Source organism: Vicugna pacos, chromosome 9 (assembly GCF_048564905.1).
Source record: "Vicugna pacos chromosome 9, VicPac4, whole genome shotgun sequence".
NCBI classification, from domain to species: Eukaryota; Metazoa; Chordata; class Mammalia; order Artiodactyla; family Camelidae; genus Vicugna; species Vicugna pacos.
The window spans coordinates 60,417,193-60,468,506 of NC_132995.1; the positions used below are offsets into that span (position 1 = coordinate 60,417,193).

General features: G+C 45.2%; 2 protein-coding genes across 3 annotated transcripts; one reads left to right on the forward strand and one right to left on the reverse strand.

Moving 5' to 3' along the window:
- Window positions 1–12,269: 12,269 nt before the first annotated feature.
- On the reverse strand, window positions 12,270–15,738 carry LOC107034481 (myomegalin-like). Its single transcript, XM_015247471.3, has 4 exons — window positions 15,704–15,738; window positions 14,001–14,138; window positions 13,002–13,114; window positions 12,270–12,506 (listed from the first exon to the last, which is right to left on the reverse strand). Exons 2-4 carry the CDS (start codon window positions 14,127–14,129, stop codon window positions 12,485–12,487), a joined length of 264 nt encoding a protein of 87 aa, XP_015102957.3. The 5' UTR covers window positions 14,130–14,138; window positions 15,704–15,738; the 3' UTR covers window positions 12,270–12,484.
- A 744-nt stretch (window positions 15,739–16,482) lies between these two features.
- On the forward strand, window positions 16,483–48,569 carry LOC107035250 (NBPF family member NBPF4-like). 2 transcript variants are annotated; one of them, XM_072967974.1, is made up of 21 exons: window positions 16,483–16,600; window positions 17,650–17,871; window positions 21,988–22,066; window positions 23,753–23,963; window positions 25,943–26,072; window positions 26,720–26,934; window positions 27,997–28,048; window positions 28,917–29,128; window positions 30,129–30,180; window positions 30,978–31,192; window positions 32,193–32,244; window positions 33,045–33,259; window positions 34,262–34,313; window positions 35,106–35,320; window positions 37,757–37,808; window positions 38,577–38,752; window positions 39,765–39,816; window positions 40,696–40,886; window positions 43,147–43,374; window positions 45,348–45,553; window positions 47,150–48,569. In XM_072967974.1, the coding sequence occupies exons 3-20, from the start codon at window positions 21,998–22,000 to the stop codon at window positions 45,542–45,544; spliced, it is 2,586 nt and encodes an 861-aa protein (XP_072824075.1). In that variant the 5' UTR covers window positions 16,483–16,600; window positions 17,650–17,871; window positions 21,988–21,997; the 3' UTR covers window positions 45,545–45,553; window positions 47,150–48,569. The 2 variants fall into 2 exon arrangements, with proteins under 2 accessions (XP_072824075.1, XP_072824076.1); XM_072967975.1 differs by lacking the exons at window positions 16,483–16,600; window positions 17,650–17,871; window positions 21,988–22,066 and adding an exon at window positions 23,542–23,651.
- The last annotated feature ends 2,745 nt before the right edge of the window (window positions 48,570–51,314 follow it).

Consider the following 51,314-nt stretch of genomic DNA (forward strand, 5'->3'; position numbering starts at 1 on the left):
AACAAGTGGTACCTAATTAAACTTAAAAGGTTTTGTACAGATAAGGATACTATCAACAAAATGAAAAGATAACCTACAAAATGGGAGAAAATACTTGCAAATGACGTGACCAACAATGGACTAATTTCCAAAATACACAAACAGCTCATACAGCTTGATGTCAAAAAAACAAACAACCCAATCAAAAAATGCGCAGAAGACCTAAATAGACATCTCTTCAAAGAAGACAGCCAGATGACCAATAGGCAAGTGAAAAGATGTTCAACATCACTAATTGTTAGAGAAATGCAAATCAAAACTATAATGAGGTATTACCTCATACCAGTCAGAATGGCCATCATTAAAAAGTCTACAAAAAATAATAATAGAATTAAAAAATTAAAAGTCTACAAATGATAAATGCTGGAGAGGATGTAGAGAAAAAGGAACCCTCCTATACTATTGGTGGGAATGTAAAACGATGCAGCCACTATGGAAGACAGTATGAAGGTTCCTTAAAAAGCTAAAAATAGACTTACCATATGGTCCAGCAATCCCACTCCTGGGCATATATCTGGAGAAAACTCTAATTCAAAAAGATACATACACCCCAATATTCATAGCACTATTTACAGTAGCCAAGACATGGAAACAACCTAAATGCCCACTGACAGATGACTGGATAAAGAAGATGTGGTATATACATGCAATGGAATATTATTCAGCCATAGAATAAAATAATGCCATTTGCAGCAACATGGATGGACCTAGAGATTATTATATTGAGTGAAGTAAGTCAGAGCAAGACAAATATCATATGATGTCACTTATATGTGGACTCTAAAAATAAAGATACAATGTTTATTTACAAACCAAAAACAGACTCATGGACATGGATAACAAACTATGGTTACCAAAGGGGAAAGGGCGGGGAGGAATAAATTAGGGACTTGGGATTAGCAGACACACATTACTATATATAAAATAGATAAACAATGACTTACTGTATAGCCCAAGGAACTATATTCAGTTTCTTGTAATAACATAATGGAAACGACTCTGAAAAGAAAAAATATATATGTATATGAATAACTGAATCACTTTGCTGTACACCTGAAACTAATGTTGTAAATCAACTACACTTCAATAAAAAATTAAAAAAAAAAAAGGAATGAGCCTCAAAGGGCACATATGAAAGAAAGAGTGAGTGAATAAATGAATGGAGACTCTTTCAGAGGAGGCTCTGTCTCCTGAGAGCGGCTGGCCCACTGGCTTCCCTGCTCGGTGCCCTCAGATGTAGTCAGACACAGACTGGTGTTCTTTCAGTACTTGAAGCATCAGTCAACTCCTCTGGGTTTACTTTTCTCCTCCCTGGACAATCCTTCGCCTCCCCTATAGTTTTAGCTGCCTAACAGGAGGGAGTATGCGCAGGATGCTTTCAGGAACAGTCCATCTAAGTGCAGGCCATACTCTCCCTGTGAATTCTCTAACACACACACACACACACACACACACACACACACACACACACACTAGCCTCAGATGTCTGGCCGGCTCTCAGGCTCCATTCAACCCTGGGCCACTGATAAGAACAAAGCACCACAAGTTCACCAAGGTGGTGCCACCACGTCAGCCTCCTGACCCTGGTGACACCGCCACCTCCCCATCCCCTTCTCGTGATTTTGCACTCATCACTGAAGTGTTTCTCCAAACACTGCTGATAGGCTCCAACGCTGGCAGGTGGCACCAAGATAGCCTGGGCTCTCTCAGCAGCCTCCCTGCCCCACACCTCCCCTACGGGCCAGCCCCGGCCTCGGGGTCAGTCCCCAGGAAGCTGAGCTGCTTGTGCTTCTCAGGAAGGAACAGACACCTTGGGAGTCTGCTCAGGACCTGCCACGGGAGTCAGCCCAGCCCACTGCCTGAAAGCCTCCGCCCACACCTGGCAACACCAACACATACTCACCCAGGCAAGATGCGCAGTGGGCTCTGGGCTCAGGAAGACCTGGCCCCACCATTCACTGGCTGTGTGGCTCTGGGAAGATCACTTTGCTTCTCTGTGCCTCAGTTTCCTCATCTGTAAAGTAAAATAAGAATGGTCGTATCAGCCAGAGTTCAGTGCTGGAAATAGGAACCAGTTGAGGTATTTTGAGCAGAAAGTGATTTGATACAGGGGATTATGGCTGGATGGCTGGATCGGGGAGGGGAGGAGGAAGGGCTGAGTCTCCAGAGGATCTGCTCCCTTGGCCTGGGCAGGAGAGGAAGGTGGGCAACTGGAGGTTGCCACTGGCACTTCTGGGTTCAGGACACACTGACATGGCTGTGATCCAGGGAGCAGGCAGGGCCTCTGCTGCTGCTGTGGGGGGTGGGGACCACACACCGGACACCACTGCAGGAAAAGATGCACATCTGTCTGACCCTGCTGGCCAGAAGGGAGCAGCCAAAGCAGCAGGAAGGCAGCCTCTGGCTCCCTTCCACCTTCCAAACCCCATGTGAGGGTCTTCATGTTGGATCACAATATGAACCCTCTACTCCCAAAGGAGTTGGTCTGGGAGGTGAGGCTTTAGCTTCCTGCCTCCCAAGGGCAGCAGACAGGTGGGAACAGATCCTGGGTGCTACTCAGCCACCGGAGGATTAACTGCATGTATGACTAGAGGGACCCTCCCCAGTCTGGCACACAGCACATGCCAAACAAAGGTGGGCTCCGGCCAACACTGGTTATGGCTGCACGCCTGCCACGTGCCAGCACTGGGCCAGGTCCCGGGAGACCTGAAGAAGTGAGCTGGCTCCAGGGGGAGCAAAAACTGGGATCGCAAAGGCAAGCGTCAATGTTGTAAAAGCCTGGGGAGCACAGGGAGCTGGGGGGGGGCACCCAGGCCAGTCTTGGGGGTGAAGAGGGGAGGGAGGAAAGCGCCAGTTTCCCAGTACTACTGGTGTCTAACGTGAGGCCTAAAGAAGAACTAGAAATTAACCAGACTAAGCAGGAGGAAACAAGGTGTGTGTGCACGTGTGTCTATGAGACAATGCTAATTTCCACCCTGAAAGCATATACACATAGAAAACCCTCGAAGATAAAGGGTGCTTGGCATTTTCCACGAGAGGACAGTTCAGTCTGACCAGTGCACAGAGTGGTGGGTGGGGGTAGTGAGTAAGAAATGAAAGAGAGGAGAGCAGGAGCATGGAGATCTCATGGGGCTTTACATGTCATTTTTAAAATAATTTGAATTTTATCCTGTGGGCAATGGGGATGCATGGTAGAGTTCAAGCAGGGAGAACGCTCACCATTTTGGTCTCAGTAATATCACTTTAATGTGGTTTGTGCAGTCGGTTGGAAGTGAGAAGGATTTCAAATACAATACTGCAGTGCTGGACTGGAAATATGGTTGCTGGGAGGAAGACAAGGGAAAAGGTAGAGCCGGTTCAAGGGAGTCTAGGAGGAGGCAGAGTGAACAGAGAGGAGTAGGAGCAGGGAGGAACCTGGGGTGGCTGCCAGGTTTCAAAGCAGGCACACCCGGAAAGGTGGGGCCCCATCAGCTCCTAGCACTTGGCCCTGGGTGGTGCCCACCCACAGGCTCCCCACCTCGAATTCTGGACTGAATTCACATGAAGTTCCTTCCCTCCCATCAACCTTATGGCCTGCACACAATTCAGTTCCAGCAATATTTATTGATATTTATTTATTCATTATTATTAAGCTACTATGTGCCAGGAACCAGGGAGGCTTCCCTCTGCCTCACCTAAGGGAGTTTCAACTGGATGCCTGAGAGGTTCTGGAGCAGGGAGGGATATGCAGGGAGAAGGGAAAGGCTGTGCACACATAGCCCGAGTTTAGGCCTCTCTCTTCCCCCAGCACTGGAGTAGCTTGACCCCTGATCTCTCATCCCCATGACAGAAAAGGTACAAGGGACATCAGCACAGCCTCAGTCAGAGCCCCTGGGCCCCCGCTTCTATTGGGGCAGACAATAGAGACAGGCAGCCACCCCTGGCCTCCTTCTGTGTGCCTTCTGCTGTGAGATCCCAGATGCAATGAGAGGCTCACCTGGGCCTTGCTGCCTGCCATCCCATGGACTCAGCCCTTACAATCAAGGAAGTTTTCCAGAGGCTCTCCTCAACTGAGACATTAACCCCGTTACTGTCTGGGTAACACAATAACTTCTTACCGATTCACTATCACAGGGCAGAAGCTCAGGCCAATTATAGGACTGCTTTTGTCACAGCCCGCGAGAGAGGCCTGGAGCCATCCCACATGGGTCTAGGCATTGGAGAATAATGATAGCGTTACTGAACCAAATTTGGGTCTTGTCGACTGAAATAAATGCAGTCTAAAAGTTGAGAATTATGTTTTATTTGCTGGACGATTCTGAGGACTCGAGCCCTGGATGACAGCCTCTCAGATCACTCTGAGGGACTGCTCGGAAGAGGTAGGGGAGGAGCTAGGATATATAGGAGTTTTACAATAAAGACCAAGCAGTTGGAACATTAAAAGGTTACTTGTTAAGTAAAGAAAACCACACAACTCAAGTTAAAGAATTTAGTGCTTTTCTGTGTATGGGAGGGAGCAAACATTTGGGCTCAATGAATTCGTTCCTCTGACAAGCACCTAGCCATCTAGGGCCAGTATCCTGGCCTTTGTTATTCTGAGTGCCCTCAGAGTGCACCATTGTGAATGGCTGCAGAGGCTGGGCTGCAGGCTTGTCTTCACTGGGGGGTGGCGGGCAGCCGCTGATGACTTGATGGCTTCAGCATTCTTTGCTTATTGTTATGGCTTGCAGTATTTTTCGTTGTCTGCTCACCCAACACTCAGCAAAGCCAAATTACTGACAGTGGGTTGTGGTAAAGGAAAGCACAGCGCTTACTGCAGCTGTGACCCAGCGAGGACAGGCGGCTCATGCTCAAAGGACCCTCACTGCCAGGTGGCTTTCAGGGAAGGGTCTTTAAAGGTAACATCTGAGATGAGGGTTGCGGGGTGCATGACCTTCCTGTTTGGTTGGCAGTGAGGTAACAGGGTGATATGTCAGGAATCTTAATCACAACCTTCTGGTTCTAACCGGTCTGGGATCCAGCAGTTGTGCCTGACATCCACCTGGGTGTGAGTCTTAGTTCTCGTAGGACAACTCAAAGATACATGTCAGATTGTTATGTATTTCCCTAGGACTTTTTATAGCGTTTCATAGTTTTTATAGCTTAACTATTGTTTCTTGCCTGTTTTTCCTTTGTTTCTGCATTCCCTTACTTCCCTAACTAGTAACTGCTTGAATCTGTTCTTTGGAACTCAAACCTAGGAGACTAAAGCCTTGAAGGCAGGGGCGAGGCAGGGGACACAGAAAGGCTTTTTGTACCTGGGAGGTCCCTGCAGGGTCCTGCTAAGTTTCAATTCCCCCTTTTCTTTGATACTCCTCAGTCCTGAGGTGAACAGGTACAAGACAAGAAAGGGAATAAAGTTTTAGATAGAGAGTTTAATCATAAACTTGGCAGAGGAACTCAGTTTTAGGGGGAGTCAGTTTCAATAGTAACAGCATTTACTATTGATTGAGCATTCTACATTCCCAATTTCTAAATCTTCATAATTCTGCAAGGTAATTATTATTCTCATTTTGCAAATGATGAAACTGAGGTTCACTTAGGTTAAGCAATGTATACATTTAAATGGATACTAGGTGGCTGAACTGGAATTGTAACCAACTGATACTAAATGTCTTCCTCTTAATGACTTCACCGTCATTAAGCCTTGCGCCCTGGCCTCCTGCTCCCAGATAGGTCCCACTAGCCCCTAGAGTGGTCCCATCCCAGAAGGATGCTGTCCTCTCACACTTTTCTCAGGGCTGTTTGGCTGGGCCTAGGAACTGAAGCCCCTGGGAAAGAGGGGGTGTAAAGGCCACTGACGGAGAAGTCAGGACAAGGACAGAGAGATCAGCCGGAGCCTCAGGGTTTGTTCTCGTTTGCTCTCCCCACAGGGCACCTCCTGGGCTCTGCAACATCCTGCTCTCGTCCACAGGATGCCTGGGACTTGCTATTCCTCCTCCTCATCTGACTCTGAGGAGCCGCAGGACTTACTTTTCCCCCTTGTCTGGGACAGGGTCCAGGGCCTCAGCCTACTGGCCTGAGGCTCTCCCCCTCCCCCCACCCCCTGGGTTTAATTTCCACCAAGCCTAATGCTCTCAAATCCTGGGCTGAGACGCCAGACCAGGGTACTGCCTGCAGAGCTCATTCATGTGCAGAAGCCGGCCTGTAACTAGTGGGAGGGGAAGGAGCCTCTAGGTCCCCGGTAGCTGTCCCCCCTGTAGGGGAGGAAAAATAACTTTCCTTGTACCCTTCTGAGTTCTTGGCTGAGACCCCTGTAGCAAAAGACAGATTAACAAGAGACAAACAGAAGCTTATTCGTATATACTTGTCTACAAGTGAGATACCCAGGGAAAATGAGTTAACTCTCCCAGGTGGCCTAACCCAACAGTTTAAATACCATCTTTGGCCAAGACAGAGGAAAGAAAGGTGAGGGTGGGGGAGGAAGCCATTTCTGGGAGGTTACTGCGAAAAGCAGGGTAAACAAGGGTAAGGTTTGTTATGCAGATTTAAGTTACTGCTTCTCCACTGAGTTTTAAGATCTCTGTCATTTACAGTGGGAGATTACCCACTGAGGGAGACATGCTTGCAAATGGAGATTCCTTTATAAATGTAAATTTCTCTTTCAAAAAAGTAATTTCCACTGTTTTTCAGAGTTCCTCCTTTTGCTGCAGTTTCTCAAAATAATCAGCTCAACATAATCCTTCTGTCTAAGAGGTGTATTTTGAGGTGGCAAATTCTCCCGCCCTTCATCCCTCCTCAAACCTGGGCTCTCTGCCACCACTTCTAGGAGAAAAAAAAATGTTCTGGTCTAAAGTGAGATCAGTGGCTTCTCAGGTCACAGACCTCTGCTGGGCTATGCCCCAGGCACAAGCTGGTAACACCAGGTCCCCGAGCAGGACGGGGCGGGCTCCAGGGCCCGGCAGCCGCGTGGCATCCGCGCCTTTGCCTGGGTGCTGAACCACCACTAGGAGGTTTGCAGGGGGGGCCGTACTCAGGCCCATGGGGAAGTCCCCAGTATACAGTCCTGCTGGGTCTGGCTGAGGGAGGTGCCCTCCATGGCCAGCAGCCAGGATCAATCCCTCCTCTTTCAGACCTAGAACTCCTTTGAGGGGGAGAAAGTTCAGAGTCCTCATGGTGCGTGGGCTCCCCTCCTTGTTAGTACTAGCCCCAGCCCAGGGGAAGCAGGAACTGCCCCTCTCCACGGCCCCCTCCACCCTCCACTATATTCCTGGAGAAACACACAGCCACACCCGATAACTTACATACAGTCACTCCCAACACCGCACAAGCCAACTGCACACACCTCAGTAAACAACAAACACCCCCACCCGCACGCCCAGGCAGCCCTGACACACAAGCAGGAATTCCTCGGGCCTGAAAGCCGGCTGTGTTTCCAGTTGCCAGAGGAAACTCACACTGACCTTCTTCAAGGCTGACCACACAAGAAACCTGGACGGGGGGCCAGTCCGTGGGCGGACAGGATGCTATCCCCGCCTTCCCCTCCCCTTCCTCCCTAAGAAGGCCTCCTCCCGGCTTCCCTCCTTTCTAGCCACTCGCAGGCTGGATGCGGTGAATATGGCAGTGTGGGGCGCCCTCATGTGGGCGAGAGCGGCCCTGCAGCCCCGCCGCGAGGCTCCGAGGCTGCCCTCCTCCTCCTGCACCGGGGTCACCCTCCTCCCAGAGCCATGGGCCCCGGGGTCCCAGGATGTCATGGTTGTGCCACCGCCCACGCCCACTACTCCAAATGGCCTGCCTCCTAGCTACCTTCCCTCCTTCTTTCACCTCTGAATATTTTCTCACTGATACTTTAAAATGTAATATTTCATGCATTTAAAAGACATTTATCAAAATATTAGTTTTAAAACATCATATGGTTAACACCCATGAGCCCACCACCTGACAAGAAAGCTGAAGCAGCAGTAATAACTCGCATCTTCCTTTGTGTTCCTCTTCACCCCACTCCCTACTATATCCCTCAACAAGAGGTAACCACTGTTCCCAATTTCATGTTTTCTCTTGCCTTTTCTCCCCCAATTTTTCTCAATGTGGTAAAATGAACATAAATTTTACCATGTTAATCATTTTAAAGTGTACAGTTTAGTGGTATTAAATACTTTCATAATGTTGTAGAACCATTGCCACCATCCATCTCCACAACTCTTTTCATCTTTTAAAACTAAAACTCCACCCATTAACAGTAACTCTCCTTTCCCCACTTCCCCCAGACCCAGGCAATCCCAGTTCTACACTCTGTCTCCACGAATCTGACCACTCTAAGTATCTTATACAAGTGGAATCATGCAATTTTTATCCTTTTCTGACTGGCTTATTTCACTTAGTATAATGCCCTCAAGTTTTATCCATGTTGTAGCATGTGTCAGGATTCCCTTCCTTTTTAAGGCTGAGTAATATTCCATTGTGTACACAGTACATTTGCTTATCCATTCATCCATCAGTGGACACGGGCTGCTCCAGTATTTTAGCTACTGTGAATAATGCTGTTATCAACATGGGTATACAAATATCTCTTTGAGACCCTGTTATCAATTCTTTAGGGTGTATATCCAGAAGTGGGATTGTTGGATCATGTGGGAATTCTATTTTTAGTTTTTTGAGGGACCACCATATTGTTTTCCATAGTGGCTTTACCATTTAAAAATACTACCAATTGTGCACAAGGGTTCCAATTTTTCCACATCCTCACCAACACTTGTTGTTTTCTGGGTTTTTTTTTGATAATAGCCATTCTAATTGATGTGAAGTAGTATTTCATTGTAGTTTTGACTTACACTTCCCAAGTGATTAGTGATGTTGAGCATCTTTTGATGTGCTTACTGAATATTTGTATATCTTTAGAAAAGTGTCTATTCAAGTTCTTTGTCCATTTTTGATTCAGGTGGTTTGTTTTTTGGTTGTTGAATTTTAGTTTTCTATATATTCTGGATAGTAATCCCTTTGCAAATATGATTTGCAAATTTTTTTTTCATTCTGTGGGTTGTTTTTTTGCTTCATTGAGTGTCTTTTGGTGCACAAAATTTTAAAATTCTTTTGAAGTCCAATTTGCCTATTTTTTTCTTTTGTTACCCGCCTTTGGTGTCATATCCAAGAAATCACTGCTAAATCCAACACTGTGAAGCTTTTCTCCTGTTTTCTTTTAAGAGTTTTATTGTTTAATTCTTGCATTTAGGCCCCTGATACATTTTGAGGTAGTTTTTGTATATGGTGTTGAGTCCAACTTCATCCTTTTGTATGTGGCTCTCCAGTTTCCCAGCATCATTCACTGAAAAGATTGCCCTTTCCCTCATTAGATGATCTTGGCACTCCTGTTAAAAATTGTTGGACCATATATGTGAATTCTGGGCTCTCTATTCCATCGATCTGTATGTATGCCTTCATGTCAATACCATAGGGTTTTTTTTTAAGGGAGGAATTTTTGGGGGGAGGTTTTTTTTTTTTCAATGGAGGTACTGGGGACTGAACCCAGGACCTCGTGCATGCTAAGCATGTGTTCTTCCACTGTTATAATGCCCACCCCTCCCCACACACCACAGTTTTGATTGTTGTAGCTTTGTAGTAAGTTTCAAAATCAGGAAGTATGAATCCTCTAGTTTTGTTCTTTTTCAAGATTGTTTTGGCTATTCAAGATCCCTTGAGATTCCCCTATGTGAATTTTGGGATGGATCATTCTATTTCTGCAAAAACCATTATTGGGATTTTGATAGTGATTACACTAAATCTATACATTGCCTTGATTAGTATTGACATTTTAACAGTATTAGGTTTTCTAATCCATCAACATGGGATGTTTCCATTTATTTATGTCTTCTTTAATGTCTTTGAGCAATGTGTTGTAGTTCTCATTGTATAAATCTCTTACTTCCTTCGTTAATTCTTATTTTATTCTTTTTGGTGTTATTGTAAATCAAATTGTTTTTGTAATTTCCTTTCTAGACTGTTAAGTGTTAGTGCACAGAAATACAACTGATTTTTGTGTTGACTTTGTACCCTGCTAATCTGCTGGATTCATTTATTAGTTCCAATAGGATTTTTTTGGGTGTGGAATCTTTAGAGTTTTCTACATAGAAGATCATATCATCTGCAAACAGAGATAATTTTACTTCCTCCTTTCCACTTTGGATGCCTTTTATTTATTTTTCTTGCTTTATTGTTCTGGCTATAACCTCCAGTACTATGTTGAATAAAAGCGGTGAAAGCAGTCATCATTCCCTTGTTCCTGATCTTAGAGGAAAAGCAGTGTCTTTCACCATTGAGTATGGTGTTCACTGTGGATTTTTTATGTATACATTTTTTATGTTTGGGTAGTTTCCTTCTATTTCAGCTTCTTTTTTTTTTTTAAACGTGAAAGGGTATTAAATTTTGTCAAGTGCTTTTTCTTGCATAAATTGAGATAATCATGTGTTTTTCTTCTTACATTCTGTTAATGTGATATATTACACTGAATGATTTTTTTTTCCTATGTTGAACCAAGCTTGCATTCCAGGAGTAAATCTCACTTGGTCATATGGTATAATCACTTTAATATACAGCCAAATTTGGTTTGCTAGCATTTTGTTGAGGATTTTTGCACCAATGTACATAAGTGATATTAATCTGTAGTTTTCTTGCAGTGTTTTTGTCTGGCTTTAGTATCAGGGTAATGCTGGCCTCATAGAATAAATTAGAAAGTGTTCCCTACTCTTTAATCTTTTGGAAAAGTTTGAAAAGGACTGGTCTTAGTTCTTTTTTAAATGTTGGTAGAATTCACCACTGAAGCCATCACATCCAGGGCTTTTTCTTGTCAGATTTTTGATCACTGATTCCATTACACAGTGATTCTATTATACAGCTAGCTATAGGTCTACTCGGATTGTCTATTTCTTCATGACTTAGTCTTGGTCAATTTTGTGTTTCTAGGAATTTTGTGTTTCTAGGAATTCCATTTCATCTAGATTATTCAATTTGTTCATATACAATTATTCTTAATACTATTTTACAATCAGTTTGAGTCTTCTTTTTCTCAGTCAATCTAGCTAAAAATTTGTCAATTTTGTTGATCTTTTCAAAGAACCAGCTTTCGGTTTCATTGATTTTTTTCCCTACAGTTTTTCTATTCTGTATTTCACTGATCTCTGCTCTAATCTTTGTTATTTCCTTCCTTCTCCTAGCTTTGGCTTTAGTTTATTCTCCTTTTTGTAGTTCTTTAAGGTGTAAAGTTAGGCTGTTGATTTCAGATTGTTCTTTTTTTTTTAATGTAGGCATTTATAGCTGTAAATTCCCTTTAGTACCACTTTTGCTCATCTCATTGTTTTTTAATGTTGTATTTTCATTTTTATTCATCTCTAAGTATTTTCTAATTTCCCTTGTGATTTCTTCTTTGATTCACTGGTGTTTTAAATTGTGTTGGTTAATTTCTACCATTTGGTAAATTTTCCAATTTTCCTTATGTTATTGATTTCTAAGTTTATCACACTATGACTGGAAAAGATAGTTTGCATAACATCTATCCTTTAAAATCTACTGAAACTTAATTTGTGGCCTAGCAAATGGTCTCTCCTGGAAAATGTTCATGTGTATGTGAGAAGAAGATGTATGCTGTTGTTGTTTGGTAGTGTTCTGCATGTCTGTTAGATCTAGTTATATTATTGTGATGCCCAAGTCCTCTTCCCCTAATTATCTTCTGTCCAGTTGTTTTATCCATTGTTGAGAGTGGGATACTGACGTGTCCAACTATAATGGTCCAACTTTCTATTTCTCCCTTAAATTCTGTTAGTTTTGGCTTTATAAAATTTTGCTGGTCTATTATTAGGTATGTGAAAGTTTGTAATTATATATTCTTGCTGTATTGAAACTTTTATTAATATATAATGCATTTCTTTGTATCTTATAACCTTTCTCGATTTAAAGTCTATTTTGTCTGCTAATTGTATAGCCACTCCTGCTGTCTTTTGGTTACTATTTGCATGGAATATCTTTTTCCATCCTTTCACTTTTAATATATGTGTGTCTTTGGCTCTAGAATGAGTCTCTTAAAGATAGCATATAGTTGGACTATGTGTTTTATCCATTCTGCCAATCTGTGTCTTTGACTGGAGAGTTTAATCCATTTACATTTAAAGTAATTACTGATAAGGAGGGTCTTACTTCTGTCATTTTGCTATTGGTTTTCCATATCCCTTATGACTTTCCCCCCTTCATTTCCTGCATTACTCTTTTCTCTTGTGTTTAGTTGATTTTTTTTGTAGGGAAATATTTAAAGTCTCTTCTCATTTCCTTTTGTGTATATTCCATAGCTATTTTCTTTGTCGTTACTATGGGGGTTACATTTAACATCATAAAGTTATAGTACTCTGATTTGAATTATTACCAGCTTTTAACTTCAAAAATATACAAAAACTCTGCTCCTTTATGGCAGCATCATACCCCTTTTGGTTGTTGATGTCACAAATTACATCCTTATGCACTGTATGCTGCAAAACATAAATTAACAATACATTTAAATGCATTAGTCTGTTCAATTATGTAGGAAACAAGATTTGGAGTTACAACCAAAATAAAAATAATACTAATATAACAGCTTTTTTTTTTCTTTAAATGTATAAGTCTCTTAAATCATGTGGGAAACAAAAAGTATAGTTGCAAACCATTGTTACAATATACTACCCTTTATAATTGCCCGTATACTTTTCCTTTACTGCAATCATTATTTCTCCATATGGCTTCAAGTTACTGTGTAGCATCCTTTCATTTCACTTTGTAGTTAATTTCCTTAATCAATGTTTTATAGTTCTCCATGGGCCCTATTCTTGATTTAAACTTTAGACACTGAGGCTCAGAGCAATCCACACAATAAATGACAAATTGGGCAGTCCCAGTAACTGCTTTCTTTATCTTTCCCTTCATGTATTGTAAGCATCTGCACTTAATGAGAAATAAAGGTAAAAATGATGTAGCCGCTCCCTTACCTCTCTGGATGGGCATGGAACTTCACCAGGCTGCTACAGAGCTGTGTCTCTGCTTGTAAGGCCTCATTGAGCTGACTCCATTCATCTACCAGACCTTCCAGCATCAGCAGCAACTGAGGGGAAAAAAACAAAAGCAATGCACAAATGGAGACTTGAGATGTGAAGTCACAGATAATCCTGAGAAAGAGACCCAGACAATGTATTCGCATGTACTATGACTCAAAAAGCTCATGATCTTATCACTGACTTAACTTTTCTATAGTGTGTTACAGTTTTCAAATCAATGTCATGTTATCTTTTTTTTTTTATCCTTAAAGCTCTATAAGGGACAATTCAAAATGGGAGCAAGAAGAAAGAGGAGAGAAAAGCCAGAAGCACAGGAAAGAGAGAGGAGTAGAAGAGAAAGCAAGGGAGGGCACGAGGGAAACATACACTAGGACTTATGAGCACTCTTCATTCATTCAAAAAATAGTTATTGAGCACCTTCTATGTGCTAGACTCTGTTCTAGGGATAAGCTGACTATCTTATATTAAGCTTACTATCTATATTATATAGATAAGCGGAAACAAAAGACATTCATCAGTCACAGACACGTGTCACTGTGAGCTATAACAGCGCTCTTAAGAAGATGAGCTATGATAGTGCACAACCAGCAGAGATGTGTTTAAGTGAACTAGCAGAGCAAAAAGCCAGACTGGAGTGAGGTGAGTAGTCAGTGAGAGAGACGATACTGGAGACACGGTGGGGGTGGAATACAGGCTAACATATTTTTAGCAAGTTTGGCACTGAAGAAAGGTCAGATATGGGGCGGTAGCTATGAAGGAGCTACGCATGTTAGAAAGGAGCATGTGTGGCTGCTACGGACCAAGGCAGGGAACTTGAGGGCACAGATTGTCTGTGAAATTCCACCAACAGATACCTTCATAAGTAACTAGATTGACAGATTTTTCCATTGTTTATTTCACAGTAAAAATAAGGTTTGTGCTCCAATAACTTACTTCTTGTCTTCGGTTTCTGGAAGCTTCCTGACCCTGTGATTCTACTGAAGCAACTTTTTCACGAAGAAGTAAGACTTCTTGGGTCAGGCGTTCCATAGCTGGTATGTGTTCAGGATCAACCAGCTGCATCTGCAGGTCCTAAAAGTCAAAAAACAAGTACAGTAAGAAAAATGCTATTCAGTAGAGGAACAAAGGAACAAATACTCATGAAACAGTCTGCTCTACTTTTAAATGGGATATTAACAAGCCATATGAAGGTAATGATATCTTCTTTATGACATCTTAGCAAGTCTGATGTAAGTCAAAGAGAATATGGTAACATCAAGAGGCTCAGACTAACAGCGCATCAAGAAATAAGCATTGGCCATGGGACTCAGCGTATTCACACGTTGTCTGAAGATGCCCTACAGGTATTCTGAGCTGTAATCATGCCCAGCGGTCTTTAAAAAACTCTGAAAGACCTTGATGAGGTCTTCTCTAATCTGCATGTTCCTGGTCAGGGACTCCATATCAGAGGCCTGCACCTGCATCTCTACTTCCTGCACAGCCATCTTGGACTGGAGGGCAGAAAGTTCCAACTGTGGAGAAAAGAAATCCTGGAGTCAGGATTTCCTAGGTAGAGGAAACAGTATGTGCCACAGTTATGTTTTAACACTGAAGCAAATGTTTTTTCGTATCATGTCACTATCAGCCAGTAATGCAAATAAAAGCCAGAACATGAACAGTGTGCTACTGGGTCGGATCAATAAGCCACACTCTGTGGTACCCAAGGCTGCTTTACGGGAAGCTGTAACGTGGTTTTAATGATGCCCTCCACTTTTGTTAGCACTATAAAACATACCAAATTTGTTTAATTAATGAATGTGTTATACTTCCTAAAAAATGAGTTACCATGAGCAGATGCACGAATAGAAGCTTTTCTTTATTTAAGTATTTTGGCTAATAGATGAAAAAATGATAGAACAGCTCCATTTTTGCAGCCTTAATGAATTAATGGCTACAGGCTTCAACCGTCAATAGTTAACATCACAAGAGATCACCAAACACCACACCCCTCCTGGTGGAAGAACACACCACCACCAATGAAGAAGTCCTATCAAAAGTTAACACTGTAGGCCCTAAATTTTCTATGTTGTATCTTCCATCTCTCCTCAACAGAGAATGACAACCAAATGATTTTATTATGACAAATTTTACTAAACATCATGATAATTACCACAGTTGCCAGTATTTACTAGGGGCTTACTGTGTTCCAGGTCCTAATAAACACTCTGCATAGATTTAACCCTTTTAACAAACCTAGTGACCTGCTCCTGCCTACCTCTCCAACTTCAATACCTATAGCATTTTCCACCTCATTCATGAATCTCTAGGCACGCCAGACTTTTCCTGTTAGGAATACCAGACTTTGTTTTGACTCAGAGCCTTTGCACCTACTATTCCCTCTGCCTGAAATATCTTCCCCAGCGTTGCCTCCTTTCCATCCCCCAGCCTCAGCTTACACGTCATCTGCTCAGAGAAGCCTTCTCTGGCCACTCTATCTCCCATAGGCCTCATCCAAGTTACTTTCTAATATTTCCCTCATATTGCTTATGCCAATCAGTAATTGTATTATGTATCTTCTGCTACCTCCCCACTAGAAATTAATTACATGGGGTCAAGGACTCTATTGATCTGGTTCCCTACTCATCCCCAACACTTGCCCTGTCTTAGAGAAGGTCCTCACAGGGACGGACGATCATACGGTTACAAGACATGCGGTGTGAAGCCCCTTGCAGTGTAAGGTTCAGCGGGCGCAGCCTCTGTCCTTTACCTCCGAGACCCAGGGTGACCCGACAAGGCGGGGGGGTTGGCGCTGTCTCTGTGCCCTTGGCGTCCAGGCCAGGGTCTCCGACGTCCGGCGACGGGCACAGTCGCCCTGGTCCAGCAGGGACGCCCCGGGCTGGGTGCCCCCCACCTGCTCGCTGCCTGGACCCCGCAGCGCAGAGAAGCCCGATTCCGGGACCCCGACTCCTGAGGAGGAGCCGGCAAAACGCGGGGGACGCAGCTTTGAGGCGGCGGCGGGAGGCAGAGGGACTCTGGCCGCGCAGCTTCCTTCCTGGGACCCAGACCGTCGATCCGAGAGCAGCAGAAAGCGGGAGGCGGGAGCGGGAGAGCACGTCCACTCAGCGCGCATCTGAGGCTCCAGTTCGCTTTCAGGCAGCCGCGGAGTGGGGGCTGTGGGATAAGAGTCAGTTGGGCGCGGCCTAAAGGGAAGGTCCCACCGAGACTCGACCTCGGATGTCTGGATTCAGAGTCCAGAGGGCTCACCAAGACGCCCTGGAACCGCAGGACGGCCCGACGCCCCCCGCGGAGCCAGGCGGCGCGCAGCCCCGCGCGCCAAGGACCCGCCTCCTGCCGGGCGCTCGCTCACGCCGCCCCGAGCCCGCTTCCTCCGCGACGCCAGGGGGCGCCTCGCTCGCCTTCTCTCGGCGCGTCTCTGCGGGCTTGTACGTCGTGGAGGAGACGAAGTCCTCTGGGGGATGAGCCACAGGCACGGCGTTTAGACCTGCCCCAAGTCCAGCTGCTCTGCCGGCACTGCTAGAGTTTTCTGCCCTGAGGTAAAAATTCTCGCCAGGAGAAACACAATAAACAAAAAGCGTTCCTTTCCTCTTGTATCCGCCTCCCGCCGCCCTGGGAGCTCTGACGACCATCAGAACAGCCCTCGGGGCCTCCTGGGACTGCCCTGCCCTGGCACCCGACGTGCAAAGGGTGCAAGCCCTGCCGGCTTCCCCTGGGGACAGATTCCTCTCTCTGTTGGGAGTCGTGTTCGAACCCCAGAGGCCCCTACGCGGCGCCCCGCCAGCAGCCTGGCCGCGCCCGCCCCGCGGGGGGACGTCGGGGAAAAGCAGGTGACAGCGTTTCTTCTGGGCTCTTTCCTCCCTGGCTTCTTGCTCGCCTTCAGGTTTCTGGGTCCCCCCTTCACGGCCTCCCGCATCCCCAAGACTGAAAGCGCCGCTCGGCCCCGGGTGGGGAGCTCCGTGCGGTGCCCGAGGGACCTCTAGACGTTTCCACCCTTGGGATGTTTAAGGGCTTGAGTTGCCAGCTTGAAAGCTTCCAAGAGCGGCCCGTTTGGAAAGCCTTTCACAGCCTGCGTTTCTGCGGAGGGTGCAGCGCGCCGGCGGAGCGCAGGGGAGGTGGCACATGGGGGACTTCAGCCCGAGAGGCGGGGTCGACCCCTGCGGGGGCTCCGGGGCGGCGGGGAGCAGGCGGCCAGGGCCGTGGGCCCCGCCATGGGGCGTCCAGTGCCGCTCGCTCGTGTCAGGGCCCCAATTTCCCCCCTCAAAACCCGGTGTGTCCAGCGCCTGAGGGTCTGAATGAGCTTCCAGCCGAGAAGGGAGGGGTTGAGGTGTTGGTTCCCTCCGCTTGGCAGCAGCGTAAGATTTTTTAATTCTGCTCTGAGCACAACAGGAGCCTAAGACTGCTAATTGGAAGACCTGTGCTTCAAGCCCAGCAGGGAACGTTGTGCTCTTACTTCCACTCATTTTCCTGCTTCTGAGTCTCCCAATTTACCCAAGCCTCCCTTCAGAGCTGCTCTTATGCTTCAGGCAGCGACCTCCTCCTGTGGCTCTTAGTTCTTGTCCTCACTTGCTTTGCTCTGTGGGTGCAGGTTGGGCGGCTGTGGAAGCTCAGTCGTCCTGGGTACGGATGGAGCTCCCCCTCAGCACGACGGATTCTCAGGGTCTCAGGAGATGCCACTGGTCTCTCTGCACCTTCTGGAGCACCGAGGCCACCTTGACCTTCATGGTGGGATATGTGGATTCTACAGGACCTGCCATGCTGATGGAGGCTGAAGGAAGGGCCTGGAAATCACCAACTTCTCAGACTCCAGGTTGGTGCACCTCCACAGTTAGTAACTCGCCATTACAGAGTGCCACCAACACTTTGATTTGAGGGGGCTGCATCCTTACCTTTCTAAAAAAATTAACAAACTTGCTTTTTAATTTTTTTTGACTTTTAGATTGATGTCTAGTCAGTTTACAATGTTGTGTCAATTTCTGGTATACGGCATAATTTTTCAGTTATACCTATACATACATATATCCCTTTTCATATTATTTTTCCTTATCGGTTACCACAAGATATTGAATATAGTTCCCTGTGCTATGCAGACGAAATTTGTTGCTTATCTATTTTATATGTAGTAATGAGCACCTGCACATCTCCAACTCCCAGTTAATCCCTTCCTATCCCCTTTCCCCCTCTGGTGACCAAAAGTTGGTTTTCTATGTCTGTGAGTCTGTTTCTGATTCTGATTTATAAATAAGTTCTTTTGTGTCTTTTTTCTTTTAATTCCACATGTAAGTGATATCATATGGTATTTTTCTCTCTCTTTCTGGCTTCCTTCACTTCGAATGACAGTCTCTTGGTCCATCCATGCTGCTCCAAATGACATAATTTTATTCTTTCTTATGGCTGAGTTGTATGCCATTATATATATGTATACCCCACAACTTCTTTATCCAGTCATCTGTCAATGGACATTTAGGTTTCTCCAATGACATTACTTTCTGCACAGCTTTAGGTTTACACATCAATTAAGCAGATATTACACAGTCCTCCGTTAAACTGTGTTCTCCTCATAATTTTAGTATCTTGCATTAGCGTGGTGCAAGAACGGATGGATACCATGATCAAAAAGGAAGGTAGTTTTCCACAGTGAGGCACCCCGAATGTGCTGAAACCTATCATTTCCCTGAATTTGGGATCTTGAGTACACAAATTCTACTATTGGGGAACTGTGTTTGAACTCTTTACTGCCACTTATGGTTAATAAACGACCATTTTAATATATTTAATAGTTGGGGTAAACTCTTGGAAGGCATTTCTGGGACACATTTTTCCCAGAAGGCAAAACTTCCTGTTCCCCTTCTAAGTTGCTCTGGGGAAAAACATGCTGCATTTCTTTCAAGTGCTAGACTGTGAATCGACAACCCTCCAGGTGAATGAGGATAAAGGCCCTAATCTATGAAACAGGAACACTTTATTTGAGACTAGTTCCACTTCCCATTTTCTGTTGTAAAGAGAGTTGGCCAGCTTACCCCTTTACTGCAGAAACACCAGCAGAGATCTTGAACTCAGGGAGCCTGTGTGGCCAGGTGACGGCCTCTTCCAGCCCAGGGAAAACAGATGTTTCTGATAGCTTAACTGGCTTTCGCCAGGTTTAGTTTTCTCTTTTATAACGGACAGGCAATACCCCCAACTCACAAGCAGTAGTATCCAGCACCGTGTCCGGTGCGTAGCAAGTCAAGCACAGGAACGCTTTCTACCCACAAGAGGAGAAAGATCTTGTGAGTGGAGTGCTTTCCGGGGTCTCTATTGGAACAACACAGTGAAGTTCCCGAGAGAGAGCCTGTGAACCTTTGCCCCTCCTTCAGTGACTGGTTTGCAGCCCAGGAAATTGAAATGTCGGGTGTCTCTTCCTGGCTTCCTCGGGAACGTAAGTCAGCCTTGGACCAGTGTTTCCTTAGAGACACCCCATGAAAGTCAACACGTTCCCTTTGGCCTATTTGTAGTCATGTTCATCCTTCGTTGAGGGACCTTTTGGAGAATTAAAGTACCCAAGGCTGACATGCTGTTAAAGGGGCATGTCCACTCACGGAGAACTGGATTTTAGCACAGACCTCAAAGGAACATCTCCTCAGTCCTTGGGCAGGGGCCTATGGGACTTCTACACCCCTAATATAGGCGCAGACAGTTCTGTCCTTAGATCTGGTAGGGTGCTTTTAAAATGCAAGCTTTAAGAGCTTTCCTAGGTTCACCGTTTCACCCTGGTCATGGCTGTGCTCTTTATTGTGTAAAAATCACTTCAGAATCTTGAGAGACATTTTCCAGCTTGGATTTATTAAAAGGGTGCCACATGAATACAGAGTAACGGAAGCTGGATTTACTCTCCTGAGAGAAACAAACAAAGAAAATGACAACAAAATGGATGGGGTACAGGAAACAAATATTTTCAAGAGACTGAGCTTCAGGCAATAAAGGTTAGTGAGTGATCCCTGAGAAACGAAAGGCAAATACGTGAGCCCCACAATCGCTCCGGTTTCCCACCTGGAGAGAGTTTCCAGCAAAGTAGAGAGAGGAAACCGAAAAGAAGCCGCATGGATTTTACTGCATCAAGGACAATGAGCTGAGACTCATTGTTTCTTCTCATAATCTCCCTTTCACCACATGGAGCCTTTCGGAGTTTGATGTTCTCACCTACTGATAACCCACGATGTCCTGGGAAGAGTCATGTTTAAGCTCCGTTCAGAAAGGAATGTGTCCCCTCAGTCTGAATCTCCCAGTAGAATTAACACCATGCTTTACCCACAGGGACCCCATAAATGCTCATAAATAATTAGGTACATGAATTGATGCCTGAATTGAGCTGACACTACCAGCCAAACTGATTTGTTCTCATGTTGGAACTAAACAATCTCAGATAAAGAATATTAAACTCAGACAAGATTATTCTCAGACCTTAATAATCAGGCAAAATAAGGCTACCTCCTAATTTTGTGCAGGCACAGACAAACCAAGCTCAGTATGCAACCGACAAAACCCCAAACTTCTTCTTTTCTAAGGGAATGTTTTTACTTCTTTACTTCAGTCACAGACCTGCCCATGCTGACACAGTATTGAGTATGGAACAAACCCTGCTTCCTCCCATCCTCCTTCATATCATCCAACCAAAACCCAAATCTGATAGGAGACTCTTTCTGACACCCTTTTACTTAGACCATAATGTGTCTTTTTGACTGCCAAGAACTGAAAACCCTAGTTGTTTAATGAGAAGAGTGTTCCTAGTGGTTGGCTTAAGTGAATTCACAGCAGCTTTCCAGGAATGAGCAGTTGCTAAGAGAGCCCCAAAAAGAAAGATTATATTGTCTGTGAGATAGCTAGGCTTGGAACTCCAGAACTTGTTTTTATTCTTAAAAAAAAAAGAAAAGAAAAAGATTCTGTCAAACCCTTTCATAACTAATGTGAACCTCAGGAGTTCAGACAGGATTTTCCCATGTCTTACTGAGTAGAGAGATTGAGGATAAGGTTCAGAGAGAAGGTTATTAAGGGAGAATGGGCAGCACAAACTTAGCTTAAAAAGACCTGGGATCTGTCAAAACAAACAAACAACCCTGTTGCACTTGAACCAGCAACCATTGCAGTAACAGGTGAATGAGCTCAAAGAACAATCAGGGAAAGAGAGAGTCACCTTCTAACTCGCATCCTTCCCATGGTTTGGGAGCCTGAAAAGGGGGATGTTCCCATGAGATGGGTCACTGGAACATAGCTGGGATTGGCTGGGCTGGTGGTTTCACAAGGGTAACAACGGCCACAACCTCCATGTGTTCCACTGAGCATTCGTGACTAAGTGATGGAAGGAGAGAGCAGGTTACTTTTCAACTCTCGGGCCCGAACTCCATCACAACCCCGTTCACACCGAGGGCTAATAGTACTGTGTGAGGAAACTCAAAAGTACATTCTGTCCAGTCAAAAATAGTTGTCCAAATTCTTCGTAAACTGAGGTGATTGAAAACGAATTCATTACTTCACTGACATGCATAGCGTTCTAGTTCAACTTTTGAAATGCTATGAAAATATCAATGTATATATCATTTATTAAGTAGGTACCAGCTTATTAAAAACCTTCAAAGTCCCAGGAGAGTTTGCTCAGGGAGGAAAGCCCGGATTCAGGCTGATGATTTATTTTATTGTTACTTCTACAATGGGAAGCATTTTCTCACTAAGACTCAATCCAGAGAGCATATATTCTTTCCAAAAATGTTACCAAGGATAGAAAAATCAGGACTCTATAAAAAAAATCTGAGATGACTTATGGAGGAGAAAGAGTGCTGCTCAACACCATTGGTCCACAGAGAGACAGGAGTCTCTTCATGCACTTAAACAAGCTGTAGGCTCATCTCTGCCTCTAACGTCTTGTAATAATACAGAGACCTTCCGTTTACAGGTTAAAGTGAATGAAGGTGATGACAATGACCACAGCTGATCAGGAAAATATGACTTTGGGCTTTTGCAGTTGCAAATGGGTATGTATAAAAGGACAGTATGTGACTTTGGAAGACAATTTGGCAATATATTTGTTTAAAATAGCCATCGAATATTTACTCCATGTGCTGCCAATCACTTTATAGACTGACCACCCTAGTTTGACTCTAGCCAACAGCGACTATTTTGAGAAAGGTCAGGGCCTGATAGAAGAGCACATCGTACCAGGAGTGGAGATACTTGTGACCTCAAGGAAGCCAGGTACTTTTCGTGAGCCTTTGGGTTCATGAGGGTAAAGTGAAGGAATTTGACACATTATTTTTACCCACAGAGAATTTCCAGCCCCACAGACACCAGAAAATAGATTTCTATAAAGCCTCTGCTGGATCTCACACACCAACGGCATTAAGCAGTGTGGTGGGAGGATGGCGTGGGATGGGGAGAAGACAAGCTTTCCTAAGTGGCTGAGGTAGTCCTCCATCATTAACCTTGACACAAATGCTTGGAGGTACTTGGGAACACCCATTGCACTCTCAATTCAGGTTAGCCCAGCAGCTAAAGTGAAGAGACCGATGCTACAGTGTGTGTCCTAAGTTTCAGGGTCACCAGCCCCAGAAAGGGACAGATGCTGAGCAAGTGAGGACTTCCTTTAGTACATCACTTTCCCCCGCCTGCCTGTCCCTCTCCTCTCAAGCTAATCTTCTATGTCCCTGAGCTTAAAGACATGTGCAGAAATTGTTTTCATCATTTTGACAGCTTGGAAAACGATTACATGGGACTAGAATGCAATTCATACATGACCATTATAAAATATAGTGTTAGTGACATTAAGAAAAACCCAAATAAAGTAATCCACACCTAGAGGAGGAGTTTATAACACTGGCATGTCAAGCGTGAGAGAAGTTTATGGAGCCAGCAAGCTGCCCCAGTGAGATAAGGATCTGACCTAACACAGGGATGCAGTGAACAGAGTATTGAGTCAGGACTGAAAAGACTTTTCAGATTAATTATGCATTCACTTAAGATTATACTCTGCTCTTTGTTCTCCAATTTTTATGAGTTACACAAAACTGGCAAAGACCCAGAGAACAATGCCATGACATTCTACAAGTTTGACATCTTTCACTTGTGAAAAACCCTTAAGACCTGTTACCACTTAAAGAGAAGGTGGTGTGACTTCATGACAGCCCTGAAGAAAACATGACTTTTGAGGAAACAACTCGTCTCTTGATATTTTTATAGACACAGAGGAACGAAAATGAGAACTATGCTTGGATAACTTTTGGGAAGAAATAGGTTGGTGGTATCAGCACAAGTGTAGAAGGCGATTAAGAGTGGCTGGAGAGGGGGTGTCCCCACTGTGGTGACTTTCATGGGACCCCAAGCAGTGTGGCCTAGGCAACTGGAAGGCAGGGGCCCGCAGGATTCCATGGCCACCCCCTACCGTCCAGGTCTGTTATGGCAACTGCAGACGGTTACCTGGCACTCCGGGCCCCGCTCCATCACTCTTGTTAGAGTCTGCGTAGCAGGCAGTGCCAGTGGCCCTGAGCTCTGTGCTCTCGAACGTTGATTTTGTGGTTCCAGATCCTCAAGTGTTGTGAGCCGCTGATCAAGTTGTTCCCAACAGTAAGTTAAGAACTCCCGTTTCTGTCACGCCTCAATCCTGATTAAACTTATGTGATTTCACTTGTTTTTCATCCATCATATGCTGGGTTTCTTCTCCCCAGTCCCCGGCTCTACCTCTTCTGCCGCACGTCACCATGGCAGGATCTCTTGGCCCTTCGTGTGGTCCGAGGGCAGAACTTACAGTGCTGGAGATCAACCAGGAGCTGCACTTAGAGCTGACCAAACAGAAGCAGGACTTCCGAGATCTCACCCAGAAATTCCTTGTATGCCAAGCTACTACCTACTGCCTGGCCAACCAGCTGCAGAAATACGGTAAGTCCTAAGGGTCGTGGTCACCAACTGTTGAATGATCACTTTCTTCCCTCTCAGAAACTGAAACTCTCCAGACTTTATCTTGCACCCCTTTGTCAGTATAGGTGTCATGCTGACCACAAACAAGGCAGGAAAGGCAGAAGTAGCTATTTGACCCTCAAGTCTCTGAGGATGGGCAAACCGAGGCATAAAGCGTTGAGCAAATTGTCCAGGCGTGTGGTGAGCTGTCGTGTGAGACTAGAGTTAACATTCCACTTACTGATGCCTATTGATATCTCTCTAGAACAAGCTAAACCCTGTCAAGTGGAATCTTTTCTCAATTGTATTTGGTCCTGCATCACTGTTGGCTAAACGTCTGGGACTAATGACTTCCTTCAGTACAAGCTTCCCTGAGGTCACAGTGGCAAAGTACTGTGCCAGTTACACTGGGGTCACGTGGTGACAGCACACACTGGGGGAAGCAGGTGATAGTACCTGCTTTGAAAGAACTAAAGATGAGTCAGCTCCTCATGGAAACCGTGGTCTCCATGAGTGATGCCATCAAGACAGGGGCTCCCTGGTGAGCGGGAAGCTGTGTTTCCTGGGTGCAGGGTCTCCTTCCTGAGTCCCAGGAAGTCATGCGACACCCTGTGGTGAGACTCTGGATGTTCTCTGGGGAAATCAGATAATCTGCATCACCCACTCTGTCTCTTCCTGTGCTGGTGAGACTTCAGTGATGTGGGTCAGCAGGGAATCCAGGTGACCCTGAAAGTCGGATCATGAGACATGTGGCGAAAACGAGAATGAGGGTAAGTGGGAGAGAACACCATTGCTAGGAAAACCCACGCCAGTATGTGGGGCAGGCCCTTGGCTCCCACAGTCATCCTGGTATTTGGAAGCACAGTTGCCTGTTCAGTAAGAGGGGTGTGTAGTGACAAAAGGAATCCTGAGGACTCGGGGGAAATACACAACAAGATGATTGGAGGAATCTGGACAACTCTGGGTTTGTGTCATTTGCTTAACAATTGGGTTTCAGTAAACCAAAGGTTAGGGTGTAGTTAATGAAACATGACTGAAACAGAGAAACTAAATGTGAAGCCTGCTATTTGAGAAAGTGAAGAGGTGCACTTTAGGGAAAGGATAAACTATGTTTTATTTACGTCTTTCCTTATCATCCTAACATAATTTAAGAACCATATTGTGAAGGTGAAGGAGGAAAAGGATATCCCCCAGGACCTTGGTGTCAAGGTCACACAGTGCAGAGATGAAGAACCCAGACTCTGGGCCAGGCTTCCTCGGCTCACATCCATGCTGCATGTCTTTCTGTGCCTCGGTTTTCCTCTCTGTCCATCCAGTGCTGCTGCATGTTTGAGAGGGAATAATTAGGAAATTCTTCTAAAACTCTTACAACACTGCCTGGTACATTGTAAACACAGGTCTTAGCACTACTGCTTCTACTAACACAAATCATCCTAGTATTTTGGCACATGTCTTTCAGGTCCTTATAGTTTAACGCAACATATTTCACAGAAGTGTATCCAGGTGAATTGTTTTTAAACCTCTGAGTAGCTTCTTCAGTATTGTAATCCCTGCACAAGGGAACCATCAGTCCCTTAATCCTAGAGTCCACCCCAACCACAAAAGAAACCACCACCTCATGCCCCTGCTCAGTGTTTCACCTCTGAGGTTGCAAGTTTTGCTAGACTGGCCCTTGATTCACAGTCAGTCTTCGGGAATGTGAATTGTGACCTTTCCTAATGCCAGTTAGTCTGTCTAGTTCCCTTCTGTGCCTTGCAGCTTCTCTTTCCCCAGCTCTAAAATGGGGAGTAACTGAATGCCACGCAGTTGGGAGGCTGAGGAATCAGATGTGGAAGTCCCTGCCAACAGCCTGCTACCGCAGTTCCCTCTGCCCTTGGGATGGATCCTACCTCCTCCCTTGAAGGCAGTGAGCACAGCAGGGGGTGCAGCTTTCCCCTGAGGCAGCGTCTCTGTTTCCTCAGAGTGTGAAGAGTACAAGGACATCATTGAATCCGTGCTGGGGGAGAAGCTGCAGTTCCGGGTGGTGAAGTTGGCTGAGCAGCTGGCAGAGAAGCTGGCAGAGAAGCCAGCGCTAGCTGATGAGAGGTTCAGGTAAGGAGGGCTCTGTGCAGGGAGGTGTAGGCCTCTGTGAAGTTTGGCCACGAGCAACTTTGGGCCAGAAGAGTGCAGAAATGTTCATCACATTACATGAAAGTCAGCAGATTCAAATCCAGTGAACAACTCAGTGGCCTTTGGAACCTTCACCATGTTGTGCAACCAGTACCTCATTTACCTCTGAATCACAGTCCCCTCCTGGATGACTACACCTTGTCATCCTCCCTTGACTCTCTCATTCTCCTGTTCTTTCCACTTCTCACCAGCTGGGCCTGTCCACCCCATGTGTGACTTTGTGACATTCACTGCCCAGTACGCCCCATGTGGATCTTTATATGGAAATGGGCATGGCTCAGTGAGACACTGAACGGACATCTTCATGAAGCAGGCTTAGGAAGGCATTAGATTTAGTTTCCAGAAGAAGATGAATGGGATGTGACGGAATCCTAGAGGAGCATCTCTAATACGGAGGATGCCTTTGTTATACCATTTTTCTCCTCTTTGCCACAGGAAGGTCCCCCATATGTGCCAGAATTCTGCTCTGAGGCCTCCTCGGGGATGTTCTCACAGAACTGCCTTCGAAACCTCTAATCATCTATCATCCAACTATGCATTTTCACATCATTTCTTCTCTCTCATGTTAGGGAATACGATACCCTAATTCGCTCTCAGGCACGAGAGCTGACCCAGTTACGGCAGAAATTACGGGACGGGAGAGAAGACTCTGTCCTGCTCATTCAACAACTCAGGGACGTCCTCACCCACAATGACCTTGACAACAACCCGGGCCAGGGCTTCCGAGAGCAGCTGACCAAGGGACGCAGGCTGGCAGAGCGCCTTGCCCGCAAGCTCAGCCCAGGTACAGTGGCCCCAGGCTCTGATAGCACTGAGCCTCTCATGCAAAGTTTCCTGGCTCATAAGAGACTCCTCACCTCCACTAGGAATGATTTGAACAAGTGTCTTGTGTCCATGTTTCATTTTGGGGACTCTGACAGGACCAGGACTGGCTGAGTGGGAGGACCGAGGGGAAATGCACAGGCTGGAGGTCACAGTGTTTCAACTGTCTGCTTCCCCCCTGATGGATGGTAGCCATCGGGGCGAGACAGCATCCCCCAGGGTTAAAGCACAGAAAGGAAGCTGTGACGGGGCATAGCTTGTGGGAGCAGAAAGAGCCCTGGGCTTTGCATCAAAGTGGCCAGACTCCAGCCTGAGTGCTGTCTTTCCTGACTGTGAGCGAGTGATTGGATTTTCCTATTTCAGTGTCTGTTTCCTCTTGTGTAAAATGGGTCAAATAATCTGTTGATGGTGCTGCAGTGATTAATCTGGGAATGTCAATGAAACAGCTCAGAAAAAGGGAAGCCCTGCACTTTGTAGGGTTGGATTGGGCACTTAATGTTGTCGAACTTGTGTTGGGAAATTTGTTTTACTGGACCCTTCCCATGGGGAGAATTTCCCTTGGTAACGCTCAGGAGCCATAGGAAGGTCCCATGATGTGGGCAGATGGAGGCATGTGGGACAGGGTTGTTTCCCTCTTTTAGACAAAGCAGGGGACATATGGGAGAGCGGTAAGGGGTGCAGAGCATGTGTCTAGGGAGAAATTAGTGGCCGGATGGATGAAAGGGTTGTATAGGTAGAGATGGCAGGTGGACACTTGTACAGTGATATAGGGAACAGAAGACCATTTGAATGTTTGCCCCTTGTCAGGCAGAGGTGTCATGATGGCCATCCAGCAGTTTGGGGTCACGCTGAATGATGGATCAGACATCTGGACCAGGCCAATCACTTAAAGACAGTGCGCTAGAACTTCAGCACCGCACTGACACATACATAGATATTTATGTCCCCGTGGCCATATAACCATTAGGATTGTAGTTGGTGAAGTGGGGAAAAGCTGACTGGATATTTCTGAATTTGTTTGCAGAAATTCATGAAGATGAGGAAGATGAACTAGAAGAAGAAACACTCACCCCCAGGTAATCATGAAGTCTTAGGAGCCGGTAAAGGGTAGGTAAAGTATGGAGAGGGTAGAAGAAAGATGAACACATGAGGGCGAGAGAGTCTCATGTACCAGATGTGAGAAAAGAAAACCTGCAGAGTGCATTGATTGACTTCAATCCAAGCAACAGGGAAGGGGCCCTTTAACTTGGCTGTCTGTTGTCTCTGTGGCACTCGTAGGTATGGCCCAAGGTAATGTACCACCTTTAGGGTTCCCTGCACACACAGAGAGGATATGCATACTGTCCTAAATGAACACCAAGATGAGATAAAGAACTGTTTGTACACAGTTCTTAGGTGCTTGTTAGGAAGGAGGATAGCAATGGAATCAGTAAAGAAGTAACTCAAAGAATTAAACACCAATAGAAGTGTCTAGGAAAAATTTTAGTTGCCACATGACACGACTATGAGAAAGGCTTTAGAGGAATTCTGTTCATAAATAGAAGACATAATGTCTCTGAGGCTCTACAGTACCTTAACGCTTATACTCACTTGGCTACATTAACTTAAACTGCGTATGATAGAGGCACATGGCAGTAGCACGTGCTGTGGTAGTTCACTGGTGCTTCATGATCATGAAAGGACCACACTGGGATGTTTGGGTCTCATTTCTCATCCATGTCAAGTGGCCAGTGCACCGAACAACTACGGCTCTCTCCCTCCCCCTCTCCCTGACAGCCTCACTCTGCTTCACATACAGAAAGATACTTACTTCCCTCTTTATGAGGACTGATAAGTTTGCATTTCATGAATAGTTCCTATGCCCTGCAGCAAAATCAGTACCGACTACATGGTGACAGATGCTGATAGTTGAATTTTCTGTCATTCCTTTCCCACCTGGAACAGCACTGAGCAAGAGGAGTTGGAGGAGGAGTTGCCCCAAGAGTGCCAGGATGAATGTGTTTTGAATCCCTCAGTTCTCCAAGAAGGATCTGACTGCAACCGGCTAGACGGTGAAGGCAACTTGCCAATTGATGAAGAGAAAGTCGGCCGTGCTCTGCATGTAGCTGGTGCTTGCTCCCATGTTACAGAAGATCAAATTCCAGCTGACCTCCCAGGTATCCTTTCTAGTTTTGTTCCCCACACACTGTCTAGACTGAAGAAGGTCTTCACCGAAGGTCGACCTTAGTGACACATATTGGTTTACCCCAGAGAAAAGGATGGACTGTGAAACACGGATATCATATGTACCAGGGAGCCTTGATCCCTTTCTAGGCCCTCTTTATGCATCTGTCACCCTGGACGCAAAATCAGGCCATGGGACCGAAATCAGGGGTGAGAACCTGTCACCCGCCTTGGGTAGACATGCACAGGAAGAGCCTGTCAGAGATAGTTTGGGTCAAATTTGTCTTCCACGCTACAGTGGTCTGATTCTTCTTTTTGAACAATGTCCCTGGCCTTTCTTTGTTTGTCCAAAGAGACTGGTAGCCTTGCCTCTGTGTTAGGTGAGGTGGTGTCTCTGGTTTCACTGATCTCAGCCCGAGTCTTCATCTTTGTGATGTTGGCTTATCTTAGCTAAGTAGCCGTCTGAAAACCAGGAAAGTACCAAGTGTCCCTTTACCTTGCTTGCATGTTCCCATGAAGTAAGGGTGAGCTCTGGTAGTCCCTCCAGCCTTGAATGCCCATTGTTTCTGTGTAGTCCCAAATTGTCTCCTTGATATGAACGTTGGTAGCGTTCATCTAGTCTCAAGCAGAAATTCCTCCATAGCATCAGCAACCACATTATCTGATGGGACAAACCAATATTGTAGAAAGAATTCTAGAAGCAACTCAGCTGATTTTTAGGACCTTTTGGGAAAATATACTATTAACTCGAAAGATTCAGCAGATGGGATATTAGGAGAAAGCTGAACCAGATTAGCCAGAGAATTTCCCCCAAGCATATGGAAGCAGTCCTGTCTAATTCTCCTAAGACTTCAGCTTCCTCAAATACCTTTCATAGTATATTCTATTGTTGCCCTGAGAATATTAACATTTCTATGTTACCTGTGCTCACTGAGTTGGCCTGTGAGAGGGTGAATTGTTTATTGTGACCTGCTGTCTCAAATTTCTTACCAGAAAATCAGAATGAGTGTGACGAAGCAACTGGACAAGAGCCAGTGTCCGCCAGGTAATTCTGAAGATTTCTGGGTTGTTAATGTCAGTGGTGACACCAGAAGAACTCAGATCCAGGGAAAAGACAATGTGCTGAATATGACTCTTGCATCCTTTCACTCAACAGCCAACTAGGCACTTGAAAAATGTTTCTTTCCATTGTGTCAGTTGTGTGTGTCTGAATTTCTGAATCTCTCAAGTTGAGTCATGGACAGTGATTTGACCGAGGTGAACTCGCCAAACTTGGGGGTCCCTCTAGTCAGCTGTTCTCCCCTCTGTGCATAAAAGCAGGTGAGATGCACATCTGCTTTGTGCCTGTTTGGCGTCAGTATGGTTATGAATATTTGACTGCAAGTGAAGAAAGCAGGAAAAAAATCAAAATTATATCAAAATATTGAGATAATACTCCTTGAAGTTAGAAGTTATGTGTCTGTAATTTCCCCAAAAGCTCTTTTTGCTTAGACACTGCCTGTATAGTTCAATGCAATGTATGCAAACAGTGGGAGCCAAGATTTCAGTCCTGTGTGATTGCTGAGCGTCATGCCTGGAGCACACAGAGAGAGTCCAAGTGCCCCTTGAACAGCTGGTTGCATGGCCAGTGCTCGGAGCACCTGCTGCTGTCTCCCTCTCCCACCCCGTGGTGGCCACACAGTGCTTGACACATAGGAGGATAGTTATTTACCTCTTTAAGGGGATTGCCCTTTGGCTTTCTGTGTCCAATCCCAACGCCTCCCCTATCAAAACCAGCTAGGACAGCTTGGTGTCTGATCCTCTTAGGTTAATTTTCTGTCATCCCCTTTCCACCTGGCACAGCATGGAGCTCGAGGCATTTGAGAAGGAGGATGTGCTCCAAGAGTCCCAGGATGAATGTGTTTTGAATCCCTCAGTTCTCCAAGAAGGACCTGACTGCAACCAGCTAGACAGTGAAGGCAACTTGCCATTTGATGAAGAGAAAGTCAGCCATGCTACGGATGTAGCTGGTGCTTACTCCCATGTTGCAGAAGATCAAATTCCTACTGACCTCCCAGGTAGCCTTTGTAGTTTTGGTCCCCACACACTGTCTAGACTGAAGAAGGTCTTCACCGAAGGTCGACCTTAGTGACACATATTGGTTCAACCCAGAGAAAAGGATGGATTGTGAAACACAGACATCATTTGGGCCAGGGAGCCTTGATCCTTTTCTAGGCCCACTTCATGTATCTGTCACCCTGGATGCAAAGTCAGGCCATGGGACCAAAATCAGGGGTGAGAACCTGTCACCCACCTTGGGTGGACATCCACAGGAAGAGTGTGTCAGAGATAGATTGGGTCAACTGTGTCTTCCAAGCTACTGTGGTCTAATTATTCTTTTTGGACAGTGGCCCTGGCCTATCTTGGCCTGTCCACACACACTGGTAGCTTTGCCTATATGTTAGGTGAAGTGGTGTCTCTGGTTTCACTGATCTCCGCCGAAGTCTTCATCTACGTGGTGATGCTTTATCTTAGCTATGTAGCCATCAGAACGCCAGGAAAGAACCAAGTGTCCCTTTACCTTGCTTGGATGTTCTCATGTAGTAAGGCTGGGCTCTGACATTCCCTCCAGCCTTGAATGCCCATTGTTTCGGTGTAGCCCCAAATTTTCTCTTTGATACGAATGTTTCTAGCATTCATCTAGTCTCAAGCAGAGTTCCTCCATAGCATCAGCAACCACATAATCTGATGGGACAAACCAATATTGTAGAAAGAATTCTAGAAGCAACTCAGCTGGTTTCTAAGACCTTTTGTGAAAATATACTATTAACTCGAAAGATTCAGCAGATGGGATAGTAGGAGAAAGCTCAAGCAGATCAGCCAGAGAATTTCCCCCAAGCACTTGGAAGCAGTCCTGTCTAATTCTCCTAAGACTTAAGTGTCCTGAAATACCTTTGCTAAAATATTATGTTCTTGCCCTGAGAATATTAATGTCCTTTTGGTACCTGTGTTCAGTGAGTTGGCGTGTGTGAGGGTGAATTGTTTATTGTGACCTGCTGTCTCTGAATTTCTTACCAGAAAATCAGAACGAGTGTGACGAAGCAGCTGGACAAGAGCCAGTGTCCGCCAGGTAATTCTGAAGATTACTGGGCTGTTAATGTCAGTGGTGACACCAGAAGACCTCAGATGTGGGAAAAGAGAACGTGCTGAGCATGACTCTTTCATCCATTCACTCAACAGCCAACTAGGCACCTGAAAAATGTTGTTTCTTTCCATTGTGTTAGTTGTGTGTGTCTGAATTTCTGAATGTCTCAAGTTTAGTCCTGGACAGTGATTTGACCACGGTGCACTAGCCAGACTTGGGGGTCCCTTAGTCAGCTGCTGTCCCCTGTGTGGATAAAGGCAGTGTAAGATGCACATATGTTTTGAGCCAGTTTGGCCTTAGTATGGTGATGAGTATTTGACTGCAAGTGAGGAAACATAAAAAAAAAAATCAAAATTATATCAAAATATTGAGAAAATACTCCTTGAAGTTAGAAGTTACATGCCTGTAAATCCTCCAAGAGCTCTACTTGCTTGGGCACCGCCTGTATAGTTCAATGCAATGTATGCAAAATTGGGAGCCAAGATTTTAGTCCTGTGTGTTTGCTCGGCATCATACCTGGAGCACACAGGGAGTATTGAAGTGCTTCTTGAACTGCTGGTTGCATGGCCAGTGCTCGGAGCACCTGCTGCCGTCTCCCTCTCCCACCCCATGGTGGCCACAATGTGCATGACACATAGGAGAATAGTTATTTCCCTCTTTAAGGGGACTGCCCCCTGGCTTTCTGTGTCCATTCCCTTTGCCTCCCCTATCAGAACCAGCTAGGACAGCTTGGTCTCTGATCCTCTTAGTTTAATTTTCTGTCATCCCTTTCCCACTTGGCACAGCATTCAGCTCGAGGCGTTTGAGAAGGACGAAGTGCTCCAAGAGTCCCAGGATGAATGTGTTTTGAATCCTTCAGTTTTCCAAGAGGGATCTGACTGCAACCGGCTAGACAGTGAAGGCAACTTGCTATTTGATGAAGAGAAAGTTGGCCGTGATCTCGATGTAGTTGGTGCTTGCTCCCAAGTTGCAGAAGATGAAATTCCAGGTGACCTCCCAGGTAGCCTTTCTAGCTTTCTTCCCCACACACTGTCTACAATGAAGAATGTCTCCCCTGAAGGTCGATCCTAGTGACATACATTGGTTTAACCCAGAGAAAAGGTTGGCTATGAAAGATAGTCATCACTTTGGCCAGGGAGCCTTGGTCCTTTTCTAGGCTCAGTCCTTGTATCTGACTTGCTAGACCCAAAGTTAGGCCATGGGACCCAAATCAGGGGTCACTAACTGTCACCCACCTTCGCTGATCATCCACAGGAAGTGTCTGTCAGACGTTGTTTGGGTCAAATGTTTCTTGCAAGCTACAGTGATCGAATTCTTCTTTTTGGACAATGTCCCTGGCCTTCCGTGGCATGTCCAAACAGACTGGTAGCCTTGCCTGTATGTTAGGTGAAGTGGTATCTCTGTTATCAGTGATCTCAGCCCGAGTCTTCATCTTCCTCATGTTGGCTTCTCTTAGCTAAGTTGGAATCTGAAAACCAGGAAAGAACCAAGTGTCCCTTTACCTTGCTTGCATGTTCCCATGAAGTACGGCTGGGCTCTGGCAGTCCCTCCAGCCTTGAATGCCCATTGTTTCTGTGTAGCCCCAGATTTTCTCTTTCATTTGAAAGTCGGTAGAATTCATCCTCTCTCAGGCAGAAATGCCTCCGTAATATCAGCAAGCACATTATCTGATGGGATGAACCAATATTGTAGGAAGAATTCTAGATGGAAACTCAGCTGATTTCTAGGACTTTGAGGGAAAATAAAGTATGAAATCTGCAGACTCGGCTGATAGGGTATTGGGAGAAAGCTCAACCAGATCAGCCAGAGAATTTCCCCCAAGCATTTGGAAGCAGTCCTGTCTAATTCTCCTAAGACTTCAGTGTCCTGAAATACCGTTCATAAAATATTCTGTTGTTGCCCTGAGAATATTAACGTCCTTGTGGTACCTGTGTTCAGTGAGTTGGCGTGTGTGAGGTATGATTTGTTTATTGTGACTTGCTGTCTCTGAATTTCTTACCAGAAAATCAGAACGAGTGTGATGAAGCAGCTGGACAAGAGCCAGTGTCCGCCAGGTAATTCTGAAGATTTCTGGGCTGTTCATGTCCATGGTGACACCAGAAGACCTCAGATGTGGGAAAAGAGAACGTGCTGAACGTGACTCTTTCATCCTTTCACTCAACAGCCAACTAGGCACCTGAAAAATGTTGTTTCTTTCCATTGTGTCAGTTGTGTGTGTCTGAATTTCTGAATCTCTCAAGTTTAGTCCTGGACAGTGATTTGACCACGGTGCACTAGCCAGACTTGGGGGTCCCTGTAGTCAGCTGCTGCCCCCTCTGTGGATAAAGGCAGTGAAAGATGCACATATGTTTTGAGCCAGTTTGGCCTCAGTATGGTGATGAGTATTTGACTGCAAGTGAGGAAACATAAAAAAAAAATCAAAATTGTATCAAAATATTGAGATAATACTCCTTGAAGTTAGAAGTTACATGTCTGTAATTCCTCCAAAAGCTGTATTTGCTTGGGCACTGTCTGTATTGTTTAACACAAAGTATGCATAATGTGGGAGCCAAGATTTTAGTCGTCTGTGTTTGCTGGCCGTCATGCCTGGAGCACACAGGGAGAGTCCAAGTGCCCCTTGAACTGCTGGTTGCATGGTCAGTGCTCAGAGCACCGGCTGCTCTCTCCCTCTCCCACCCCACGGTGGCCACACTGTGCATGACACATAGGAGAATAGTTATTTCCCTCTTTAAGGGGACTGCCCCCTGGCTTTTTGTGAACCATATCTCTGCTTTACATCAATATGCTGACTCTGTCTCTAATCGTCTGAGTTTAATTTTCTGTCATCCCTTTCCCACCTGGCACAGCATGGATCTACTGGAGGTTCAGAATGACGACGTGCTCCAGGAGTCCCAGGATGAATGTGTTTTGGTGCCTTCCATTCACCAGGAAGGTTCTGACTGCTATGAGAAGTACAGTGATGGAAAATTTGCATTTCCTGAAGAGAAAGTGATATGTGCTCTGGAGGTAGCCTGTGGTTCCTCGCATGTTAAAGCAGATGAAATTGGAGCTGACTTCCCAGGTAGTCTGCATGATCTTTGCTCCGCACAATCTGTCTTGTCTCGGAGAATTCCCTTTCATGTGTAGACTATATGCATAAATATTGTTTTGAATCAGGCCCAACAATTCCCTTTATTAATTACTTATTTATTTGCAGTATAGTCAGTTTACAATGTGTCAATTTTTAGGTTACAGCATAATATTTCAGTCCTACATCTATATACGTATATTCCCTTTTACATTCCTTTCCATTGTCAGTTACTACAAGATACTGAATGTAGTTCCCAGTCCTATATAGAAGAAATTTGTTGTTTTTCTTTTATATACATAATAGTTAATATTTGCACATCTCAAATTCCCAACTTATCCCTTCTCAACCCCTTTGTCTCCAATAACCATAATTTCTTTCCTATGTCTGTGAGTTTCTCTCTGTTTTGTAGATAACTTCATTAGTGTCTTCTTTCTTTTTTAGATCCCACACGTGCGTGATATCATGTGTTCCTTTTCTTTCTCTTTCTGGCTTGCTTCACTTAGAATGACCATCTCCAGATTCATCCTTGTTGCTGCAAATGGCGCTGATTTTATTCTTTTGTATGGCTCGGTAGTATTCCGTTGTATAAATATACCAGTTTCTTTATCCAGCCATCTGTGGATGGACATTATGGTTGTTTCCATGTCTTGGCTATTGTATACAGCACTGCTATTAACATTGGGGTGCGTGTGTCTTTTCAAATTAGACTTCCCTCTGGATGTATGCTCAGGAGTGAGATTCCTGGATCATATGGTAAGTCTCTTTTTCGTTTTTTGAGGAATATCCATACTGTTGTCTGTAATGTCTGCACCAACTACATGCCCAGCAATAGTGTAGGAGGGTTCCCATTACTCCACACCCTTTCCAGCATTTAGGGTTTATGAACTTTTAATAAAGCCCGTTGTGACTGCTGTGAGGTGATACCTCACTGTACTTTTGATTTGCATTTCTCTGGTAATTACCAGTATTCAGCATTTTTTCATGTACCTATTGGCCATTTGTATGCCTTCCGTGAAGAATTCCTTTTAGGTCCTGTGGCCATGTTTGGTTTTTTCTTGTTGTTGTTATTAAGCTGTATATGCTGTTTATATAGTCTGGAAATAAACCTTTGTCAACTGTATCATGTGCAAATATTTTCTCCCATTCTGTAAGTTGTTGTTTTGTTTTGCTGATGGTTCCCTTTGCTGTGTAAAAAGCTTTTAAGTTTAATTACATCCCATTTGTTAACTTTTGCTTTTATTTCTATTGCCTGAGTAGACTGCCCCAGGAGAACATTGCTAAGATTTATGTCAAAAATGTTTCAGCTATGTTTTCTTCTCGGAGGTTTATCGTGTCTTGTCATATATCTAAGTGATTAAGCCATTGTGAGTTTATTTTTGTTCATAGTGTGATGGAGTGTCGTCACTTCATTGCTGTATGTGTGGCTGTCCAGTTTCCCCAACACCACTTGCTGAAGAGCCTGTCTTTTCTCCATTGTATGTTCTTGCCTTCTTTGTTGAAGATGAAGTGACTGTAATTCTGTGGGTTTACTTCTGGGCTCTCTATTCTGTTCCATACAATTACCTTTAAAGTAACACATTCCCTGAGTTCGTAAACTTGGCTCAATTCCTAGTCATGTCTGTTGCACTGGCAAATCACTGGACTCATCACGGTCCTGCCAGACTCCCATATAGCTCTCCAATTGTGTCATAGGAAGTAACTTTCCAGTCTCCTAATTTTGAATGAATCTCTTATCTTGCATTTAATGCTCTAATTTTCATTCCTAAGCAATGTCCCTGAGATTCTATACCTGTCTGAGGCTTTTGACAGTTTAGTTTATGTCTTTGGAGATGTCACTCCTTTGGTTGTTTCTGTCAACCCAAGTCTGTCTCCTTCCATTTGTCTTATCTTATCCAGAGGCTTCTGAAACCAGAACAGAAGCACCACTGCCATCTTTGGTGTGTTTCTCTGAAGCAAGGCAGGGTCCTGGAACACCCAGCCTTATGAATGCCCACTCTTTGTTGGTGGCACTGAAGAGTGTTTAGACTATGTTTAGATTCTGCTCATCAGTCTAATGTCAATGGAGAATGCATCTACCCTAATAAGAGACAGCATTTCAGATTGAAAAATCCTGAATATTTGAGCAGCTTTCTAGGAGGTAGCTCGGCAGTCCCTCAGGATCTGTGGGTAAAAGGATGAGGTTACTGTTTGCCTAGACTCAGAACATAGTGTGCGGACGTCCTGTCATATTATGAAGACATGTCTAGGGTCTCAAGAAGCAAATCCAGTGCCTTCTTATGAGGTTCTATCTACGGCCTCCTGGAAGATTTCTCCCACAGTACCCTGTTATCACATTGCACACATTGCCAAAGTGCTGATTTTGGCATGGTTTTGCTCATACGTAAATGAGTTTTGCCCAGTGTGACTGTCCTCTTAATTCATTTACAGAAAACCAAAATGATCAAGATGGGTTGAAAGGAGCAGAGCCAGTTATCTGCAGGTAATTTTGAATATTTGTGCACTGTTGATGAAATGTGACTTCTGCAGTCCCCTAATCCAGGAAACAGCAGGAATGCAAGCGTATGATCCACTTTGCCAACCAGGAGTATCTTTTTTGTGATGTTTTCTGCTTACATTTTGATACATATATTGTTTCCTATTTCTCATTAACTTCTCAAGTGTACACCCAATTCAGTTGACCAGGTGATCTATGATACAGTGATTTCTGTGCACTCATTTGTTCTCTCTGGTGTCATTTACAGAGTGAGATGCAAATCTGCTTTCGGCCTGTTTTGTCTTAGCATGTTGACATGTGTTTCATAGCAAGAAGTGGACACAAACAGTGATATAATAATATCATGCCACCATAAAGAGAGAAAGAGGCCTTAGCGGCATGAGATCTCTGGGACACTAGGGTGCCCCCAATAGTATACACTTAATCTCCATGTAGCAGTCAGTGCACCTTAAATGAAAGGGTGAAAACCACTCTTACATGAGTCTATGTTATGGGTCATGACTGCAGTATAGAGATAATCAGTCTCTTTCTTCATCAGCTGTTATTTGGCCAGAGCACTGAGCACCCCCTCTCCTTTCTGTCTCCTGCTCCTCAAAAACACACACTCTGTCTCACCAAAAATGTCAGTTTTTTCTGCTTAAAGGATCACCCTTTGGCTTCCTTCACCGCTCCCTTAAACAGTTCATCTAAAGCAGATAGGACTCTAGATTTCTGATTGGTATTAGGTTAATCTTCGGTCTCCCTACCCGCCAGGCTCAGCACAGAGCTGCCGCAGATGGTAGAGGATGACATCCCACGGCACTCAGTGGAGGAGTACTATTTGACTTACTTAGCTCTTCCTGACCTGTCAGACTCCTTCTGGCCTTATAGGAGCGCCGCCATCTACTCATTTGAGGGATTGGAACTCTCTTATGCTCGGGATGTAACCAGTGAGTACTCTCTTATCGATGTGATAAACCTCCAACTGCACTGCCAGGTAGAGCTGGTGTCTTTTGCGCTTCACACTCTGGCGGTGCCGAGCTATGGCGTCCCTGTGGGCAGACCCTATACATTTATATTGAGAAGGTTTAGGTTCTAGAATTCAGTTTTAAGCACAGACATCATGCGGGCCAGGGAACTGTGCTCTCTATCCCAGGTCAAGCCTATGTGTTGGGTCCCAAGATAGGTCACTGAACCGAAGGCAAGTGTGACAATGTCACTCACCTCTGTGCAGTTGTACAGAGGTGTCTTTTTTCATGATTCCCATCAAATGTCGATTTTACTTATAAGGTTCTCATGTTCATACCCCTAAAATATCCCTGGAATTTCTTTCCTTCAAAAGATGTTGACAGTGTTAACTACACCTCTGGATTTGTTGTTTCCCTGGGGTCACTGCTGTCATCCCCAGTGTCCGTCTCCTCTAAGTGGAGGAGCCACCTGAACACCAGGACACAAACATCCCTACTATCACCTTGCATGTATCTTTCCATGAAGTGCGGCTGACCCCAGCATTTCCCCACTCCATGAAGGGCTGATGGTTCTGTTTAGCACAAAGCTCATTTTCATGCTAGGGTTTGTAGATTCCAACCATTATTTTGTTTTCAGTGTATAAATTCTGCTAAACCAGCCAGCATACGGTGAGGGAAGGCTGAATATTACAGTATTCTTTTTAGAATGCAGATGGGCTATTCCACAGACTACGTGGGGAAAAGATACATTTCACTCCTGACTCGGACCTGGAAAAGGTGATTGTGGTGAGGAGATACTGCCCAGGGGTCAAGAAAGCAAACCCAGGCAGGTCCAGAAGACGCAACGTGAGGTCTCCAGGGAATATTATTCTTACAGTATCCTCCTGTGCCACTGGTGATACTTTTTTCCCCGGGATAGTATTGGATACCTAACTATTGACATATGTAGGGGGATCTGCTTAATGTTTCTTGCCCTGTCTGAATTGATCCATAGAAAATCATCCTGCTGTTCACAAAGAAGAGGAACAAGACCATATATGTTCCAGGTAATTCTGAAGACTCAGGGGTCTTTTGTTTTCTTTCTGCTATCTATCTGTCTGTCTATCTATCTATCATCTCTTTATTTATGTATTTCAAAGTATAGTCAGTTTACAATGTTCTGTCGATTTCTGCTCTACAGCATAATGAAGAATCATGGCTCTTAATTTAATGTTGATGTATGGTGAGGTCAGATCCAGGGAAATGAGAAACTGCTGAATATGCCTAATTCTTCCATTCAGACAACCACAGTGTGTCCCTTTAACAATGCTGTCTATGTTAACTGTACGTTTATAAGCCCCTTTGATAATCTCTCTCCAATGGAGTAATTGCATTCAGTTGATGCAGGGGTGCTAACCTGTCCGGGATTTCTCGGACTCTCCTTCTCTGTTTTTATTGTAAGCAGCATAGGATGCATTTCTGCCTTTCACCCTTTGTTCTTAGCACTGACAAGTATTTCATAACAAGAAAAGTACTTAGAAAACCAAAATTCATATCACATCTCAGTGGTAGAGAAAAGGCATTGGAGACACAGGATTATGCTGCCAGAGTCTTGTTCCCTCAGCTGTTGCATGTAAATTTCAACAAAACTGATGCAAGAGTTGAAGCCTCCCTTGTAGTTTCTGAGTGTGTGTCCTGACTAATGTGTACTGAGGTGGTTCCGTCTCCTTCGTCCTGAGCTCTTTTTGTGGTCAGTGCTGGGACCACCTCCTGCTCTGTCTGTCTCCTATTCCCATTGTAAGCACACTCTGGCCCCAGATGGAGGAAGATTGTTCTATCTCGCTTTGTGGAGAATGTCCATTTGTTTTCTGCGACCAGTCCCTTAACACTCCCATCAAACCCAGCTAGGACCCTGTGTTCGCTCATCCGTTTTGTTTAATCCTCAGTGCACCTGACCCCAGAAGGCTCAGTAGTGAGCAGCCGGTGGTAGAAGAGAATGAAGGCCCACAGGACTCACTGGATGAATGTTATTTGACCAGTTCGGTTGGCCATGACCTGTCAGACTCCTGTAGGCCTGACAGAGGTGCCTCATTCCCATGGGACCAACAGGGAGTCTTCTCAGCGCTTGCTGTAGATGGTGAGTACTCCCCCGAATAGAGCACACGGCTCCTAGTGGGTCCCCAGTTATCCTCACAGACTTTGTAGCCAATGAACTGTATACACTACGAGAGTGATTTCTGTAAACAGGCCCTGAGACTTGTGTTCTTTTGAATCAGGCTGTGGGATTTAATTTGCAAAAGGCATCATGTGGGTAAGACAACTTTCCTTTCTCCTCATCCCAGGACGCCCTGTGACACCTGGACCGCCCGCACCAGTGCAGGCTGTTGGTATCAAGTCAGGCTAGAGAGGGGAAGTGAGATGTGTGGGATGTGGCCCGGCCCTGCCAGGCCATCATTCAGCATGGGCAGGAGAGGCCAATCTCCCCTACACGGATGGGCTGAGGTGAATGAACGGGACACATCAATGATCCTCGTGTCCATCCTATTTCTGGGCTCTGATCATGACCTATGAACAGTGTGGACAGCTGTCACTCTGGCAGTAGGGCCGCAGGGGACCTGCTCTTTCGCCCCATCTGCCCTAAACAGGGAGAAGTACTGTAGGCACAGCACAAGCACTTGATCTTTAAGGACAACTTCAGATTTCATTGGAGGCTTTTCCCTACTTTCCTAAGTACTGCTATTGGGCATTCCTTGTGATGTTTGATAAACTATTTTGCCTTTTCCCATGCAAATGCAGAGAATATTGAGCATAGTTTAATAAAAGCCATTAGTTGGGAAAAGAGAGATAAAACTAAATGATGAAATTAAGATGTGATATTTTAAAATACTTTAAGTCTGTGATTCAAAATAGCCTTTGAGGGTGGGTTTACTGGTTTTGTTCATTGTTTCACAGAGTAAAGTTTTTAATTTCAGAGGTGTTACCCTTCAGACCATGTGAATTATCAATAAATCTTATTAAGTATCCTAAAATGCAGTGATTAGTGATGAAGAAACTCTGCCTGGAGGAAATGGGAAGGGCACATGAGGCTGAGAGCAGTGCTTAGGGAAAAAGCCCAGGAAGCTCTACAAGGCGCAGGTGCAGGGCTGGGGTCAGGAGGGGCAGCCTGCGTCCAGGGAGGATTTGTTCAAGGGGGTTGTGGGAAGTGATGCTGCTGAAGAAAGAGGGGCCGGAGGGAGCAGGAGTGTCAAGGCAAGGTGAGGGTTTGAGTTCATGTAGGGAGGTTGAGGAGGACAAGTTTCCCCAAGCTGAGTAAGACTGGTGAGACCGCTGCTAGTGTGGAGAGACAGGATCAGCGGAAGCCGTTAGAAGGAGGTCGGATGAATCACTGATGAGACTGAGACAGAGTGCGCTGTCTGGAAGACGACGCGGTCACAGACACAGGAGAGACACGTTTAAGAAACAGTTCAACAAAGTTTGTTGAGCAGGAGGGTTTCCAGGGGGTAGGGAGGGGGGAGCCGCACAGCAATGTGCAGCAGGCCCCGTGGGCCGTGACCCCACCTGAGCCTGACCTGGACTGGATGAGCTACTTGAGCTCTTTGGTTAGCCCACTCTCTGAGAATATGAACTCACTTCACAGTAGAATTGTAAACATGGGTGATTAGGAGCAGTGCCTGGTGCCCCTGGAGGGGGGTGTAATATAAGGAATGTGCACTGTGTCATCTCCCTGAAGAACCAGACATCCTGATTCTGTAGCCCTTCTGGACACTGAGCTTCCAGCAAGGCCCTCAGACCTCAGCTACACTACTTACAGGTGCCAGTACCCACCAGCCCACCCAGGACACATGTAGCCATGGGACGTATCCCTGTGTGGTGGGTGGACGGGCTGTAAAAACACACGGGGAAGGGAGTTGAAAAGGCTCCAGAAGTGGGAAGAGTTCTCATAACTTGGTCCATGTGCTATATCCCCCAAGTCCCATTTGTAGTAGAATTTGCAGCCTTTGGGCCCTACTTCTCTTGTTATTTCTTTATTCTAATTAGACATCAACAATTCCTCGTCCTCCCTTCCCTGGGTCCTGGCCAGAACCTTGTCTCTAGGCTACAGGGAAGGGTCGCTAATAACTGAGTCACGATCGTGACCTCACCTGCCATCCAGTACCCTCTGGACCCAAGTGGGTGATTTTTGATCTCAGCGACGTTGCTGCCAGGCACCTGCCATCTCAGCGTCCCCAGGCACAGCCTTCAAAATGACATCTCCGTCATGCCCATGATGTCTGCCTCTGTTGTCTGGCTGATTGGGTGGTCTCCCTGATAGGCAGGAACAGCAGAAATGGGTGTCGTGGGAGGGGCTGACAAAGGGAAAGTTGCATTGGTCCTACTGAACTGTCCTCTCCTTTCAGCTGACTCCTGGGAGGACCGTCCCCAAGGGCCTTTGAGTTTCCAAGGGTCAGAGATGCAAGCTTCAGAAGCACACCTGCAGACAAGCTCCCAGGTGACCCATCAGCTGCAGCTGCAGCAGGACCAGCAGTTTGACTGTGGTGACGGCATCGTCAGGCTCGGCCTTCCCTCCACCGTGTGGGGCTGCACAGCCAACACTGAGTTTGGAGACCAAGGGCTGCCCCTGCAAGGTAAGAAAGAAGCGGGGAGTAGGAAGCTCTAGTCCATGAGCTGGTTGTGCCAGAGCTGGGGGTTGAGGAGACAGTGGGGCCTCTGCCATGCTCCTTTCAGGTCCACTCGAAATCCGCAACGCTCTAACAGAGGGAAGTGAGCAAGAGCCGCAGATTTAGGGCCAGCTCTGCCCCAGGTCCTGGGTTTGCAAATTCCTGGTTCGTTAACACAACCAGGTTATTTATCTTGTGAGATATTCCCTTCTCGTTTCCCTTATCTGACCACAGGGAAGTTAAATCTACCTTCCGTGGTTGTTGGGAGTGTTAAGAAACATAGTTCCCAGGGTCCGTGATTCGGTAAAACCTGCGTCAGCACACCTGTCACTGTTTGATGTCTACCCGTGTATCTTGCTGGTGATGTAATAACACTTACACAATGATTGCACGTGCATTGTCTCAGCTGAATTGCAGGAATTTTGATGGTCTCCACTTTCTCTAGACCCTGTCTTCCATTGATTTCTCAGAATGGCACGTTTGCCAGAGTTCTCTTCTCCTCACCCATCCTCAAGCCAGTTTTCCCCCGTTACGTGCTCTCAGTGCGTTAGTAATGTTTAGTAGCAATGTGAAAACTGCCCACACACTTCAATGTCCTGTTGACTTTTCACATGGAGGTACTTTTTCTGTGTTTAGCCCTTTATTTAAAATAAAGAACCACCTTCATAGATAAGGTGAGCCACTCAATTTCTTCTATGATGCTCCATTTAATTCGTCCTCTCCGCTCATCTCCATGGCCATGTTCTCCTTTTTCTTGTCATGATCCGACTCTTCTCTGATTTTCTTCAATGAGCTTTCATACCCTCACATGCATTTCATCTGGGACGTATTCATCCTTACCCTCTACTACTCTCAGTATCTTCACCTGGAGACTGAGGCCACGTGGTGCCCAACTGTCAGGCGATGGCCTCATCTAAGAAATGAGCATAGCGGAGGTGAGAGAAGAAGGGTCACCACTGGCCACTGAGCAGAGATCCCATGGGAAGTGCTCAGCGGGTGTTAGGGATGCGTGGCCCTGACAAGTGCCATTAGCCCTTGTGGTATTTCATTGTCTTGCCTTCCCTCTAGTCTCTTTTTCTTGACCTTGGCTTCCCACACTCTCGGCCAGGACTCAGCCCCACCGGCTAGTCACTCTCTCTCCTGCACACTTACCCCAGAGGCCTGAGTCTGAATCCAGGCATCACGACAGATTTTGCTGCAAACGCTAGTTTTAATGCCCTTTATTCTCATAATCCCCCGGATCTAATCGTTCATGTAACCACCAGAGCTTCCCTCTCTTATTCTTCTTATCTCTGTTTTTCCTTTGTCAATTTCAACTCATCGGAGGCTGTTAGAATGATCCATTCAATATCTCAACGCCATCATCCATTGCTTCCCTTGTACACACACACACTTGTGAGTGTTGTATTTTTATCACAGCTTCCATGTCTTATTTAGCTTGAGTGTGATAAACATTATCTATAGTGTATGTACAAATATATGGGAAGCATATACTGATACACATATGTAAACCTTTCCAGTTTCAGACTTCCCCAGTTCTTTCTTTCCTGAGGTTTTCTTTCAACATTGACTTTTCTTACGTTCTGCAGTCCCTTCTGTCCCAATAGTACAGCCTCTGACTGCCCTGATTGCCTTGCCTTGTCTTTTCTACCTAGGAACTTTTTGTTTTCGTCAATTCTATTTTTCTTAAAATAAAGTTTTTTGGCAATGTGAACATGTTTGCCTCCTGGCAGTCTTACCAGCACTGCACAGTTTGGGGACGGTCAACAAAACAGAAGAATACCGCGGTGTCTCCACTGGCTTCACCTGGCAGGGACGCTCAGATGGCCTCTCTTGTTCCTGGGCACTTTCCTTACTTGATGTTCCTCTTGGCTGGAGGAGTAATTCATTGTCTGATCATGAATAACAATGCATCCTGTTTTCTGTGGTTTTATCTTCAGAGCTGGGTTTGGATGCTTTCATCGGAATGAAGAGCCCCCCCAAGGTGGAGGGTGAGGGCTCAGCTGCCAGCCAGCATGAGTGTCAAGTCTCTAGCAACAGTAATGCCTCCAGTGTCCTGAAACAGAAGGTTCTGCGAAGAAAACTGCTGCGCAGCAAGTGGAGAATAGCATGCAGGTTCCCTGGCCTTCAAGCATAGGGGACAGAGGTAATCACAGCTAGGCCCTTCCATGCACGTCTTCCCTGTTCCTCCTCATCTAAGATTACACCTGAAACTCCACTAGTTTGTCCTCTTTGTTGTTCATTCACTTAACAGTTGATCCTCCCTCTGTCTGCTCTTTCCTCTGTTTTCCATGGGAGTTGCCACCCTGCCAGGCCCTTCCATCCCCACTTCCTGTTTCTACTGTGAACTCTGCTGTGTTCCTGCCACTGCTGCCCTGGTATTCCTTCTCACCTCTACTCCTAGCTACAGGGAAGCCTGGCCCCGAGGTCCCCCTCATCAGAAGAGCATCATTTAGGCCCCTCAACACGGAGTACTTTGCCTGAAATCACACACTGTCTTGGTTTCATTGCCTTTCTTTCCCTGCCCTCCCTCCCTCCACTCCACTGCCTCTTCCAGAATCATTGTCTTAATGTTTCACATGCACATGGGTTGGCTTCTGCATAACACACCTAGGACAACACTGAGTCCTTGATATCTCCACGTGAATAAAAGGTGATATAACTGAGGAATGAGAACCCTGATTACAAAACTAAATAAGAACCTCGGGTATAGGCGGGAATGCTGCACTGGCCTGGAGTCGAGTTTCTCACCAGCCTCCGGTGGTCAGCTCTGTGGTAATGTCCATGGGGCTCCCAGGGCCTCATTGGAGCTGGTGGAGGACAACATATGGCACCCTAAAGTGACATTGGCCAAAAGCTGAAGCATAGACCAAGTGATTACAGATCGCAAAAAGCATGACGTGCCGGGGTTTCAGACCTCTCTTCCTTTTACTCACATGACTCCTTCTACATGTTCAGAAAAGTCCAGAAAAAAATGAACTGAGTTGGAGTCTTAGGCCAAGGATCTCGGAAAGCATCATAGTGAATTAACTTGGGGCAGATTTATGAAGACTGAGATATACAGGATGTAAGAAGATCATTACCTCAGGCAAGGGAATTTCAGAAGGCAAGTGATTTACTCTAGACTATCCAAAGGAAGATGAGAATATGTATATGGCCAGTGGGAATGGGGTTCATGGTGGAAATAATGACGCAACGGAAAAAGAATGGTGTGAGGCAGTGCAGGTCTAGTGGGTAGCTCTAAATCCTGCCATCATGAATAACCTGGGTGAGCTTGGATCTATCTAACATGAATGGCTTGACCCAACCCCTCAATACTGTGATTCTGAAGTTCTGGGGTGAGATTTTGGCATCACTAGTTTTCAAAGCTCTGTGACATGCATGTAGGGATTAAATGGACTATGGATTTGGTGGGATGTCAGGAACCAGGATAGGGGTGTCCCAAGGATCCTTGCTCCAGACAGCAGTCTGGTTCTGAATGTGTATGAGGGATGCTCAGCCCATCCCTCCTGGGACATGTGAGAAAGGTATCACTTTGGTCCAGATGAAGAGGAATCAAAAGTCAGTTGGCTGCTGAGGAACCAGTGGCGGGATCTGGCTAAGACTCTGCAGCAGCTTTGAGCTGGCGTATCCCCAAGCACAGGTGGGGTGAGGACAGGGGTCCCTAGATTCTGCACCACAGTCTGCACGTTTGTTTCAGGAGGTATTTCTTCTAACTCGTGGATCTCCCTTTTCCCTTCAGCACCAGCCTCGGGCTCCCCCTTCAGCCCCTCCTCTCAAGAGGATCCCAGCCTGCTCCTGACTCTTGTCACCATGTGGTCATCCCTCCAGGCTCAGCCGTCAGCAGAACCCAACGAAGACCCACATTTGATCCCTCTGTCTCTCTCTCTGTCCCTCTCTCTCTGTCCCTCTCTCTATCTCTCCTATGTCTCTCCATCTCTCCTCTGTCTCTCTTTCACAGTTATGCATTATTTTCGGTACTCTGAAAAGATTTTGCCAATTTGGAAAAACCACATCATCAAATTTACCTTTCCCGCTAGATGTAAAATATCTACAGCAGAAAATCCGGTTAAAGTCCAAACTGAACACTGCAGGGATGCTTTGCTGAGAATCAACATCACAACCACCAGTCACAATCCATGATTTTTACTCCAAAACACTGATTTGATGGGAGAAATCCCAGGCATCAGTCCCCCAATGTGACCCAGTGCTAAGGAGACCAGGGCTTAGATGGATACACAGCTGTGAGAGACCTTAACGCTTGCTTCTCTGAATTGCCATCCTGCACACACTGGCATCTGGAGCAGCTGGAAGAAGGCAACATGTCAGCCTGGACAATCTTTGCCACCAGATGGGCTGTGCTCGGTGCAGGTGGCATTAACCATGCAGTGTCCGTGCTTAAAAGGTTTCGCTTGAGTTTCGTCATGAGGTAGTTATCAGACAACTGCAGAATCTAGACCATTGAACAGGACAACCGGCCTGTCTTTTTCAAACAGGCAATGCCTCCACAGTTTAGATGACAGAAAGGAGAAGAGATGTTTTGGGTTCCAAAGAACTAAAGAGATTGTGCTACTATATTTCTTTAGTCCTTTTGAACCCAAACCCTCTCCTTACCTTTCTGTGGCTGTCTTTAATGGTGGTGACGTTGACTTGTGTGCAGAGGGCAGGTCAGTTGTCTGGCTCAAAGGTCTACATTCTGCAGTTGTCTGACCCCTTCCTCATCATGAAACTCAGGCCAACCCTTCTGCCAATGATGCCACTTACTGAACGCTGTGTGCTTCCTGGCAGAGCGCCTCAGGGGACTAAGCATGTCCACTTTGCCTGTCAACACTCTTGTCCTCTTAGCATTGAACACTTTGTCATGGAGGCAGGAGCCAGTGAGATCCGGTCATTGGAACACACGTTTCTCTGTGTAGAATCAGTGATTTGATGAGTAGTTCTCTGAGAGTGTATAAATATCTTATTCTATGATTGTCATTCTCTAAATTGTTTACCATCGCTGATCGATCCCCGATGTGTGTCAATTACCATATTTGTGTTTGTGAAGCAGAAATTTTCCAGTTCAGTCATTCTGTTCATTTGTACTGCTGGCGTTGTGCTGTGGAAAAGACAATCCCTACCCCTTCCATTTAATTAAAAGTTCTTTGGAGTTTTACTGTGAAGGTGTGTATTTTTTAACTTCAGTGTTAATTTAATTCAGTGACTGATTTAGTAGACAAGGATATAAATTAATAGAAACATTCGTGTTTCTCCTCTTCATTTTTATATCTTAAACTCTCCCACATCTTTTAAGTTATATGTACCATTTGTAGTAGAGTGCATTTAATGTGTTTCTTTTCTCTCTGTTATTTGTGCGTGCATGTGTGTGTGTGTGTGTATGTGTCTGTGTTTTGTTCGCTATGTAGGAAGGACTGGATAGCTAGTGTTTAACACTGCACTAAAATATTTGTCATCTTAGTCCCTTAGTATGTTGTCACATAAGTTTAATTTGAAGTATAAATTTTGAATGATATCTCTCAACTTCAACTTTTTACCAGTGTCACCATCAAGGACATTATTCTAGTTTTCTCTTTCCTTCTGTCTTTACCTGCCACTTCTGATAGTATCCTAGTAGTATTTCATCCTAGTCAAATGTATACCCTTTACGTACTATTTTTCCCACCTTGTGCCCGCCCCCTCCCCATTTGGTTTTAACTTCAGAAAAAAGGAGGGTATGTGCAAGAGCTGGAGGGGGAGCCCATGGGGCCCTTTAGGGACCCATAGGTTCACAGGAGGGCTGCCCCACCCCAGGAGTGTCAGCGGCCTCCTCGCAGAGGTCCCAGGGCCCAACCAGACTGCCCTGAAAGCAGGGCCCATAACACACCGGCTTCAATCTATATTACATATATTCAGTGGTGACCAGGTCTTCAAAACTCAGGGTGTCCTTGGTGACTTCTTGACGTGTAAAGTTCATCCGTCAAGATTCCTAATGGTGGAAATGAGGACTCCTCAACTTTGGCATATTTAGTTTTCATTTTCTCTTGCTTTGATATATGGACAGCTTGGCTGAATGTGAAGGACATGCCCACAATGACTTCTATTGAGATTTAAAGAAGCATTTTCCTCCTTGGTATGTTTTGTTGAGACATGGAATATAATTTGATTTTCTCTTTCACTGGGGTAAAGGGAGTTTGAGCGCTTCACAGGAGTTTTTTCTTTAAAAAAATTCTTTCAGCTCTAATACAATGGGACTTAGAATTAAACATTCCAGTCCTATTTCTCCCAGATATCTATGACTTTCTCTCTGACCCTTTCTCATTATCTTTTATCCATTTCCTTTCTGTTCAATGCTTTCATTTTTCAATTCAATGTGTCCTGTGATTGTAGACAAATAAGTTCCTTTATACGTTTTCATTTAGACTATTTTCCAGGGAATGTTCTTTTTCTTCAGTGTTTTCCTAGTTACTACCAATTCTCATTTGCTCTTTGTGTCTAATTTTGTGCTCTGAGTTCCTTTCCTTGTGTATGTGAGCCAGAGTGTTTGTGTGTGTGTGTGTGTGTGTGTGTATCTGTATCTAATAAGGTTCTGTTTAGAATATTTAAGATATAGATACTATTTTATATGTTTCCTATGTTTTTGATTGATTCTGAGGAAACTCTTTTCCTCAGCTGAAATCTCTAACTCTATTTTTGTTTTTCTCTTATGTCACCTTAGAATAAATAAATGTCTGTTGTATGATTTTCCTTTCCAGCAGAGTAGGATTTATCTCTGTGAGAAATAGCAGATCTAGGTGGGAAGTGCTGAATCTTTAAGGAGCTTGGTCAATTTCTTTTGTCTAGATCTTTGTCTTGTGCAATTACTGTAGCAGATGTAAGGTTTTGGGGAAAGGCATGGTGCGTCTCCTGGTTCTGAGATTCTATTTCCTTCCAGTAGGACCTTTAACTTCTCCCGGTTGCTTCATTCTTTCTTTTCACCACAAACATCCAAAGGACACTACCTTCATCTAGGTCTCACCATGGCCCCGACAATTGTGCCTCCCGAAGATTGTCATCCTCTGGTCGTCTGCACTGCCGAACCCCTTCCTGGCCATTCCCCAGTCATCAGAGCTGTAGTCCACCAGGTCTCAGGCACGCTCTGAGTTTGTCCACATGCTCTTTTGTAGGGAATTTTACCTGGATTCCCTCCTGAGGATTCCCTCCCTGCTGTCCTCTCCTCTTTGTGTGCAGTCTTGTCTGATCCCTCTACTGTTGTGTGGCTACCAGACCTGGCTATATACAAAGTGCCTGGAGTCCACAGTGTTCTGTGGCCCCTGGTTGTTCGGGGGAGCTGTCCTGTGTGGAGTCATTGCCTCTCTAGCTTAATCCCTAGCCCTCTGAAATAGGTGTTGAGAGATTCAGCTGCTGTCATCCTGGGTGGACCTCTACTCTCTCATCATCCTTTTTCAAATACAGAGTTTAATAATACACAAAAATTGACAGAATTATATAACAGAACATTCCCCCCTCTTTGTCAGTCACATTCCACAATTATCACCTTGTGGCTGAACTTGTTTCTCTACAATCCTACCCACTTATCTTTTCCGCTATTATTTAAAGTAAATCTCAGACATCATACTTCATCTGTAATTATATGTTCCCCTAAATGAGGACTCTTATTGAAAGTGTTATCATTATAGCATTACAGTCAGTCATAAATTAATCTAAAATCTTTAATATCATAAAATAGTGTTCAAATTTCTCATTGTTATTTTTTAATCGATTTTAGTTTTTTAAGAGCACTTTCAGGTTTACAGCAGAAGTGAGCAGAAAATACAGAGTTCCCACATGCCCTTCCACCCACACATATATAATCCCCTACCCTCAACATCTCTCATCAGTGTCTCCGTGCTATTTTTAAGTTAGTTTCTTTTCTTGGGATCCAAATAAAA

Excerpts from the sequence above, each read along its gene's own strand:
- LOC107034481 (XM_015247471.3), bottom strand. The coding sequence starts at position 14,129 with ATGCAGCTGGTTGATCCTGAACACATACCAGCTATGGAACGCCTGACC. Across the intron at positions 13,115-14,000 it reads CCAGAAACCGAAGACAAGAA|TTGCTGCTGATGCTGGAAGG; the intron begins GTAAGTTATTGG and ends TTTTCCCCTCAG. Across the intron at positions 12,507-13,001 it reads TTCCATGCCCATCCAGAGAG|CATACAGTGCATAAGGATGT; the intron begins GTAAGGGAGCGG and ends TATGTTTTGCAG.
- LOC107035250 (XM_072967974.1), top strand. The coding sequence starts at position 21,998 with ATGAAGGTGATGACAATGACCACAGCTGATCAGGAAAATATGACTTTG. Across the intron at positions 22,067-23,752 it reads GCTTTTGCAGTTGCAAATGG|TCCCCGGCTCTACCTCTTCT; the intron begins GTATGTATAAAA and ends TCTTCTCCCCAG. Across the intron at positions 31,193-32,192 it reads AATTCCTACTGACCTCCCAG|AAAATCAGAACGAGTGTGAC; the intron begins GTAGCCTTTGTA and ends ATTTCTTACCAG.